This window comes from Channa argus, chromosome 1, assembly GCF_033026475.1.
Source record: "Channa argus isolate prfri chromosome 1, Channa argus male v1.0, whole genome shotgun sequence".
Taxonomy (NCBI): Eukaryota; Metazoa; Chordata; class Actinopteri; order Anabantiformes; family Channidae; genus Channa; species Channa argus.
In genome coordinates, this window is record NC_090197.1 from 46,707,413 (window position 1) to 46,778,495 (window position 71,083).

At 39.4% G+C, this 71,083-nt stretch overlaps 5 protein-coding genes across 18 annotated transcripts in view; 4 read left to right on the forward strand and 1 right to left on the reverse strand.

Moving 5' to 3' along the window:
* Positions 1-1,634: 1,634 nt before the first annotated feature.
* Positions 1,635-28,458, forward strand: vwc2 (von Willebrand factor C domain containing 2). Of its 3 annotated transcripts, XM_067527215.1 has the most exons (5): positions 1,635-1,969; positions 5,278-5,357; positions 9,176-9,905; positions 11,319-11,448; positions 21,271-28,458. In XM_067527215.1, exons 3-5 carry the CDS (start codon positions 9,255-9,257, stop codon positions 21,420-21,422), a joined length of 933 nt encoding a protein of 310 aa, XP_067383316.1. In that variant the 5' UTR covers positions 1,635-1,969; positions 5,278-5,357; positions 9,176-9,254; the 3' UTR covers positions 21,423-28,458. The 3 variants fall into 3 exon arrangements, with proteins under 3 accessions (XP_067383316.1, XP_067383307.1, XP_067383325.1); XM_067527206.1 differs by lacking the exon at positions 5,278-5,357 and having other exon boundaries at positions 1,636-1,969; XM_067527224.1 differs by lacking the exons at positions 1,635-1,969; positions 5,278-5,357 and adding an exon at positions 5,364-7,749.
* Positions 28,459-28,551: 93 nt separating this feature from the next.
* Positions 28,552-40,324, forward strand: LOC137135554 (protein SPMIP7). Its single transcript, XM_067520228.1, has 10 exons — positions 28,552-31,650; positions 32,450-32,550; positions 34,402-34,484; positions 34,888-35,026; positions 35,748-35,815; positions 35,909-35,950; positions 36,386-36,540; positions 36,605-36,688; positions 38,027-38,103; positions 38,351-40,324. Exons 1-10 carry the CDS (start codon positions 31,230-31,232, stop codon positions 38,588-38,590), a joined length of 1,410 nt encoding a protein of 469 aa, XP_067376329.1. The 5' UTR covers positions 28,552-31,229; the 3' UTR covers positions 38,591-40,324.
* Positions 40,325-43,067: 2,743 nt separating this feature from the next.
* Positions 43,068-58,608, forward strand: ikzf1 (IKAROS family zinc finger 1 (Ikaros)). 8 transcript variants are annotated; one of them, XM_067527247.1, is made up of 8 exons: positions 43,069-43,603; positions 48,006-48,059; positions 48,230-48,343; positions 53,796-54,065; positions 55,654-55,821; positions 56,514-56,639; positions 57,137-57,268; positions 57,751-58,608. In XM_067527247.1, exons 1-8 carry the CDS (start codon positions 43,270-43,272, stop codon positions 58,458-58,460), a joined length of 1,908 nt encoding a protein of 635 aa, XP_067383348.1. In that variant the 5' UTR covers positions 43,069-43,269; the 3' UTR covers positions 58,461-58,608. The 8 variants fall into 8 exon arrangements, with proteins under 8 accessions (XP_067383392.1, XP_067383348.1, XP_067383355.1 ...); XM_067527237.1 differs by having other exon boundaries at positions 43,070-43,603; positions 57,134-57,268; XM_067527281.1 differs by having other exon boundaries at positions 43,517-43,603; positions 48,006-48,148; positions 57,134-57,268.
* A 3,904-nt stretch (positions 58,609-62,512) lies between these two features.
* fignl1 (fidgetin-like 1) lies at positions 62,513-70,380 on the reverse strand. Of its 5 annotated transcripts, none has more exons than XM_067527350.1 (2): positions 70,243-70,380; positions 62,513-65,072 (listed from the first exon to the last, which is right to left on the reverse strand). In XM_067527350.1, the coding sequence occupies exon 2, from the start codon at positions 65,053-65,055 to the stop codon at positions 63,112-63,114; it is 1,944 nt and encodes a 647-aa protein (XP_067383451.1). In that variant the 5' UTR covers positions 65,056-65,072; positions 70,243-70,380; the 3' UTR covers positions 62,513-63,111. The 5 variants fall into 5 exon arrangements, with proteins under 5 accessions (XP_067383451.1, XP_067383442.1, XP_067383423.1 ...); XM_067527341.1 differs by lacking the exon at positions 70,243-70,380 and adding an exon at positions 66,073-66,504; XM_067527322.1 differs by lacking the exon at positions 70,243-70,380 and adding an exon at positions 65,833-66,066.
* ttl (tubulin tyrosine ligase) overlaps positions 66,657-71,083 on the forward strand; it is a 6,196-nt gene continuing 1,769 nt past the window's right edge. The window contains exons 1-7 of the mRNA XM_067527364.1: positions 66,657-67,351; positions 67,572-67,650; positions 67,765-67,997; positions 68,135-68,270; positions 68,370-68,639; positions 69,814-69,957; positions 70,280-70,474. Coding sequence (XP_067383465.1) covers positions 67,183-67,351; positions 67,572-67,650; positions 67,765-67,997; positions 68,135-68,270; positions 68,370-68,639; positions 69,814-69,957; positions 70,280-70,474 — 1,226 coding nt within the window. The 5' untranslated portion in view covers positions 66,657-67,182. The remainder of the gene's footprint in view (positions 67,352-67,571; positions 67,651-67,764; positions 67,998-68,134; positions 68,271-68,369; positions 68,640-69,813; positions 69,958-70,279; positions 70,475-71,083) is intronic.

A 71,083-nucleotide genomic window follows, 5' to 3' on the forward strand; every position in this document is an offset into this window, starting at 1 on the left:
TTCTAATGTTATATTAATGATTTCCTTTTTCAACCTGACACAGGAGTTAGGGACCCATTTTTGTTGCTTGCTGCCATCATGCAGTTTTGAGATAGTAATTTAGGAGTGAATCAGTAAATGAATAAACATTTTTAGGTGCATAACCAACTTGAGAGTTTGTGGCAAATTGGAAAGAAGGGTCTGATGAAAAATCACTGCAATACTTCAAAAATATTTCTCTAGGGGTACACTCACTCATGTCCCATGGTGTTATAGATACAGTCTGTTGATGGAAGATGGCATTTGTTCATTCAGTAGTTTCCAACAGTATGTCTATGGACCAGTTTGGGTATTACAAAACCTCTATGGAATAATGACACGTTCTGTACTACTGATCAGTCATTAATACCATGGTGTTAATGTTTCAGTGGACAAAGGTTCAGATGGGAAAAATGTAATGCTGGCCATGATGAACAGGTGTCAGAACAGACAGTGCATCACAGCTTGCTGCATATGGTGCAGTGTAGTTGCAGACCGATAAGAATGCCCATCCTGAATCGTGCATTTAAATTACCAAGTAAAGCAAAAGTGCAAAGGCAAACATGCCCACACTGCAGGCAAAGTCATAAGTGCCATAGTTTTGCTCCTATAATTTTATATATTACAGTAATTATATAATAATATATTATATAATATATTATTAAATTGATTATTATTACTGAGTCAGTTAGCAAAGTTGGCACTCATTCTAGGCATTTTATATAGGTTATTGTTAGGTGTTTTAATTGATTGTATAACACATCATATTTTATTGCTTAGGCCAAGCTTTTAGTTAGGCTAGTGGTGTTGCATTATGATTGGTCTGTCTCCACCATGATCCAGAGTTTTATAGCTCAAGAACTGGAGATAGGCAGTTGTATTTGAATTTCCACAAAGGATCGTAACACCCATGTGGATCCTTTAGCATCTTCTTCAGGGCAGAATTTTGTTTTTTTTAACAAACTGTGATTAATGAGTAATTTCTAATTGTGAAACTCAAGAAATCATTGTATTTAGTGTAATAGGAAATGTTAGAGTGCTAACAGAATATTATTTAATAGAGTTATGGTGATGTTGGTGAACAATCACTGGTCCAATGCCTTCGTCCTCCTGGTCACATGTTGGCATGTCCTTGGACAGGACTGAACTCTCAAGTATCAGCGTCTGTCCCTATGGAGATCAATAAAGTACATAACCTAAAAAAATAAATAAATAAAATTTAAAAAATGACCAACCTGCTACAAATTATGTCATACGAGTTTTCCCATTTAAAATGGAGAACCTGAACGAGTTGTTGCTAAAATCCCATTGCTTTGCTTTGATTCTTGGTTAAGCCTATAATGTATTCAAGAAACCTTTCACAGGGACAGTTTTTATTCACTTGTGGTAAAAGGTGCTTTGGTCTCATTTGGACAAAAGCGACGCGGTGACCACACTGTGTAACGGAAATGCCATCCTAATTCAGGATAATGAAGTAAAGTGCCTCATCACAGCAGTTAGCGGACCTTACGAACCGACCTGGGAGGCATCAGCCGCCTCGCTAATTGACTGCCTGTTGGTCCTCAGTCATTTGAAACTGCGCCATCTGGCGGCGGCCCGGCTGAACATAACGTCGTGGGAGCGCTAGTGCTCTCAACCCCTTTTATTAAATTCTTTATTTATTTATTTTGTCACCGTGAGAAACAAAGTGCCAGTACAGAGCAGAGACATCAGTAGCTGCGCGGCACTTGCAAACCGCGGTGCATCATCCGGGACTCAGCGATCTCACTCGCTGTGCCGATTAAAGTTGAACGCGACACGCAGATGACCTGCGAACATCCTCCAGGGAAACTGTGCATTTGACTGGCTTAACGAGCGTCAGTTCCCATCTCCTCACTACAGATCATTTGTTGCTGCAGAAGAGTCCGAGAGCTGTGTTTCAACGGATACGGACAGACTCCGAGGACCACAGGTGAATAATGTTAATGTGTGGGGATGCATCTTGCATCTAAAAGAAATAAAATAAAATTATACATATTATCAATGCATGTCAGTCTAAATTGTTCGATGGCTGGTTTGGCAACTTTGGCAATGAACTGAATGTTTGAACTGGTTGTGCTTGTGTACAGCTGATTAGGATTTCACTCACTCTAGGTTACAGTAAATATTCCGTGCCTGAATTGCATCTACCACAAAAGCCACAGCCTGTGCAAATGAGCGTCAGGGGAAAACTAATGCACATTGTTGAAACCTGCAGAAAAAGGTTGTTGCATAAATTTTTCTGTAGAGGCGTCACATCAGTGTAAATGAGCTGCTTTGCCATTTTGATGAAAATAGCATTGAGGATGTTCTGATAAGTAATAGGGGTATTTAAGTGGCTGCACAAAGACTCTGTGTGCTTTACAGCATTTCCAGATGCAACACCCAGCCAACACAGTCTCCAACAGCAGAGTAAGCAGCCCAGACACATTACACACTATATACATCATCTATACATTAAACTGACCAGCAAAGTAGGAGAGTTTTAGGTGATGGGGTGGTAAAAAACAAGCTTTTCTGAAAATGTAGCTGCTTTATTTTGTGGTGATTGTTGCTGATATGACCACTGAAGGAAAATTGATCCTTTATTCAGATATTCCATTCCATATCAGGGTGTGACAAGGACAGAGTCAAAAGATCTGCTGGTCATTATTATGATCTGTTCTTGTTTTTTTATTTTTAACTGAATAATCTACAATGGTAAATCCTGCAGATTTACACTCCACTTTTTAGTGTTCTGCTTCAGACTTTTCCTGACGGGCTTTGTGTGCCAGCAAATTCTCACCTTGCTCTACTGCTCATAAGTGTAAGATATGACAATTTTGCATTGGTTTTTCACTGCATGTTGAGGCAAACTTTCTTTTGATTTGGGTCACTCATAAGATTTACAGTCAGAGGATAAAATTCAATTAGACCGCCCTGCAGCAATCTTTACTCACTGGCAGATGGCTTAATAGTCTTGGATCCTGCCTTAGTGTCTCTTATTGCTCTAATTGGATTTCACCATTTCACACTGTTTATCTGTATAAAAATTAGTTTTTAAATGTGGCATCATTAATTCAATACTTTCTCAGCCCTGTCAGATCCAAGCCCACTAGCCACCACTGTCTAAACATTTCTCATCTCATCCCCTGTGATCTGCTTTGTCATAAATTGAAGTAGACCTCAAAGTAAATTGTTGCATTCCCCATGTGCTGTTGATGGCATGTTGGGATGTTAGAACAGTGTAAGTAGGAGAACCAGTAATGTGCAATAAATGAAGTGCGCACAGCGGTGAGGGCATATTGTCTGTCTAAATTAATCTTAGCCCCGAGGTGATGTTTTTCCTCTGAATGACATCCAGTTCAGTTTTACAGAGGGACATTGCAGGAGTTTTTTTCTCCAAGACAACGTGAATGCTTGTTTCGGAGACTCATCAGACACCAAAATCAGAAGAATGCATTGACTGCTGTATACTTTTCTCTGCTATTACTTTCTGACACCATTAACTTCAAATTAAGATCAAAATTGGCTGTTTTTCTTTTAAACACTGCTCCATTTTACTATGACCAAAGGGTAATGAAACAAACAGGAGCTTTTTTCTCTGGTGTAGAAAATTCCTAGAGATGAGAGTGCTCCCTCCTGTTTATTTAACCCTATTTATAGAAAAAGCTATCAACCTCCCTGGAAGAAACCTTTGTGTGTGACATCAAAGAAAACAGCGAGATGCAGGTCAATCTTAACACAACTTAACCACCGTGCTTTGTGTCGTTGAAGCTTTGCCAATTCAATCTATATGAATAATAGTATCTTATTAGTTAAGGCAGAGCTGAAATCTGAGTTCAGGTTGTTGTGTCAGGACTTATGGGTCTTAGTCACTCTGCTGTGAAATGAATAGGGCAATAATTTATGAGTCATAAATCAATGCGATGGTGAGCATCATTGAACTGTGAACTAACAGCCAGGTCCAATCCCTGCTTGATTAATCATTGTCGCTACACCTCAGTGGTCAAACCAGCTACGTTCAGTAGTCCGAGATGTAAACAAAACTTTGGCCTTTGACAGAGGGATTTATGTAGACAGTACTGATAATGACTGAGCCTGCTCCTGCTGCCAAACACTAATGTTGAGTTTATTCTCTCAAGTGCAGCAAGCCATTGCAACATTTAAATGTCAGTGGAAAGTGGAAACATCATCAGTCCTCAAAAGTAATAGCGCAGAGACTGACAGAATTCAAATTTGCAATGTAAATGGGGAAGCAGAATTACAAAATACAACTTTAATTTTGTGACATTAGCCATTTACTGGAGATCATTTAGTTTCTGACTGCCCATGTGGTTATTAGAGCTTTCTGATGCCAGAACACACCACATATGTAAGGGTGTGACCACCATCAATCTATGTATGTGACCTGATGTGATGTGCATTTTGAAAAATTCGAAGGTGGAGATTTTCATATCCTGCCTTTTATATGGTTGTGTTCACAGTCCGCTCCTCATTAGGAGATTAGGACAGCACTGCCTGGGAATAATTGGATATTTGCCGCATTAAACCTTGTGTTTTGTTGACATTGGCTTTAGTTTGTCACTGGTTATGTTGTAAAAATAATTAACTGATTTAAAAGTGCTCTGTTGCCTCAGAAAGAAACGTACAATATTCTACACAAGGATCTTTACTGAGTTCAATTAGATCCTAGAGAGGGTGTAACATCCCGTTACACTCGACAAAGAAAAACATATGAAGCTCAACAACAGAAAACCAAAAATGTTTTTTGCTGCAAAAAGTATTGTGAAAATTATGCATTTTTACAGCTTTAGTCATTTGGCACAATTTATTTTACCCAAACTGATGTAAGTGAGAGACATACACAGGAGCCATTTGCGATTCAGTGTCTTGTATAAAGATGACATGTGAACTGGAGGAGGTGGGAATTGAACCACCGGCCTTGCAGCTGGTGGACAACCTGCTCCACCACTTGAGTCACAGCCGCGCATTCACTGACCTAGAAATGTTTTTTTAAAGTTAAGATCTTTGAGAGCTCCAACAGAAATAATGCCTCCATTTCTGGAATCTATATAAAACATTTGTTAAAATCATTAATTGTTAAAGCACCTAATTAAATCTTAGGTTGGATTTTTGGGCTTTTAAAAACTAATAGACACAGGGGTTAATTTTATTTAATACTCAGGGAAGATTTGCAGGTGTGATATTATTCTAATGATGTAATATAAATCTCTTGAAATTATGTTTCATCTGTTGTAGAGTTTCCAGCGGAGGTCCTCCTGCTGTTTGAACTGTCAGGTCTGAGGGCTGAACTGACAACGGGCACGTCTTCGCTCTGAGTACTGAATGATTGCAGCCGGTTGGCTCAGTAGTTGAAGAAATTGGAAAATGAGACTCAGTTCATTTCAACTCTCATATCTGTATCATTAATCTTTGATAATATGAGCAGAGATGTTTTAGTAATATGTATATTTGAGACCTATATTTTCTCCAGGGATGTTTGGTGTGTTTGCCAGTTTATAGTACAAACTGTATATCAGCTCTTGCAGCTTTTGCTTGCATCATTATTTATTAAAAACAGATTACAGTTTAGCACACCAGCAAAACTAAGAAGAGGTCTTTATTATCCTGCATATTTAACTACGGCAGAATTCCGCTTGGTTCACAAACTGATAATAGTCCAACCTACCCACAGTAGAATGTACAAATTATATGTTTTAAATGTACACAAGTTTTGACTATTTTTTAATTGAACATGGGTCTTAAGTAGCATTTTAGCATTTTATGTCACTGAGTATTTCTTGGAAGCATGCAGCATGGAAACAGGAGAACTGCTTGACCACATACAGTAGCTCTGTGCATTTTTAAAAGGCCACTGTTCCATAAGACTAAATACTCAGCTAATTTTCAGAATTAATAAGTTCTATGCATGTTTTTAGAGATAATTATTTGGAGTTGGCAAGTGTTAATTGGAGTTGTTTTTCCACTTATGGAGCTGAGTTTTTACTCTGAAGTGGGTGTTTCTAATGTGTTGAAGTGTGAATAAACTCAGTGATGTTGGCTTATATAAACTCTAGTGTGCTGCTGATTGATGGCTGCAAACAGTAGTTAGTATTAGGCTTAAGTGAGCATGTTTCAGGTCATGGCTGGGCAGAGTTTATAGCAAAGAGTTGCTACATCTGCTACATCTCTGTTCCGAAAACAGACTTTACAAAAGCATGTTTGCAGGTTGTCAGACATTTTATGCTGATTTGTTTCATCGGAATAAGAACACACGTTTGTATTTATACTACAGAGATGTGCAAACAGACACTGTATTGTGTTGTTACAGTATGTCAGCTCATAGTTGTATTTTTCTTTCCTGACAGACTATCTTTCCCAGTGTTAAAGATGGCTGTAGGGCAAAGATAAATCCATGACCTTTCACCAAATGGCTTACAGTACTCTATATGCAACAGTATAAATATAAGAATTTTTGCATCCACTTGAACCTGAGCAGTGCTAAGAAAAGGCATCCAAAGGCATCTTGAAAATGTTCAACACACGTAAATGATTGGGTTACTTATGTACCATTCTGAAGTATTTTCTAAAATGTTGAATTTTAATGATGTTTAACTTGTATCAAACGAATCTGGCTTATTTGGGTTTCAGACCAGCCTGCAAATATCGTGACACTTGACACACATTATGCTGTTATGTAGACGTAATTGTGTGACTTAATTAAACAGACATTTAGAAAAGATGTGATTTGTTTAAAAGATGGCAAGACGACATCAGATCGTAATTAATGCAGCAAACAGGTTAATCGGCATATTCAGAGAATCAAACAAATGCTCTTATGGGGTGTAGAAGTAAATATTAAAAGACCTGGCTGGCTAAATATTTAATTGTTAATAAAATACAATTTAAAAAAACAAAATGGAAAACATATTCTCTCAGTCTGCCTTTCAGTACTTAGGACAGTTAAATAATCATTTATATTTTTTTTAAATGGCTCAGATTTTCACTGCTGGGCACTGTAATTATAAGCATCCATTTTTCAAACAGAAGTAAATAGCACATTTGTTGGATATTAAGATTGTCCATGGGTTGATACATTGTGCTCCTGTAGCATTTGTAGTATATGTGGCAGCAAGACAACTTGACATAAGCTTAGCTAGGCGCCTGTTTAACTAGTGATTATTAATGCCACCAATCTGCTTTGTGCTTTGTTGGATCGAGGAACAAAAGAGAGGAAGCTCAAGTGTATTTCTGTACCTATTGTTGTCTGGACAGGAACTGCACGTGTATGCAATGAAGAGCAACCATTACCTGCTGAGGGTGGCTGTGAGTACTACAGTAATATATGACAAGACGAAACACTGTAAAAACCTTGTTAGGAGCTGCAGTGTATTATTATAATGAGATGCCTGGCCAGTATTACAGTGGGGCTCACTGTTGTGTTTTAATATTTTTGGACAACAGTGGATTGCACACAGCAATATTGCATATCAGGCTTTAGTTGTGAAGAATACTTTGCTGTTGGTGTTTTCATGGAATCTGTAGTAAGAAAAGATATACTATAGATATGTTGCCAGCCTTATCTTTTAAGGTGCTGTGTTGCCATGGGTAGTTTGTGCCCAGTTAAGAAGCGGCCTGAGGGCGACCCTGAGCACAGTCTGACGGAGGGAGGACAGCAGCAGCAGCAGCAGTATCTGTGCGACAGCTAGTAACAGCTGTTAAGGTGGAGAGGTGAGTCTGAAAAAAGGCAAATGAGGTCATTTTCCTAATGAGGTATGGGCTCATCCTCTCAGTCTTCCTCTCAGCTGCTGCAGTGTTATCGGTATGCACCTCGTTCTGCTTCCTCTCAGTTCCACAGCAGCTCCAAGGATTCTGCCTCAAACATAGCAATTCAGCTAAAACACTGCTCAAATACCACTGGCCTGCCAGCAGTCAATTTCAGCCTTTTTCTCCCTCAGAACAGATCAGAATTCATGAATATCAAAATGAATAACTTGAAAATATAGAGGGACTTTGGCTTCATTGATTCTGTCAGATACAATTAATGTAGATGGCTGTGCCAACATTATCTCTGGTTTCTGTGTTTTACATATCTAATGCAAAATCCCTAATGTTAGCTTATTGTAGTTGTTCTTCGCGTCATGTTTAATTCCCTAATTGCTCTGTTGGAAATTAGCTGTTTTCATTACGGTTGACAGATGAATCAGTGTGTTGTACTATTCTTTTACAGGCAGGACGTTACAGCTCATTATGGCGTCAGTCAAAACAGAGCAATCCCACATTTAAAAAAAACTATGAATGTTACCGTGACTGGAGCCCATTAGCCGGAGCTCAGCATCGACACCGAACATTTAGTGTGAGGCAAATGAATGGAAGTAGGCCACGGCAGGCGTCTGAATTTCAAGACTTCGAGTTCAGCAAGAGGCAAAAACAAAAACTTTCACTGCAGCTTTTCAAAAATATACAGCCTCTGCAGCGTCTGCAGTTGATCCTGGGATTTCACCTGACTTTAGCTGTATATTGACTAATAAAATTGCAGAAATCTGTATAGAAAGTGATGTGCTTTTACTTTCGATCATAACAAAATAATGCAACACTTCATGGACTTCTTCTAGACAGTTTTGATGATTGTAGGGCTCTACGCAAAGGCAGGAGAAGGTCTGTTCTTATTTTGAAATGGATATGGCTACTTCTGCCATTTCGAGTAAATTAATCTTTCCAGGCTTAGAATTATGTTCTATTTTCAAATCAATTTCCCTTTTTTGTACAACTGACTGTAATTGGTTTTAAAAAAGCAGACATCGATCCTGATTCTTTGTTCCATAAGAGGAGCAGAAGCTTCTTGAGTGTCAGACTCAAACTCTTCTTTGGCCATTTTCCTCTTACTCTGTTACTGCTGGCACCAATTGGTGCAGGGATGTGCTACAGTATCGATTTCTTTACCCTGCCCTATGAATACTCCCTTTTCTGATGATCCAATTCACTGATCCTACAGGCTTGTGTGACACTCAGTAGGATGTTTGCTTGACATGAAGGGCTCTGAAGTTGCCTCAGTTTCTTGCACTCTTCTGCAGGCTAAGTGAGACAAAGCCCACACCTGGGATAAAAAGTGACAAAATACTAAGCACATAAACCCAGTTTAATTTTCTCTTTCCAGATGGACTGGCTTACACCTGAGATGTGAAGTGTGTTATGTGAGCCAAGGTGTTTTCCCACCTCGCTGGTGGTGGGGAGAGATGCTGCACTCCGTTGCCATGACAGCAGAAGTTTTCTTTGTTCTTGGGTTCCTGATGAGCAGTGCTCAGTCTAATCCTATCGTGACCTTACCAGTGAGCCGAGAACGTCTGGAAAGGGTGTTGACCCAAGCCAGAGAGGACAAACATCAGGAAAAGCAGGCCCCTGAGGAGCCACTGGGATATGGTGCTCAGCAGCAGCCAGAGGAAAGCAATGCTTTGGGCCTCAACAGGACTGCGATGAGCCGCACAAGGCCCAACATTAACTCCCAGACACGAGGATCTAAAGGCGGGAAATCCCAGGAGCTGTGGAGCGAAAAGGACAGCATTAACCAAATAGATGAGGGCCCCACTAGCGATGTCACTGTCTCCCTGGATGCCATTGATGAGTACGCCTACCCAGACTACAGGGGGAAAGGCTGCATGGATGAGAGCGGCTTTGTGTTTGCCATTGGCGAACAGTTCACCCCGGGCCCTTCGACATGCCCTTGCCTCTGCACAGATGAGGGCCCTCTGTGCACCAAGCCAGAATGTCCCAAGGTTCACCCACGCTGTATTAAAGTGGACACTAGCCAATGTTGCCCCCAGTGCAAGGAGAAAAAAAACTACTGCGAGTTCCGGGACAAGATCTACGCCTCACTAGAAGAGTTTAAGGTGAGTCCATTAACTACATTCACTCCATTTTGACATGCTGGAACTTGAAAGAAGTGCTGACAAAACACTCCTTGCCACTGAGTGGAGTTTATCACAGGGACTACACTGAACCTAGTTACCTTGCCTCTCAGCATGCAAGCAAGCAGGCAGGCAAGCAGATTTATAATGGCAAAGGTCAGCACTTGTCTTTTTTCTAACACAACACTAGAATATTACCAGAGGCAGAATTTAGAAAACAGCTTCAGCAGAGTATTTCTATATTCACTTTGTTGATACACACGAAAGAGTTACAGTTATAGTAATGTTACAACTCTGCGGAGCATGATGCTGCATGTGGGTGTTTATGAGGAGACACAGTCCAAGAGCTTGAGTGTTTTATCTTATTTGAAAGACTCTACACAGGACTGCACCACAATCCTGGTGTTATATCTCGTTTACGATGCTATATTTACCACCATCTAATGCTTCTCATTATGTTGCCCAGTGTCTCAGCAGGAGGTTAAGGCTAATATGAGATGGTATCGCTCTAACTTGCAGACGGCTCTGTCTCAAGGCACTAAAATATCCAAAAACTCTACTTTTGCAAGTGGCATACATTAGCCTTTATCCTGCATTGCGTGATGTGGAGGGGGCATGCTTTGAAACTAAGCAACAGGCAGGTTTTTATGCTTGATTGCAAAGTTCTGGAGCATTGCACTAAGAGCTGCCTAGCTCCATTTTTCACAGTGGAGTGCCATGCGGAGGCGCAAACCTCTGCAATCTACAGCAATGGTGGTAGAATTAACCTTTGCTCTCTTGTTAAGACTGAAGGTGTACAGCTTTTTACGAGCGGCTGCTAAATGAAGCCTTTCATGGGGAATGTAGGAGCTGGATATAATTCAGACTGTACTGTATACTATCAGTCCCAGCCTTTGTCCCACATTTGTTATATCTCCAGACATACAGGAATGCTAGGATAACTATGTAATTTCCAGCTCTGTTCCTGCACAAAGAAAATTGGAAGCATCTTTCTTTTGTTTCCCTGTCCTATTGATTTCTCCATATCCCCTGATTGGATAGAAAAGTTCAATTTTCCACTCAGCTCTACCTAAAATGAAGCATTCATTGGAAATGAAGTTGAGAAGGAGGCGACTTCCCTATAGATGTAGCTTAGTGGCACTAGTAGTAGTGGTTTAGTAGTCCTAAACCAGTCAGATAGATAAGGAGGCTTTTTTTTCTGTGTGTGTGTGTAGTTGAAAGGCACAGATAGCTGTAGAGAGACGAAACGGTGGAAAGAAACAGACACTGAGACAAAGAGCTAGAGACAAAGATAACAGGAAATTAATTAAGAGTTGTTGTTTCTCTTTGTGTGCATCTATGTGTGAACACGGGGTGTTAATTACTATTAATTACTATTTCTCCTCTGCCATCCAGGTGTCTCCATGTGAGAAGTGCCGGTGTGAGCCAAGTGGAGAGGTGTTGTGTTCCGTGGCAGCGTGCCCTCAGACAGAGTGTGTGGACCCAGAGTACGAGCCGGATCAGTGCTGTCCTATCTGCAAGAGTGGTTAGTGAACACAATTTACTTCACCTGCACTGTAGTGAGCACTTTTTTCCAGCACAACCTACCTGCCAGCAAACTACTGTAGATTAGTGTCAAATGTATTTGCTCAAGGGGACCTCAACTGGAGTTTTAGGCCAAGGTAGCACAATGCTCATTTTGCCGACGCACAGCACAGCACAGCATGCTAGACTGCAGTTTTTGTTGTCATATCATTGTCTTGCATATCTGAAGTAATGAGATCATTTTCAGTAGACACCAAAGTACATGTTTAAAGAATTATGAGGCATGGCCTGTGTTTGTGTAAAGCATTGGCTTATGTGCCATTTTCAGTCTTCATTTTATTAGATTACTAAGTTCATCAGATGGAGGCTATTCTTTTTCCAAATACATCGCTTTTGCCTGGTACAGAGATCTAAGGTATGCTTGCACTTTTGGCTGCTAGGGGTTGTATGTTTATGATCCTATTAGTATGAGAGCTTTGACCCGTCTGAACAGGAATTCTGCAGCTCACATTTGATTATCTGAAGTTGTTTCAGATGGTTTCAGACAGCATGTCCTAGATTATGTCCCCTTGTTTTCTTGCCATGAGTCTAATGCAACATGGCAATGTCAGCAACATTGCTTCCTTCAGCAAAAAGCGTGATGACTTGCGATATGTATCTCTGACTTCGAGTCTTAAAGTGGCGCAGGCTGTCTGGTATAAACAAGAGCAAGCAATCTGCATGTAGAGAAGAATCACTTTGATGGTACAAGTTTACAGTTCCCTCTGTACAAGCAACTCATTAGATAGCAGTGCTGGTAATATCATTTTTCAGAGAAAGTGCAAGCAAGATTTTCTTGCTTTTTGAAAAAATTTGAATTTAACCTTTTTTTATGCAATTAAAATTACAAACCTGCGTGGATCCAACTTTATCTTTAAAAAAAGACAAAAATAAATATTTAAGAAAATAATTTAACTGGTTTTAATTAACTAAATATTCACAAACTGCCTTATTCAGCTACCATCTACTCAGTTAGTTCTAATTACAGCCTGAATATTAGGATAATTTGTGCATCATTTGCATGTAATGAATGTTTATGACTAGTTATCAATCAGTGGCTGTCCCACTCAAATTAAAAGCCTGTCTCACAACCTCCCCACATAATAAGTTGAAAGCATTAGTAGTCACAGAGCGTTACTCACTGTATTAATATTTGCTTGCAGTAATCTAGGGGAATACATATTTGTCCTTTGTTCCTTTTTTTTTTTGCTGTTCGCCCACTTTTTATACTGTATATGCACATAATGATCAGGATGAGAGTGCTTTGTGCATAGTTTTGGGCCGTGCTCTATATTTTCCCCTGTGAAATGCCCAGTGGATTTGCATGAACATACAGTAGATACAGTATGTTCACAGAGGATGACAGTGTGCATCTGTATTTCAGAAGTCCATGGGTTCATTCAGCCGATAAGGATTTTCCAATTTTTAGATGGTATCAATCCCTATTACCATAGGATTACCACATATTACCATTCAATGAATCGAGCTCACACTGTCTAAGGAACTAAGTTATTTGACCACAACTCACACTGTAACAGTCAGAGTGGGGAAAACTTGAATTTTGTAAATGTAAGTGTTTTGGGATTTTTTGGTTAATAGGGCACTACACAAATTTTAATAATTATGTTCACTTTATTTGTCATCTCGAGGAGTAGGGACTACAGTGTAGCAAACTGTGGAGATATGAGGTTTGAAATATGTAGGCTTTGGGAGTAGTTGCTGGTCCTAGAAGTAAATTTTAGATTTTTCTTTTAATGAAGTACTCAATGTACCTCAACACAGAAACTCAAAAGCCATGTTAGTTTTAATTATTTATTTGTTGTTCCTGAGAAATTATGTTTTCTTATGTCAGTTTGATATTAATGAATGATGATGGATACATCTAAATACTACTGCACCCATGCAACTAGGCTGGTATTGAATTCAGAGGCACAAACCCAAACTATACCAACTTACTTTCCAGAATTTGTGAATAAAACACACTGCCATAGTTGTTAAGTTCATCCAAAATTGGCCCAAATTAAAAAAGTAAATCCATATATTGACAATTTTCTAACACTGTCAGATTTAGATTTCTCTGTCTCTGAAAGTTAAGCCCTGATAAATGTATGACTAATATTTGCCAAAATGCAGGGGGGGAGGGGGTTAGTTAATCACTCCCTCAAATGTTTTATTGAAACAGGTTGAACTTTAGATTTTATAACAAATAACTTAGTAGTGTTTTTGCATGGGCACCATGGACACTTAGAATGGCTCCTCACACATTGAATTCTGGGACTTCCTGGAGTATGACCTATAGTAATTAAAAGTCAGGATCTTTTGGCCTTTGCTCCTTTGATTGTGGGCATTTTTTTCATTCTGTCTTCAATTAATCCCCCAGATTTATGAAAGCGAAACATTTAATCGCTAAAGTGCCTCTTTAAAGAGCGCCTCTGCTCATGTTATTACCTTTCACACGTACACCTGTATGGCATTATGGCTATAATTAGGAGCCTGTTCCCACATTGTCATTCAGCCTCTGTCATTTGGTCTCACACACTTTAGAGTAATCTACAGGAGCACAGTGGTATTATGAAGATGCAGAAATAGCCGCTGGCAGCATTTATGCCTCATTTGTGCAGCAGTCAGGCTGCTGTGTTTTTAAAGCCGCTGCAGGTGAGATTTTTATGTTAAAAATAAGCATGATTTTATGTCTGTGCCAAACGTTTAAACTTCCTTTCTAATCTCCACACCTCCTGCTGGTGTTTTTACATCGTCAGGATAGCTGTGAACACCCGAGTTCACACTGTTAATTAAACAGAGCTGAGTTGTGTCAGTATGTGCTTCACAACCTTTTATTGGACAAAAGAATATTTTTGGCTATGATTTTAGTAAAAGGACTGGTGGGGTTGTCACCATGTAAACAGGAGGTGTAAACACTATCTGCAATCACCAGACATCTTTGTGAGTGTCAGATGCTGCACAATGCTGGTCACCTTCCACCTAAGGGAACAAATGGAGGTTTCTGTCAGGGAATAATTGATCAAAAACATGTCGCATTGAAGCCTTAATTGTCACATGCCTGCATTTGTGTTTGCAGTTAATTTCATGGAATGCTTGACACCACAATGTATATACAAAACACAACATGTTAAAAAACAATTACAGGAAGCATACCGTATTAATACCCTAATTAATTGAATGATAAATTATGCAGAAGCAAATAGAAAAAAATAAGACATCATTCTAAATGACAGCATTGATCTTTCTTTACCTTTCATCAGTATCAACACGATTATACATTGGATTTCACTTTGTATTTTATTCATGATGCTTCTTTGACAGGTATACAGACACCGGGATTTTAATGATGAAGATCATAGATTGTCGACTCCCATCTTGCCACTGTTGATAATGCAACCCTCAGTACCAGACAGTCCTGCAGTGGTAGATCCAGGATGAAATGCGGATGATGTAAAATAGGGGACTGGAGTTTGTCAGAGAGTTCCTCCTCTGGCTCTGTTGTTTGTCTTGCGTACAGATGCTGCTTAGAGAGCAGACAGATGTTAAAACCTCGCTGGATCTCTGATACACCCAAAGTGTCACATCAAAGCTCGACTCATTAATGGAGAAAGAATAAAATTTTCATCCAGATGTGCAACACCTCCAAAAAGTAAACTGTGTCATAGAGTTTAACAGAGTTTGCTTATCAGAGTTTAAAAAACACAGAACAGGAAACAATGAGGAATAAATGAGGTGAAAGATTGAAAAATCAGATCTGTAATGAAAAAAACAAACAAGCTTTGCTTTCTCATTCAACAATCATTCCTGCTGCCTCTTACTCTCATTTCCCAGATAACAGAACCTCACCTCTTTACTATTTTCCTCACCATTGATACAAATCAAAATGAAGTATTTCAATGTTTGAAAAGATCAATTATGCACGGGCATTATCTTGGCCTTTTCAGGCATGCAGGATCAATGCTTATGGCAGAGCACCCTGTCTAAGATGTGTTATTCAGCCTGTATGCAAGGAGACACTCTGGGAAGGGCCAGGGGAGGAAGATGAAAGTGAGAGGTATCACTAACATCCACCCCAGACAGTTGTTCATGAATATCAAAGAACATCTGTGAATGGAGGCAGGTTCTCATCATTTTTTACTCATTATCTTAAAACACTGGAACACATTGCAATTAAATGGTTTTATACCCTCTAAAGTTTGTGACTATCAGCCGGTTGCCACCATAAAGTTTAATTAAGCAACACAGACATAAATTCAATACAAGTCAAAGAGGGAGAACATGCTCTCTATACTTAAGCGCTTTCTGTCCTGCTGCCAATATTTTTGAAGTGTTGTTTTCCTTTCTTTGACACATACGTAGGTGTAGAAGACATGTAGGTGTTTGTTGTAAATTCAAAGCCAATTTTTACTCTGTGCAGCATCTGCTCTCTGCTTTCAGGACAAAAAACTGAATGCAGTAGATGCCTCTCTCCTTGGCACCTTGAACGTGGCTCTCTTCCTCTTGTCCTTTGCTCTTGCTGGGTATTGCCTTGGTAACGCATGAGGAAACAAGTGGTGCTCTTAAAGACTCAGACATTAGGGTCAACAGTAATCTGGGGGGGATATGATAAACAGTCAAAACCGAAGCCAAAATCACTTCAAATAGAACAACATGAGACATTGGAGCCTGGTTGCCAAGAGGGATAGAGACTCATTTAAATTAAGAAAGGCATGATTCATAGATGGCCTTTTAAGACATGGCAGGTTTTTTTTTTTTTAATGGATCACATCAAAATACACACGGGTGAAAGGAAAGTTGTTTATATGGATGTGAAATTGTGTATTTTGTTTATACGAGGCAGCCTCCATCTCATCCTGACAACACAGATACGGTGTAGCAAACAGAGCTAGACGCCGTCAATGAATGCAAAAATGTATTCTCCTGTTTGCTACGCTCTGCACCCCTTAGTTACTGTTGCTACGCCTGTCAAGCTTCCCGCTCAAACATGGCACATATGTAGTTCAAGTGATAACTGTAGCAAATTTAACATTGAATTCATAAAGATTGTTTAGTTTCATACAGAAGTTCACAAAAGCATGCTTCGTATTTTACATGTAGTCCACTAAGCTGCTAATGCTCTGATATTTTAGCATCCTCGCTCTCACACAATTGTTGGTCCAAAGCTTAAAGCTTTTACAAATAAAGCTAGTACCACGCATAATGCGTGCAAATAACCAGAATGCAATTAGCTCATTTGTCTGACATGCTACTATATTTTTATTTTATGTTAGAGTTGATTTGTTCTTTACATCTTGGCTTTTGCAGTTCATAAAAAACCACACCACACCCTTTGAACCCTTTCCATACATAATCTTAAAACCCTTACACTCTTTTTACCCTCACAGACCTGCTGCTCAGCTATGACTGGTCATTGGTTTTTTTGGGCCAGTGATTTCTGAATTTTAATTAAAATCTACACAATTAATTATTGCATGTTTTTAATAAAATTATTAACAAATGAAGGTGATCAGCTGTTAATTCAGTAAGTAGTGCCTGTTATTTAAGTGTCCACTGATTTAAAATATTTTAGATAAACTACAAAGAGAAAGTAGGACATTTTGCATCATCTTTTTAATTTACAAAAGGTTCATTTTTTCTCCATGTTTCACCTCTTGGTTTAATTATTTCATCACACTGCTGAATTTGCTATCGAAAGATAATTTTCCACTGCTGGACTTCATAGAAAAAGGTCACTGTAATGAAGGTAATTGTCAGTCACATTATGTCTTAACAATTAGAGTACCGCTGAGCCACTCAATGGGTTTTAGCTTTGTTCTGCTTGTTATGTGTTATTTTCAAAATTGTCTCCTGTATAAAAGTTAATGTTAATGTCACTTCCAAACAATTTTCTTTACAATACATTCAGAAAAACAACTAAACCTAGAAATGGCCTAGGTTGAGTTTATTTTAAGTAAGTAAAGGTCTTCCAATAAAGTCTGTCACCTGGACCCTGCTGTGCTGACTGGCGAGGGCTTGTGGTTCCTTCTCTGTGAAAGACATTGGTTATGACAGTCGTGCTACTTGTGTGCAGCTTGGTTGTTCAGTCACAGAGATTATTAGTGGGCACAGTAGCTGGGGACAACATACGCAAACAAACATTCACATGAAGTGGCACTTCTAAAAACTCACCGTCTGCAGCTTTGATGGGGAGGTAGATCATATGTAAAAATCTGGACCCATTTCTTGCAGCATTTCCACTCTTTATAAAGCAAGGTCAATTTATGCTACATTTATAATGCAAATGTACTCAAGAAATGCATTAAGATGAGTGATTTTTTTCTTTTTCCATTACCTTATAATAGGGCTCTGCTGTTTTTAACATTTCAGAATTAGGGGGTGTGATGATCAGGATGTGTCTTCAGTTTCCCGTCCATTATCTGGCACCGCTACAGAGCCAAAAGCCACAGGTGCTAATGGCTATCTTTTTCACACTCTGCCCATGCCAACTTCTAATGCGCTGTAGTGACAGTTTGGGTCCAACTGTTCATGCACATGCACAGTCCATTTGTCTCTGTGTCTTAGGGAATCGCTGAAAAGCCTGATGTGCCTTTAGAAATCTCTTTCTGCCAGAGACAGTGATAGAAAGACAAGGGTATATTATATTAATGAAGCATTGACAAAAAAGGTGGGTGCGATATGAATGGCAGAATAATGGGGTGACGGAAATGAGTAAGCACAGTGGTACCAAATCCATGCATTAATTAACACAAATGAGTGTCATGCAAATGTAAATGGCTGGCTGACAGCCTGCGGTTTAATCCCACCTCCAGGAGGAAGTACTTTTGATTTATTTTGTGAAGTGCACATTTCTCTCTCCTAGCGTATCCTTGACATATGCGTCTTTTATTCGATATGCTGTGTTCTAAATGCTGCTAATGATGATGAATCAGTAGCGACAGCAGCCTGGGCCACAGGATGAGTTGTTATTCTGATAGGGTGTGTGCGTGTTCATCTGAAGACTTATAAATGTGTTAGGGCTGACATTTTGACAGGCCTCGGCAAACTGTTCACATTGATTGATGTGCCAGCACACTCCTTCTGGGTGCTGCCGTCCAATGAAATGCAATCGGTCCAGCTGAAAGACTCCCCATTTATCTGCATCTTAATTATACTACAGAGTGGCTCAAGACCTTGTTAGTCTAAGGGAAATAGCTATTGTTATGCTATACCTGATGTTGTGGAAGCAATTCCCTCAGTGTTTATATTTTGCTGTGCAGCTTGTGAGATAATGGATGATTTATGAACACTTTTTTTCCAGCCACTGGTCGAGGACAGAGGCACGTTCGCTAGGCAAAAGGCTTCCCAACACACCTAGTACAAAAGAAAGTAATGCTCTAGGTGATAGAAGTAGGACGTTCGTGTTGGCAAGTAGATTTTTGTGCAGACAATATTGGCCAGTAGAAGGAAGCACCAAAACAAGCTAGGCTTCAGCGGTAGTTAATTTATTTGCGTGTCTCTAGGCCACCTGCAGGACTTAACAACTACTACCGAACATCAAAATTTCCATTAGTGAGAGCCAATTTCCTCCAAAATAATAAAAAAGAACAGTCCCTTGGGGTGCACTTCATAACTATATTAAAGCAGCGCGAAACAGGGCTTAATTTGTTTTTTATGCACAAGTCTCACTCTGTGCATTCCAGCCTCACTGTTACATATGTACGTTAGTTGCTTTCCTTGCAGTGTGGCTGGTCTGAGGAGTGAGAAAGAAATATCATTAAACACATCTCATGTGTACACCTAAAATTGAATAAATAAAAGTCTAAATAATGATAAAAATAGAGAATGAATGAAAATGCCCATCTACATGAACCATGAGTGGTCACTAAGTGGTCTGAAGAGCATGGTAATGATGGCCAGTGGAAAAGCTATTTTGATAAGTAGCTGGAAAGCCAATCAGTAAGTCATGGCATATTAGGGGGTGAAATGTCAGAAATGGCAAATTCCACCTTTAAAGAGACCCCAGTGAAAACTCATATCCATTATGCTAAATAAGATCAACATTCGTTTCACACTGAATTAGGTCCTGACAGAAATAACTACTGACACCACCAGCAGATGAGTGTTCACAAATCTGGATGCTTGTGTGTCCATTATTTTTCTCTGTCTTGTTTATTCCCATAACCAGAACACTATTTTGGGAAGCAATCAATGAAAACTCAGATGTGAGAGCCCATTTTCCACTGAGAGAGATAAAATGAAGGGCAGTGCTTCAGGTCTCTGTTGTTCAGTCTTTTTTTTTTTTATTCTGACTGACTGCATTCATGTTCACTGAGATGTAATGAAACTATCTCAAATATACAAGATAAGATGACTAACTCCGCAGAACTCCATATGGACATTTGTTCATTGCAGATATAGCATCTAGAAAGTGACAGTAAAGCAATAACTGAAGTTTTGTCCTACTTTCAAACTAGATTTTGTCCCTTTGGCCTTCATTCCAGTATATATTTTTACAGAGAGCATTTTCTTTCATCATCTTTTTAGAAAGCTGACTTGTGTGGCTGTGTGATTCCTCTCATTATATGTATATATATATATATATATATATATATATATATGTTCTTCTAGGAAGAACATTTTTCACATATTGTTTTAATAGAAATATGCTCCAACACTTCTCTTAATGTGTATGGGTGCCAGTGATACAGAATAACGTAGCATTGTACAATGCTATTCTGGGAAAAAAATAGCAATTTGAGTGAGGCTTGTCCTACTAACCAATTATCAATAAATGATGGAATTATTAATAACAATAATTAATAATGATGAAATATAATGAATTACATTCGTCAAATTGATTACTTAGAATAGCACTAGCAACATGTATCTGCTTTTTGGAAACACCACTAACCTAAATGCAAATTTTTAACATGGCTCATGTGAGAATTCCCTTTCTGTTGGTAAGTTGGAGTCTGTGTTTTGACTTTCTGTCTTTATTTGAATTTATTCTGTAAAAGGTCGCCACCATATCTCAATGCTGCTGAAATAGGAGCTCAAAAGAGGAGTGCTGCTTTACCTTTGCTTCATCTCCTTCAAATTTGAACAGATTAAATAACTATTTAGTAAACATAAACATTAGGTATACTGCACAAGTAATCTGTTAACATGGCGGTAATCTGTTGTCAAGACGTGGTGTAACTTCACATTCACCATAGGGTTTGTTGTATTGTTTATGAGTATTTAATTTACAGCGAAAGAATGTGTTTTTATTCATTTTTCGATGTTACGCACTGACTTTATCTAAACAAACCTTTAATCTCAGCACTGATTTCAGTTTCTGTATTTTCAGATTCAATAACTTGGCTGTGTCTCAGGTCATTAAGTGCACATAATGCTGTGGGTGTTAAATAAAATGTCTGCAGTACATACACGTTCAGTCCTTCAGCTGCATTGAACTATAACCTTGGCGGGTCTGGTTGCAGAGAAATATCACAGATAAGTGCAGCCCCAGTAACACAGATTCTATTTTCTTTAATGTCAAGCCTACATCCACATAGGCTGATTTGTCTGGTCTTTGTATCTGTTCACCACTAAGTTTTTTTTTTTTAAAGGGTTAGAGTTAGGGATGTATCGTCAAGGTACAGTTCATGTCATTTGACCAGAACAAACATTACACTTTTATGGCAGCAATAACACAACAGACACAATGACATAATGTAATGTCATTTGAAATTCAGTTTTGAAAAATGAGCCCTTTTTCTGTCTTTCTCTAGTTTTCCTGTTTTTCTTGTATAACACACAGGACCAAATTGCTACGCGGACACAGCAGTGATACCGGCCGGCCGAGAGGTGAAGATTGATGAGTGTACAATCTGCTATTGCACATACGAGGAGGGCACATGGCAGATTGAGCGTCAAGCCACCTGCAGCAAGAACGAGTGCCAGCGGAGCTAGAGACTGGTTTAGTTAGAGGGGACATTGGCACACAACACCAGCGCCAATCCGCATGTAAACTCTCGGCTAACGCTCTTTCACCAACACTGCCGGACATCAGGGTCGGCAACCCTCTAGCATTTGAGCATTTCTACTGTAGTTACTCCTGCATTACTGAAAGGAAAATGCTTTTATGAAAGTTTATAATCAACACACAGAATATCTATTTATCTATGTATTAATTTATTTATGAATATATACAAATATAGGGGTCATTATGCTGAACTAGTGAAAAATATTTTTTATAGCCTCTGTATTTTAATAAGTAATGTATTGAACCAGCGGTCAATAAAACAACAGAATGTATAGAACACACACAGCTGTCTTTGAAGGTGAAAACCTCAATGTCTGAACATGTGGTGTAACTTGACAAATCGTGACACCAGTCCTTCTAACACCAAAGTGCAGACTATGTGCAATCCAGTTTTGATTGATGAGTAAAGATTTGCTTAAGTGCACAGTTAAAAACAACAAGAAGAAACAGAAGAAAATTCAAGAGTACTAGACTGTTTCCTCGTTTTTTGATCTTTTATGGATGTTCAATTGTTTTTTGATTTAGGAGTGCTTTTTTGGTATTTTTCTTAGTACTGTGTGTTCATGTTTCAAATAAATGCCAGTCCGTGCTCTGCAAATGCTCAAATTGTACTTTTCCACTGTAGGACTTAGTGTTTATTCTCTGCTGTTTCACATTTACAGACTTTCAAATGAATAAAATTGTTGACAATTTCAACAGAATTATCAAACCATATCGAAAGAGATCAAACCAGATTCCTCGATGAGATTACGTGATTTGGCATTTCAGCTGTATCTCCAGCAAGCTTTAATGTGACAAGCTTGAACAAATCTACCCTTCAGATGTGAAGGCTGAGGGTGAGAAGTGGTTCTCGGAAAGCAACAGGTAAATATTTCATGAGTTATCTAAAGGATATTAAGTTATTTAGCAACACTGCACTTTGCTTTCCATTGGCTATAAGCATAATGAGCAAGGGAAGCTTGAAGTAAGAATACTGAGTGTCCATATTTGCCAGTGGGTTTCTAAATCCATTGATAAAGACCACACTGCACATATCAATGTCATTGATCTCAGTTTGCTCCCAAACTGTAGAAATTAAAAGGTCATATAACTTGCAGAAAATTTCCTTTTCTCTTCATCTCTTCATTTTAAGTATGAGTAGTAATGCATGCATGCTCTGTTTCTTATGTAGGCCCATCAACCAGCAGGTCAAAATGATGATGAATAATTTAAGTCCGGGTTATGAACACTAAAGGGCAGACTGTGATGAATGGATGCAGATGTTGTTTATCTTTTTTTTGTTTTGTTTCCACCTGTTATCTTTTGCATTAGCAATGTGCCACTCTCTGTGTCCCCCTCCCCTTACAATGTGCTGGCCACGCTGAAAAACTCTTTGATCAAGGCGTTGCCAGACAACGAACGCTGCATCTCCAGCAGTGAGACGTGCCTGTCAGCCAGCCTGCAGGATCGAGGTAAATAAGCCTAAATGCATGTACATGCTACGTGACAGGCTTCTTTCAGAGCAGCAGGGGAGCAGTGGCACAGATCTATTAAGGGTTTCTGGGTGACCTTAACTCCTCTGTTTCTGTGACTGTAAGGGTCCTCTCAAACCAAACTTGTTCACCGAAGGAAGGAAAAACAGGACTTGAGCTGCTGCATACAAGTGGTAAATGATAGTGGAGTTTTTTTTCTCTCTCATTCACCACCCTACACATCTAATACAAATAGCCTAATTTTATGTGCCTTGTTCTTTCCCCAGTTTCATCTATTTAGAGGAATTACTATGTGTATGACTGTGTTATGTCTCTATTCTTTCATTTTACAAGATAATACTCCCTAATCATTTCTCAAGAAACTTACCTGCTGTGCATCTGCTAACAAAGTAATGACTCTGATCAGGATATTAACTGTCACCCCCATCTTCACAGTCCAGGTCATTAACATTCACAATTCATAAAGCAGCAGTTATCCAAGATCAGTTATGTGTATGACTGCATAGACGAAAGTCTTGATTGAGACTTGCAAAGCTGGGACTTTTACTTTGAAATGAAAGTCCCAGAGAAGTCTGCAACCAAACTCTTTCAAAGACAGACTGTTAATTGGACACATCTGTTGGCAAAACCCATAAGAGATTACCATGGTCTTCCCAGTGCTGTAACAATGTAATTAGGTTTCGGCCCTGTTACGGACCATTCACACTGCTGTGCTGAGATGTTTTCATAGTACAGTAGGTGATGAAATTCATTATTAATTTATAGCAATCGGCTAGCCCTGCCATTTAAAATTAAAGCGTTAAGAAACCCACAATTCTAGTCAACAAAAGGAAGTTTTGCACTTTTTTACAGTTTTACAATAAGACTTTTAATTCACAAATACAGACCTTTTTAAATACCTTATTAAACAACTTAAAAAAACATTCCCTGCACAAACTATGATGTTTTGCAATTCTCATAGTCCTCAGATAAAGAACCAAAACCTGCTTTTCCCCTGGTTCTATGAAAAAGACAAACATTTCACTTATTCTATGAAATATTTCTACCAGATGGATTGACACAGATCTATGAAAATATATTTGGCTCCCAAACAGATGCATAATTAATGACACTCAGCCTCTTGTGTTTAGTGCAAATTAGCAAATGTTAACATGCTAATACTATTAACACAGATGGTGAATATGGTAAACACTATTCCTGTCACACATCAGCATGTCAGCGCTGTCACAATGAGCATTTTAGGATGGCAACATACAGTTGAACACAGCCTCACAGAGCTGCTAGCACTAAATGTTAGTCATTGAACAAATCTCTGGTGTCAAAGTGTCACATAAAAAAATAAATCATTGTATTTGTATGTAAAATCTATCGGAGACCTATGTTGTTCTTCACATCAAAACAAAGAAAAAAGTTTTTGAGATAAAAGCATCTGAATTATGATGATTTCAATTTTGCTCTGAATAATCAATCAGATTACTTATATAAGAATTGGAGCATACAGTGTATATGACAGTGTACGCAATGCACACAACCAAGTCACAACAAATAAACAGCAGTGATGGATTTCTTTTTCCTAATCTAAGTTTAAGCATTTCAGTTACAGTCGACAGTGTGTTACAGAGCACGTGATGCATTTAAACTTCAGTTCTAATAATGCTAATAATAATTATTTTTGACAACGTGGGTGGAATGTTAATGTTATACTATGTTTTAATAAGAAAAAATCTGTTCTAATAGGCAATATTATTTTTATTAAAATTTATTTACATTTATTTTATTTCACTTTGTTTTACCTTACATTTGTGCATTTAAGGGTTAAAATACTTAGAAATGAATTCTGAATGTTTTCCTATAAAGCTTCAGGGCACAAGGTTGTCTCGCATTTTCAATATTCAGACACGTACTGAATAATAAGTGACCTTTTTTTCATGGCTGATGTATGTTTTTGATATACAGAGCTTTGAATTTCCATCACACTCCTCTCTTTTCAAACGACATTATTGATATGTGACTCATCTAGTGCAAACCATGTAATTAGTTTAGTACATAGACCTGTGGAAATACGGTGGTAAATTTGCTCAATTTCTCCAAAAGCAGAATAAAGGTCTTTAATGTACAGAGTAGCATTTGTAAAGCCACAGTAAGTCCCTTCTAATACTTTTATTAAATTATTAGGCATGTGGAATTATAAAAACTAAAACCTAATGAAGTTTCCACAAAAATTAATATTCAGAATAAAGATGCAATTTGATTGAAGCTTTAGACGAAACCACTTCAGTACCAACTCTAATCTGAAGCTTTAAAAGCACAAGTTTACTTTCGTGATTTTACCATGCAGGACTATGAGTCTGACCCAATCGCCCTATCTGTTCCAAACTTATGAATGCCACTAAAAGCTTTGTCAGACAGTGATTTCACAGAGGCAAAAAGTTTCTGAAAAAATAAGCAAAGGTACAAATTGCCACTGTAAGACAACTTTGATAATTAACATCTCATGAAGCCCTTCTTCATCATGTTCCCATGATGCTGTCATGACCTACCTTCTCACTTATTGCAAAAAAGTAATAATAATGTTGCACATCTATCTTCGAAAGGGAAGAGATGACAGTTGAAGGTTGTGAATATTTAATGTCACATTTGTGGCATTTATTTCAATTTCTGAGGGAGCAGTGAGCTTTTAACCAGAATTACTTTAAATAAAAGAAGGCTTGTTATCTGTAAGTGCATTTACACTTTCTGTTCAATATGAGACTGTTATCAACAGTGGTTCATTAGTAGATTTCCGATTCTTCTTTCAGAGAGCTGGGCCTTTTGAATTTCTGCTGTGAGAATACAGACTAAATTCCAGTCCTCTGTTTCTCTGATGGTGACTTTATTCATCTGAATTCCACTCTTCTGAACATTAATTTCAGTGGACAGCTGCTAAATGCTGGTAAAATGCTTTGAGGATTCTATTTGCACCTTCTGAAATGATTTCTAAGCATATCACCTCAAATCCATTAAATCCAGCTTTAAATCATTTGACAGTACTGCGAGTCATCCTTGGAGCCACATGTAACATTCCCATGTGATTACGACGCTCCTTGATCAATCTGGGTGAATCACTTCATGATTGAGCGCCTGAGTCTCCAGAGTCTGGGGTCTGAAATTGTCCTTTATAGATCTGGTATTATATCTCCTGCACTCCTCCTGTGCCATTAGCCAGACAGTCACATTTTCAATTTCACCTCACTGCCAGTTGTCTCGCCTCCAGATGAAAGTGAAACTCACTGTTGCAGTCTTGAATTGTCTTCCCATTCATAACATGTGTCGAGCACCTCTCACATAGTGACAGATATGGCTGGATTAACTACAACCAGCTCGTAGCAGTACGTAAAATTGGAAGTAAATAGCAGGCTGGGTTGGCTTTGTATTAGTGTTAAGACCTAAGCCTTGGGGGAGACCACATCCCCTATTTGTTCTAAATGATATAGGTTCGATAGGTGGCTGTAGGTTCCATCTGACCCTATTTTTCACAGGATGCTATAGGTGAGTGATAACGCTTAGAGCCTCTTGGAAGACAGCATTTCAACATTTCATCGACAACAGGCAGTCTACGTCAATGTGACCTGCTTGCAGAACATTTTTCAAGAGGGTGGGTTTCAATTCAGCAGAGCGCTGCCAAGCCATTCACATCTGCATAAGTTGTTGTCAGCCTGGAGATAGCATTGGGGATTGTTGGGTTATCATAAAAGAAGCAGCTTTTGTCTCAACCCTGTGGAATACTAAGCGTTTGTTTCCAACTCAACATTCATCCTCTGGTATCCTTTATTTTGGTATGACCATTATATGGTAATTCATCATCCAGGTTTTAATGCATACATTGGGAGTACCTTGTATTCACAAGTTAGCCACTGGCTCACATGCTTCTGTACATTCCCTTGGGATGTTTTGTATACAAGAACTACAAGGATGTCAGATCTCAATGCAAACAACCCCGAAGGATTTGTTTTTTGGCTTTTTTGTCCAAACAAAAAAATATAAAAAGCTCTACCCAGCAGAGGAAAAGAGGAAATCAGGGCTCAGGCTGTGTGTGACTGCTTTGTGGTTTCTTTACCATGTTTAGGTTTCAGAAATAGGTAATTTCACTTTGGTCAGGCAGAATGGAAACAACCTAGGCGGATGATGTTGAGCAGGTTTAATAATGGAAACCGAGGTCTCAAGAGACAAGTCCGTCTTTCTGAGCAACAGAGAAAGTCCATTACCCTCAGTATTTCTTTGCCTAATGGCAACGTCTTACTTGTAATTGAAAATCACAGGTGTGTTATTGTGCTCAGATCAAAAGCAGGAATGTGGAGTGCTGGCTTGTATGCCATCTTTAGACACTTTGAGACAGAGCACAAAAAATATCAAATGATATAAAAATCCTTTTTTGATCCTTTTTAGTCTGACATAGTCACACCATGTGCTGATGTACACCTTCATCAACATTTCAAGGTGGAAACTTTTTAAGTAATACTACACTAAGTGAATATTTACAGCATGTGCTTTCATACAGTATCTTGGTTTTGGTGAAGATTTTTGATAATGGCAGAAGGTATGGCAGAATCTATTTTAGCTATTTAGTAAAAGTAAAATAAGTATAACTTAAAAGTGGCTATATAATTTGTTTTTTCATACAGCTATATTGTATCTTTTGCTTGGTTGGATAAAGTTTGCTTATCTATTTCTCTATAATTTTAGCTGAAATATTTGAACTGAATTATCTGTTTTTGTATAACTGTGTACCTTTGGCTCAGTTCATTCATCACTATTACAGTTTTTAATTTTGGAAAATATAATTTTAAGGTATTCCATTGAACTGTGTATAATGCAATATAAAAAGGTTTAAATTGTTCATTTTAAATAGATTAAATATGCCAAACCATAGTAATTTTCATATCCACATTTACTCTTATTTCTGAATAGGACCCATGTTAATTTATTTGTGTTTATCTTGGGATCATTATGTTTTCCTTTCATACTTAATAGTCCTCTATTTTTGGAAGCTCATGGAGGTGCCTTTTCGTGAACAAATTCATTACTGTAATTATGTGAGTCCTATGTGACTTTTTTCCCCATCTGCCAAAGCCACTGCCTTTTTTTCAAAAGAGAACAACACTGTTATCCCACCTCACACATGATTTACAGCTGTTTGTATATCTGCTGTAGTCAACATATTCATCACTCAAAGTGACATTGCACTATGCCTGTGCTCCCCAGGGGAATGTTAACATTAAACATCATGCTTGTGCAGCATCATGATAGCCCTGAGGGTGCTACGCAAAGGAAGAGTCTGTGTGAAAACTTCCATATTAAAAGCATTATAAAGAGCAGATTTTTCACTCCCACCTCCCTCATGAAAAATGTACAGCAGCATATTCATTACTTCATTGAGCTAACTGAGTGTGACAAGCGGAGAGCTGCAGCAACAGAGGGCAGAGAAGCAGCACTACAATAAAGCTTTTGGCCACTCTCTGAGGACATAGCTACCCCCACCCCACCCGCCCCACTCATCTCTTCATCTCTGCACTCTATTTGGATTTTTCCAAATGGTTGGGGGTGCCGCACACAGCATGAAACAGAGTTCACTTTAGCCAGTTTGCCCTCTAATCTAATGCATGCCTGGTCATCAGGCAGTAATCAATTCACTGACTTTACAGTGTGATGAATATGACCCATGAGCTATGACTTAGGGCCCTTATGCTATAAATATGGTCATGCATTTTCATCAGTTTACAAGACATATGGACAAAATCAGGGGAAGCATAGGGCAGCAGACATGGATAGGGCTCTTTGTATTAACTGTATTTTACATTCATACATGCATACAGGCAGACAACTGCACATACATTTAAAGTATGTTGAGGCACCTAATACATCAAAGCGTTATATTGAAATGACTAACACAAACAATTGCAAACAATATTTGTCAGTCTTGCATTCCTATTTATCTGTTTAATTTCTTGAAGCCATGATTCTGTAGTACACTTTGTGATGAAGGATGGTGTCTGTCTATATTTTAGAGTGTCCTCTCCAGTCTTGATGATCTATTCCCAGCCCCAGTAGCCATATCTCCTCCTGGCTCTGCCTGTCTGATCCTGAGGTGTCAAACTGGGTCACCCTCTACACTGTTGTCTGATTAACAAAAATAATGCTCTGCCCTGAGCAGCATCAGCCCATATTGTCTTCAGCCACAAAGCTAAAAGTGTGACTTTGCTTTGATGACCCTCTGAGGCAACACCAGCAGCAGCAGCGGCAGCCGCAACCACTACTCCTGTTTATCCAAAGCAACATTTTCTCTCAGATGAATGCAGCCTGTGCAAATTAGTGACTGCTGCACTGTAGCATTGGGCCCATCACCATGGGCAAGATGTGAGATTTAAATAATTTCTGAGACTGTGGAGGAGTCTAGAGAATGGCAGACAAGCTGACTAATAACACAGGATTCAGTAACAAGGGCTGCTCCGATAGTAATGACTCTTCACCAGAAATATCTGATTCCCTGCGAAATCTCAGGCTGAGGCTGGTATTTAAATTCCTGCAACAACAGAAAAATGCCTGAAATAATTGGGATACAAAGCATTAGGGGAATAACATATTGTGTACAGAGGATGGGAATAAATAATGGACTCCGAATACGATAAATAATGTGGATCTCAGGACCTATATAACCTCATTCATTACAAATGTATGAATATACAATCACCACACAGCTCTCATAAGATTTAAGACCGATGCAACAAATGGTATAATTGTTATCTGGAGAGTAATTTCTAAAGACACTTACCTCAGATCTCACAAGTGTCATTTGTGCTCTCCTTTTATGGAAGAATTCTGTGGGAGTTGGGCATATTCTGCACTCAGTTATCAGAATAACTCTAATTAGACTATTTTTAACACATCCTTTTCAACAGCTCTTGGGTGTTTACATTAGCTAATGAAAGCCTCGGTAAAAAATCATCTTTCACCAAGCATCACCATCATCGCCACTGACACATTAACACGAATCCTCTCCCAAGAAAAATGCCACCCAGGTCAGTGTGACTTCACGGTTTCCATAAAGCATGTGTACAGCATGTACTTCCAGTATTTATACAAATTTACGTTTCTACATTACACCTGTATAGGTATATGGTTTTGTTGGTTTTATTGCAACAGTGACAACAAAACTGCTCTTTTCCCTACATTCGCCAGATTACACCCTTTGGAAATATACCTTTGTGCATCTATGTGATTTGCATAAAATTCATTTAGTGTTGTGTCAACTTTAAAAACAGAGCTTACACTTGAAGTGTCTCTGTCAACAAACCACACTTCTGGAGGAGAAATTGCCTTGTTTAGCCTTCATGCACAAAGTACAATTTAAATATTTGTTCAGGGATTGTGTGTCTATTCAACAGCATGCTTATGGTTACCTTGTTGTAGATTAATGCATTTTTAAAAACTCATTATGTATCCTCATAATATTACAAAGGGTTATTGTAATCTATAAGGGACAGAACAGACACACAGTATTTAGGTCTGTTTCTCATGTTACCATCTGACTAATAAGGCTCTTTTCCTCCATCTAGTGGTTCCTGGATGGAAAAGCAAACAACCACTAACTTCTACAGAAAGGATATAAAAAATAAAAACAAGAAAAAACAAAAAAACAATTTCTAAGCCATTTCAAAAAGTAATGTAGTTCTCTTAGGAGGGTCAGTTCACTAAACCCTGAGGCGGGGCCAGGCCGGCTCATTGTTATGCGCTGCCAAAACACATTTGTGTTGAGCAATTTTCCAGGGACAATTGCCACCCCTGACAACTGACAAAACATTTTTATTTCAGTGTGATAAATTAGCGGTTGTAGGATTGGAAAATACAGCAGCTGAGAGGAACCATTATTGGTCATGAATGCTCCCCTGAGGTGACTCATTGGTGTGTACTGTTCGAAATAGATACCAGGGGATGTATATTAGATCTTTGCCCTCCTAATTATTATAACAAATAGCAAATAACTGTTCAGACATAAATGTTACACTAAGGTATCTGCAGCTGCATGCACACCTCTACAGCTGACAGGTCATACAGGCTCCTTGCATGTCAGTAATTTAATCCGAGCAGCAAACAAAGACAGTATCTGGGCAACCAGTATTCACTGCATCATTATGCCTGACAGCAGGTCTATGACCTGCTCTGCCAACCATATACACGAGAGCAGATATAGACACACACAGACTGCAAGTTTCTTCACTGGCACTAATGGCTGGAGTTTTAGATCCCTCCAAGCCGTTCTCTGCAGAGCTTCAAGTCATTAGACGGCTGAAGTCCAGTCTCGAAAGAAATGGTGGTAGAGATGCCTGGGAACTTGTACATGCAACCTCTCCTTTATCTACATTTTACCACTGTGCTGAGCATGTTGCCCTGGCCCCTATTAGAAACGATGTCCCTCTGCTGGATCCCTGCTGTGGTCAACTCAGTGTGGGAGCTCAGGCAAACTTGGGGGTCAAAGGTCAACGAAAATTTAAAGATTTACATCATGTGGCCTCTGCTTTGTGGGTCCCTCCGGGTTTCAGAGAGAAGCCACAAACAGTAGCTTCCAGCTCTTCTGTAGACCTGAGAGAGGATAAGGCCTGGAACTCCAGGAGGATCCCAGACGCTGTCTTAAAAGCGAGACTCAGTGGTAAAGTAAAAGATTAACAGATTATATTTACATTTGTTCTACATAATACTAACAATAACATTATATCTGCTGCGTGTTACATTATTTATTCACATGATGTTTTGAAGTTGAACACGGTTGTATATCTGTTGCAAACAGGGCAACTACGGCTTGGCCCGAAACAATGAGGTGCACAAAACCTGAAATTAAAATAAAATTACTAAAGTATCAGCAGGGAAGGATTTGATGATGAGAAAAACATACTCTAAAAAATAACCAAAAAAATGATAAAATAAGTGCAATAGTAAGTAAAAATATAAAACTTAAGCACAAAAAAAAACCATCCTGAACACGTTTCATGTCTTGATTCTCCATCCTGGTCTTTTGACTGCCACAGTATATATTCAGGCATGCTTCTTTGTGTATGAGGCATGGCAAAAAACTGTGTGAATACTCTACTGCCCAGCATCAGTATATACTTTCATATTACATTCACTTCTATTTAACTAAAATATCACAAACACACTGACAGAGAACAAATCTGGGGTGGATAACAATTAAAAGTGCTGGTTAGTATCTGTGTCTCTGCAAAATAATCTTTAATTATTGTACTCTTTCTATTCTGCTGTGCTCTCTACCTGATGGATTCATATACAATTCACAGAGAGCTGCAGGATCACAGGGGTCAGTAGAGAACTATGGCTGATTTTTGCTCTAGGGCATCCTGGCAGGCTTCTCTGGCACTGAGTGTGGTTCCAACTGTGGATAGTTAGAGTTTGCCTGCATTCCAGAGGTGTTACTGCTGTTGTATCACCCTAAGGTTCAACCAATCCTGTTAAAGTTCAACCCCAGTCACTGAGGACATCAACTAAAGCAACGTTGCACAACAGCAGCTTCCCTGATAAACACACTGGACCTAAGGTGGGTGATGACTGCATTTGCTTTCCTATTCAGAAGCATAGCAAAACGTAATATTTACTTATTAGTATTCATATTCCAAATATACATATTGTGTAAAATCCAACATATTTTCTTTTTTATTTCTCCTCATGTTTCCCGACATACTCACTGATTTATACATTCAATTTACTGCAGTACAGACACTGCAAACATTTCTAGTATTATTACATTTCATCTCCGTTGAATTATCACTATATTATATTAGATGGCAGAGAAACCCATAAACACAAATCTTTCTTTGGGTTTCACCACATATGTTAAAGCACTATTTCAGCCCACTATTATGTGGGCAGGTGTTCACTTTGAAAACATAATCATGCTTTATTATTTTGTTTCCAAGTCAGCTAATTGAAGTAATCATACTTACCCTGACATGCATTATTATGGTTTATAAGAAGCTTCACAGCACTCAGTTGTATTGAAGAGTGAAGTGTTATCTGGTGAATAGACTTGATTGATGCCTGTATTTAAGCAGTGGGAAATGTGGGAGTAGGGTGGTTAACAACAATGCTGTTCATTGATGCTTCCAAACATCGAGTTGTCTGTGGGACTCATGCAGATTTACTTAAGAGAGTGTATGTGGAGTTTTGTCTTGACTTATGTTTTGCAAATCTTTTAAACAGCATCTTTACACTTTGTGCTTTTAGGAATGTTAGCATTAACCGTAGGAATAGTCATTTCACTTGAACTTGAACCACTAATTTGGTCCAGTTTGAAATAAGGCAACAACTAATGAATGAGTTCCTATGAAATGTGGTTCAGATAATCATGGTCTACAGACGTTCAGGAAATCCCTGACTTTTAATCTAGCACCACCTGCAGGTCAAAGCTTTAGACGTCAGAAAAAACACATATAGGGGGGAAATTATACCAGGAATGCTTTGTTTAAAAATGGTAAAGGAAGAGCAAGAGGAATCCCTCTTTCAGGACATGCAATAGGTGGCAACTGCTCAGAAAAGATCAACCCTGTATATTTGATCAGAATGACAAAATAGAGATTGTAAAGTTGACTTTGCTACAAAATTGCACAGAAACCTGTTCCCTTGAACGAGTGATTCTTAACCCTGGTCCTCATGGTCCACTGTCCTGCTTGTATCTGAACTATCCTTGCCCTACCCACCTCAAAACTCCTGACCCAGGTAATCAACAGATGGTTGAAAACTCCTGCTTTAAACCACACAAAGCGCAACTACACAGGCAGAGTTGCATTAGGACCTGGACGAAGCAGACAAATGAGGTTCATATGAGTGCTCTCTCCTCAAAATGATCGGATGTACGTGTCTCAGTTCTTCAGTCAACATGAAAATCTTACAGCTGCTTTAAAAAAAAAAACTCTAAAAAAACAGCACATGAAGCTGCTCTTACTTTTTAAAGATAGTTCTTTGTCAAAGTTTGCTATTATTTGATAGCATTAATTGAAGAGCTGGACAGAAAATATGGGAAAAGATAGGGATTATGACTTGTAGCAGTTACATGCCATGGGCTCTCATCACTCAATCATGGGTGACAGGGTGCTCTCCAAACAACTACATTTAGTAAGATGAATAAACTTTCAATTATTCAGTTCATCATTTAAAGGACATTGGGAGAGTACCGGTGCTTGAATACACCTGAGCGACATAACATCCATCCGTCACACAAATACAGGAGGCAAAACTCCAACTCACCATTCATACATAAGAAAGTAAAGAACAAAGGAACAGAGATCAAGTGACTATGCTGTTTATATCCCAACTTCATGAGGTTTTAATTTAAAGTTTTGATCACAAACAGTAAAACAACTGCAAACATTATAAAACTCTTGTTTTTAAGGATGGCTTCTCCCCTGATCTGAGACCATGGACAGACAACTCAGCAGCAGTTCAACGCTATAGATACACTTCTGCAACCCAGAGGTCAGAACACATTGATCTTTAACTTCTTTCCTTTCCTTTCAATAATACTAAAGCTAAACAAAGCTTACCTCCCACATCATTTATTGTGACTTCTCCACACACAAGGTCATTTAGCTTTGAGCGGCATTTAGATTGAATATGTCTGATTTTGTGCTTCAGTGATGCCGTCAGAGAACAGTGAGGCCTCTTGTTGTGTTAATTGGGGCTCAGTGAAATCATGCAGATGAACTGTAGCTCAGTTTAAAGCCCTGTGGAAGAATTAGTCTCCAAGTTAATAAGCCATCTAATATACTTTGTGTTTAAGAAATAAAAAGCAAATAGCTTTTAGGAATTAGGTTAATCAATTACACTCAAGGCACTTGGTTCAGATGTTCAATGGTCAGATTTCCTTGATCGTTTGCAGGAGTTATGAGAAAGTTGGTTGGGATACAAAGTTACCTCGCTGCCTAAAGGCACCAGAAACAACTCTGGAGAAAATGGCAGACCCAGTGAGTGAACATCCCTCATCCAGGCGCTACAATAGTCGACCTCAGCTGTGGCAGGTAAGACTAAACATGGACAAACCCTGCCAATGCTCGAGCTCAGTTATTTCTTTTTCTACTGTATCTGTGGGCTTTTATAAATGATTACTCTGGCAAAAAGGTGCAAACACAACATGCTTGAAACTTTTTTTTTTCAGAATAGAGTGGGACTGCTGTGCTGAAATTATTTATCAGCTAAATGTTATATAGAGAGAGACAGCCAACTACTCTCAAATTCACAACCACAGGTTAATTAGATTCACCAATTAACCTAACATAGATGTCTTTGGACTGTGGGAGGAAACCAGAGCACCCAGAGGAAACCCACACAAGCATGAGGAGAACATGCAAATAATAAAAATGAAAACAATGAAACCACAGATAGTCTTTTTAATAATAAACATTCTTTTTCTTCTCTAAACAGACATTAAAGTATTAAAAACATAAAACTTTTATTCTCTTTTAGTCTTTCACAATATGATCTTACTATCTTTGAATGGGCACAATTTTATTTTTTAATTTAATTTCAATATATAAAACAAATTTTAATGTAGTCTCCTTTTACATGACAGATTCAAAAAAATAACATAACAGGCTGGTTCGGATGTTTAGATAACATACTGTATCAGTGCATCCCTAGTTTATGTGGTAAAGTGAGGGTAAGACAAGACTAAATCCGAGTGTGTGTTTCTACATGTAGATGCATTCTGTGAAATGATCTATTGTTTCTTTCTTTTCCAAGTCTATTGGAGCTGAGTGGAACAGACAGCAACTTCGATTAAGAAATGACCCTAAGAAACCAATTTCTTTGTAAGTTTTCAACAAGAATGGGAAACTCTGCTTCCATAAGAGTCATTTCAGTGCTAATCTCTATTTTACTCTATATTACTCTTTGTTTTTCAGCTGCAGTGGATGTCCACGGTCAGGTCAAATCCCTCTGTACACGTGAGTCCTTTCTATTTGAGAGGTTCAAGATTGCCCAGCACATTTTCACCAGAGCTGCAACTTCACCAGTTTTCAACTTGCTTTCTAGGGCCTTATTTTAAGGTGTAAAAGTACATTAATGCTTTCAAACATTCATCCGAGTTCCCTTTATTAAAATATTCCAGACTCTGCTTCATGCTGAAAACCTCCTCCAGAGGACATCACTCAGAGGAGATGTAATCATTAGGAGTTCAGAAGGCTGCAGGAGCACTGGGAAAGCAGGCTGGCCATGATTACAAACTCCATAGTATCAACAGTATGAACTTAAGGTTCCTCCAAGTGATGTCATCTGGAGGCATTTTTCAGATAGAAGTAAAGAGATTATTTAATATAGGTAAGTCAAAGGAATGGTGAAGGTGAGAAGTCCTTTAAGTGTGTGTTGTCATGTGTTTGCAGTGGTACAATTGGCTCAGAAGATATGGACAAATTAGACAACAAGGACGAAGACTTTTGCCCGCTGACCCTGAAGAGGAGCATCGTGCCCCCATACATGCCTACAGCCCGGTGGGACACGCCTTCATCACACATACGGACATTCATTATGGATCTCTAGAACTTCATCATCATTTATTTTTCAATGTTTAAATCATTTTGCATAATGTGTTTTTGTGCCAGTCGAAGCACCATCCCTGGCTATACAGGCAGGGCTGCCTATGCTGACTCTGGTGGTGCTGTGTCCAGTCCAGCACATGCCTCTGGGTGAGTCTGCGCAGTAACTGTCCGTTAACTGGTCTGTTCAAATTCGTTTTTCTCTAAATTGAGATTTCTCCCTCCCACCACCACAAATAGTAGTATTCCACACAGTATTTATACATTGACTCTAGACACAGGAGAATAATTACTACAACTGTCCACTGGAGGGCGGTCTAATGCATGTCACTGACATGGAGCTTTAAAATTTACACTTACAGGTGTGCTCATATTTTAGTGTTGTTACATTGAAAACTAAATACAACTATAATCACCTTTAGTACCAGGACTACAGTGCATTATAATTTCTCTATTAATTTATATATATATATATATATATATATATATATATATATATATATATATATATATATATATATATATATATATATATATATATACACACACACACACACACACACATATATATATGTGTGTGTGTGTGTATGTGTATATATACACATATATATATACATTTTGAATCTGAACTGATATTTTCCATCGCAATTTTTAAATAGTAAACTGAAAATAAATGGTCCCACTGAATAGAATATACTCTTTATATCAAAAATGACACTCACTTAAATGTAATACGTCGAGTGCTTTGGCCAGATGTCATTTAAGTCCTAACTACACTTCCTGATTTATACACTGTGATTTTTTTATGCACCATTTAACCTAGTCAGAAACAACAAAGATGTCTATTAGCCTAAATATTTTTTATATAAGTCACAGGAAGAAAAAACAGGCTGCACTTCTGCCTCGGGAAATCAGAGAGAACAAAATGCTAAATATTAGTATTAGTACAATATTTCTGGAAAACTGAAAACTGAAATGAACACAGCATTAAAAACAACATATTTGAATGCTTTTATTTGGTGTAGTTTTTTTACTTTCTTCTTGTCTTTACTTTAATTTAGTGTATGAGTAACATCACTGTTAATCTTTTGTCTTAAGTTTGCTCTTTTCATTTGCCAAATAAATCTTAATTTTTGGATAAGTGGTCTTATTTATGAAATAAACAAATTTTAAAACAGATGTCAGATTCCCTGACGACAGACAGGAAGAATCGTGAAAGTCTCGGAAAACGAAAAAAATATATTTTAAGGGCGAATCAGATTTCTCATGACATATCTATGTGACATCAAGAATATCTAATAACCTTTCCTTTGAAAATATTCATAAAACGTCTTAAAATAGCATTTAACATTCAACATAACAAGAGAAATGTCAGTTTACAAGAATAGAAATGTTAAGCCCATTAACACGTTTCGCGCTGTACAGTAAACATCCCTCCTCTTCAGGAGTGCTGGCTGTCTGTTAAAGAGGTGTAAACCTGTTTCCTAGTTGGGCCTCAGTTGAGCGAACTTTACCGGCTTTTGGAGCATGGCATCTCCAGATGGTTGAATCCAGAGCAGCTCGTGGTAATCGTGGTTTTTCACAACCCAGATCCATTTTCCTGGTGCCCGACTAACTCAGAGATCTGTTTCCTCTGCTGATTAAGCTGGCCTCCCATATTTTTCCCCCAAAACAGAAAAAAGACAAGCACTTGGATTGATTAACTGTCTGCTGCAACGGTCAGACATTGTCGGGATTTTTTGTTGCCAGAGCTCACTCATTACACAAGTGCCTCTGGGTATTTTTTAAGTATCAGTCTGTAGCAGTTTTTAGTTATTTGGTCTTTCACTATGCAAGCAGCTCTTGGATTGTTTATCTAAAATAATTTACTGCATCTTAAGAATAATGAAATGTTTTTACAGGGCCACTAAAGAATCAGCGAGGTCTGTTCTCGCCAATACAGCACCTCTGTCCAAGATGGTGACCACCAGGGCCCCGTTCAACCCCTTCCTGAGACCTGAACTTCCTGTTTCACACACAAGCACACGCAGAGACATTAGACAAAGCAGATGAAAAAGTTTTGAAGGTGTCAGCTTCCTTTTTATGCCATCCAATCTGTTTATATGAATAAGTCTATAATGATGTGATGTCAGTGACTGATTTGGAGTGAGTTGGAGAATAATGAGATGCCCCATTATCATAATTTCCCTGATTTAGATGAGTGGTTTTCTAACTCTCTGTAGAGAGCTCTGGCATTGTCCTCTTAAACATTCGCTCTCTCTTACTTACTCGCTCACTGTGAATGTGTGTTTGTCTTTTAACCCACACTTAATGTTTCTGTGATGAAAAGCAAAGAGATGGACAAAACTGAGAAACCACTGAGGACACTGCACTTATGTACAATATTTGCCATTATAAACTATAGTAGGTGCCGTACACCCATTATTATTTGCACTACCGTATCAACAAAATTTAATTTGCTTAGGACGTACATTTTATATAGAGCCTGCAGTCTACACTGTGCACATCACTCTAAAGTGTTACTTTATTGTAGATATCACTGTACTGCAGATCGACATTATTAAGTTTCTGCCAGCTATAGTTTTATGTCTGTGGTTTGTGCAGCTTCACGCTTAGACAGGAAATAGGGATGAGCGGGTTTTCCTGTTTCTCTTCATCTATATTTTGTTTAGATTTACATTTCACAAGGATATGTACTTAAACACACTGCTGATTTTGTGAAGAGTTAAGGTTGTGTGATCAAACAAATACTCAATATTTTCTGTTGTTAAAAGAACCCTTCCCCTGATTTAGTAAGTTGGTCGAGTCACAAGAAACGTATTTTGAGAAGAATGGTCAAAATTGGAGAAGCAGAGGCTATACTTTCCTGAGTTCTAATTATCACATGGGTAAAACTCCAAAAACATTTGATCCTACACATAATGCCACTCAGTAGAAATGTTCTTTAGACATCACTGGGAACACGTGCAGTGCAGTGAATGCAGTGAATCTGGAAGAGCACTCTTCCTTTTGATAAGCTTTGAGCTCTGTTTGTGACTGTCGTTTTGTAACCATTGAGTAATGTGCTGGGCAATCTTGATTTTAAGCCCCAATTTAAAAAGCTAAATTTTCGAATAAGGAAGGGATCCAACTTGGGTTCCGCTAATTAAGGCATTTTAAAACTAATTGGTGATCACCCTCCCACCTTGTCACTTCTGAAGATCTCTAAAACACCTTAGGAAAATGAGCTCATTAGCTTTGATCCTGTGAGTCAGATTACAAACGTTGTTACGCCCAGTTAGCCAAGCTTAGCATTAAAAAAACAAGAGGGTAATAGCTAGTTTGAATCTTTCCAAAGCAGATCTTTCACTTTTTCAAAAAGTCAACTTCAAATTTGTAGGAGCTTGCAATTATTTTGACCTTATTCTATTGTGGGGTAGATGGCAAGCTGGGAGACCTCACATTTCTTGCCATTGTAGCGTCTGGCAGAAGTTTTTTATAAAGTCTGGAAACAAAGTAATCTCAGTTGGTAACTTTTCCATTTGTGGTGAAGAACCTAAAACACTTCCACACACTGTTTGGTGCTGAGATTCTTTTGTCACTATCTGATCAATACCAAAAACTGGACTCCACCTATGTGCATAATGCAGGTATTTCTTAAGTGGTTTGGGCAAGATGATTATATGAAACTCCCCAATGTTTTTTTTTTTTACATGCGTAGAACAAATCAGGTAGGTGGCACGGATTTGGTAGTGACACAGATTCATTGCTCGCCATTGTCTTCACGCATTTTTATTGGTTATTACATTTACTGATGGGGGGCAGCTGTAGCTCAGGCAGTAAAGGCAGTCACCCACAGGGTCAGTGGTTCGAAGTGTCCCTGGGCAAGACAGTGAACCCCAAACGGATGTGATCATTAACTATACATTGTTAATCTGAACAGGTCTTTACTTTTTGAAATTTTTTTCACTGATTCCACTTAATTCAGAAATATCCTCCAGCAGAATCTCTACAGCCACCGTTTACCACGAGGAAATGTGACTGTCTGTGATCAGCTAGCTGTTTGTCCCTGTTTACGTGCTTTGTGATAAGCTGCCTCTTGGTTGTAACTTCATTTAATGTACAGACATGTGAATGGTATCAACCTCTTCTTCTAAGTCTCAGAAAGAAAGCAAAGTAGCAAATACAGCAAAATGTCAAATTGTCTCTTTACAACTGATGTTGTCCCCCAGTTATGTTTAGGAACAATGAAACTAACCCTGCTCATAGATATCATAACTCTATTTGCTAAAAAATGGCCCTCCTCCTCCTCCTCCTCCCCTCAGATTTTCCAGCCTGTGGTCTGAATCTCATCACTGACTCCTTTTCAAAGCAGGCTCACAAACATCATGATTGATTCAGCCACTATCCTGCAGGATCTCTCAATGCCTGCCTGGGCTAGAGATTAATTTCCTTTTCCTCATCTTAATTTTTACTCATCGCCTCTCCATAAAAAGGCTAAATGTCAAGCATGCCTGACTCCTACTAGTGACACGTCTATTCCAGCAGATAATTACCATAAGGAAATTGATGCTTTAGTGTGCAGAGGGGAATTTAATTTACTCTGACATCCTCACAGCATAATGCATCCCTAAAGAAAGAGAGTTTTTCAGTTTGCAATTGACTTTTGAGATAAATTGGACTATTTAATGTGATTATCGGCCTTGAACGTCTTTGACTTATTAAGGTGTTGAAACCAATTAAGGGTTACATGCTGCTCATGCTTCCAAATGTGAAACAGTGAATACTGCTTAAAGATCCATGAAATAAGAACCAGTCAGAGCCTATTGTTTGGTAGTCGACCGGCTACATTGCCTGATGATGTTTTGAAACTTGCCAGATAACGATAATAATTAAAACAACATGGGTTTACTTCAGGTTGTGGATTAACCTGGAGGAGCAGGGGTTATGTTGAGTTGATTTTTTTAACCATAAATTCTGAAGAATTAAGTTTAAAACCTGCAAAGATTAGCAGGCATTAATCTGCAGGCATTTTCACATGATCAATAACATTTACACATTTTGTAGAAGCTAGACATTAGGATGATTATCAACAACTCAGCCAGTTGTGATAATGGATCCCTTCTCTGCAGTTACTTCTCTAAAATCTTGACTGAATCATTGTCCTTACAGAAGTTTGCCTGTCAGACCCTGTAAAGGTGCTGTGTCACTGAGTGGGACAGTATCTCAAAGAACTGGGAGACCCCAATCATGGCCTCTGAGTTCACTGGTAGCAGTGACTCACATTTTAGTCCCAGCATTCCCTTTATGTGGCCTCAGGAGTTGGCCATCCTCCAGCTATTTCATACCTGCACATGTAACAAAATGGCAGGCTCAGACCTTATAGATGAAGCAGTGCCGGCCGTGAAGCTTTGAGGAAGTCAGCGAGTATTGCTGCAATCCATAGTATGGCCATGAAGACACAGCAGGCCACAGCGCTCCTGCCCAAAGTTCCTCCTTTTGCAACCAACTGCCTAAATGTTGTGCTTCTTAGGAGATAAGGGCAGCCTCCCATGAAAGGTGACTCAGCAATCCAGTACACACAGCCTCTCCTGAGATAAGAGTGCTCTGCGGGGCCTGAGGACAGCGGGATACTGGGAAAAACTGTCACAAGCAGAGAAAACAGTGAAATTACACAACTATAACTACTTATTCTAGGAAATTGAATTTAAACAGCTGTAACTTAATCAGATGTTAATATATCCAGTGCAGGGAGTAATAACATCTACTTTAATAGTATAAGCTTTAAGTTGAAATGCAGTAATTACAGCACAGATCCACTTCAGCAGATACATATATGAGAATATAATGACAGGACGTACTTGAAAATGAGGTGTGAGTTATTTTAGCCAAACTGGGGGTGCAGCTCATTATTTATTTAAAACTTCCATCAATATTTATCCACAATTTATCAGACAGTATATGGGCACATGTCGTTCTCTGGATTTAACAATACAATGGCAAAAGACAATGACAATTTTATTTATATTAGTAAAGTAGTTAGAAGTAGAAAAGTAGTTATTAAAGTGAGGGTAATTATTACACTTAGTTTACTAATTTACATTAGTTGTTATGCATCTCAGTTACAAGTCACTTCTAAGCAGTTTTGAAATGAATTGAGGTAATTGACACTGCAGCAAATAATATAAAAATGTCAGAGAGCTCACATTGATGGAAGCATCTGAAACTAAAATTATCTCTGATGGGTTTGGACTCACAGTACAAGCAGCAGTGTGATAGTTTGTAAACTCCTATACACAAAGCCAAAGGCAAAACCACATTTCAGTAAATATAACGCATATCTGCATGATGATCTTGTGCAGGACTGAGTCACTGACACAGGGAAGATGCAGCTTACATGCATCTTAAAACAGAAAGTAACAGAGTAAAATATTGAAAAAACAAGGAGTTTGATCAGGTCCAGACATGAACCTGCTTCTGGACACCTGCTGATGTGATGAGGTAGGTGGAAAGGTGGCATTGATAACAATAGGAGCATCACTTGAGAGACAGAGTAAAGTGAAATGGATCAAACATAGAGGAGAGAAAGTCCCATTATATGGGAAAAGAAAACAGTTGAGTTAATTTCATGGACTGCTTCAAGGTGCCAGAACAGGTGACAGAAGGGGAGCTGTCCAATATGCAAGTGAGGACCCCCCCCACCCCCCACCCCCATCAGCTTCCTCGGCTAGAATGAAATAAATAAACAATGAATGGTCCACTCTGCTCGCGCGCCTCATCCCATCTCATGCATGGCTGCCAGTAATGGTCTACTGGGTGTCAGCTTTTATTGGCACGGCACAAAGCAAGTGCCAAAGGCTCGGTGGCTCGACTCCCCGCCGCAGACTCGGCCTGTGGATAAAAGCAAGCAAAATGCCTCAGTCGAGCTCAGAGACATAGTCATGTTGGGTTGGAACGAGGAAGTGCAGTGGAGAGGGGAGGGACTCAGGGCGCAGCTCCATGGGGCCGCCGCGACGCTGCAACCTTCTGCACATGGAGCCGGGGAGAGTTGGAAGAACTTCATACTGCAAACTCAAGGAATAGCAGGTAAAGTGACTTCCACCGCACTTTTCAGCTCCAAACTGATATCAAAGCCTAGAACAAGAGCTCTAAATTGAGATAGTTTGTCTGCAAGATTTTTAGGACACATTTGCACCTGACTGGAAAAGACTGTCCTTCTAGTTTCGGTGCAGGTGCGCCGCAGCATCAAATCCCGTTTGGTGCGCGTTAAGTCTGTGCCGGTGCGGGTCATGTAACGGATTAATAAATGAGAGCACTTTTACGAAAAAAAAAAAAAAACAAATATATACAAATATGTGTATTTTACCGTTTTAGTCGTTTCCTAATAGTCAGTAATTTAAGGGAAATGTTGGAATGTTCCCCATTTTCCATGTGTCTTATTCTTTTGGGAACATGTGAATAAATTCTTCCAGCAACATTTAGAGCTATGCAAAATTATTAATCCAAGCTCTAAGATTTCCTAGTAATTATCTAAAATTTTCCTCATATTTTGAACTTGTTTGGTACGTTTTTACACTCATGGCACCTGTTGCAATAGATGTGCGTAATCAGTAAACTTTAGATGGTTAATCTGTATTTGAAGTTAACCAAATATTATAATAGCCTACATATTTTTTAGGAGTGAATACACAAATTTGTCGGGGGGCCGAAAACCAAACCGAATGTGAAAACATTTCAGCGCTGCCTAAAACAGGAAATCAGTACGCACCGACAAACGCATACATCTAATGTCGCATATAAATCAATAATCGATAAATCAGATAATTTCCCATACCGTTAAGCTTTGTATTCATCTGTTCGACTCACACTCTCAGTTAGTTGCTATAAACGTCTGCGTGAAAAGCAGAAAAAAACGCACATATGTAGGCAGGACTGATGAAACTTTTTACACTGATGACACTGAGTTGGAAAGTTGTTCATCAACGCCCAGACAAAAAACCCTGCAAGATTCACCGTCAAACTGCTGAGGAAATAAAGTGCTTTCTTCTTGTTATCGCGTTGCAAAACCGAAGGTTCCTGGTTGTAGAAGTTGAGCCTCTTCAAAAAATATGTTTTTGCCCCAGTGGCCTTAATGTCCTTAATGAAATGAAGAATTTATCTAACTATAATAAATATAGTGTTTGATGTAATGAACCAAGTAGGTGACTTGTCATTAGTTAAGCTCATTTTCTATATCATTTGTGTGTTTTTTTAGCTGCTGAAATGCATTTGATGTTCAGTTTAAGTGTTTCTTTTTAATGCATTTGAACATTTAAAGGAGGTTAACTAAACTGAAATTTCATAAAATCATACTAAAACACAAAACTCACACTTGACAAAACATATCCTAGTAAAATAGTGTAAAATACGGTTGATTTCAGATGTTAAAACTTGGAAATGAACCCCAGTACCTGCACAAATTGAACTTTTTCATAGCTCAGTTGTATAGAGAAGTGCTGAAAGTGCTGCAAGTCTGTCTGCACATACATCAGCTTTCTTGTCAGTAGAAACAGAAGTAGGAGGAGGGGGAGAGAGGAAGACAGTTATTAAAATGATTGTACTGTCTGAATAGCAGAGTAGTGAAGTGTGTCAGATGCAAATGAAGGAAACTTCTCCTCAGCACACCTTTACTCTCCCCTCACCCCCTCGACAGACTCCCAGAACACATTCTCTATCACCATCTACCCACTTCCACCCATACGTTTCATGAATTACTGATGAGAATCTCCATGTGAATGTGAGCAAATGTGACCATGCACCACATAGTAAGTGCAGGATAATCTCTGTTCCTAATGGCTGATAAGGAAGCACCCACAGCTTTATTACACATGAAACCCATTGGTGCAAAAATGATTAATTAAGATATTTTCATTTATCAGTCTTCTCAGTCACTGCCTGAAGTGGAAAGTTTTAGGAGATTGTGTGCATACAGAAATCCTTAGAATTATGAGTCATAATTGTTTGTACTCAATCAAAGTGAATTCGCATTAATCAGCAGTGACACTGGATTCATATACTGATGACATGTAGTGGTGTGTGTGTGGACACATATCAGTAACATGCCTTTGTTGCTAATACTGAGGTATTTTAATCTTTTAACATGTTTTATTGTAGCCAAAAATCCAGTTGTCGTAAGCAGAAACATATACAGCACATATACCCTCACTTGTATCAGACGTTTATTTTGTAAAGGTTTTATCATTTTTTAATTTCAAAATTAAACTTTTGTTTGAACTTAAACATTAGATAATTTTTATTGTTATATCCATCCCCAATTTCTATACTTCAGTGTTAATCTGTTTATTCCAGTTTTCACTTTTAATTTTAAAAGTATATTTTATGTACTTATGCATGCAGACACATAAGTGTGTGTGCTTCCTCATGTGTATCCAGACTTTGCTGGTGTGGCTCCTCAGTATCTGTTAACGGTTTCGTTGTTTCTCATCTCCACCCTGCTCCCTGGTGTAGCTTTTGCACCTCACTATATGAGCAGACGCCTCTAACCTCCCCCCTCCAACACACCACCGCTATCCACCAAACACATTCACACACACACACACATAGGAGGGGGACTGAGAATTCTCTCAACCCACAAGCCTCTTCCTGCCTCTCCTCACTTGACGTACTCAGACCAAAACTTTTCCAGAGTCCCCTGCGCGCTGAGAACTCTCTCAGAAGTCTTTTCTTTAAATTCCATTTTACTGGCTGAAATATTCCACCTGCCCCCAGTTCACACACTAACACATACAACCAGGACATGAGCAATAAAGGGTAAAAATCCTACAAGTGACAGAATTTCAGTTTCAGTCAAATGAGAAAAAAGAAAAAAAAAAACTGTAGGACTTGAGCATTTGGCAAAGGAAAACTCTACTCTCAAATATGACTTAAACATAAGGCACATTAACTCAATAAAAAAATAAAATACATAGAATAAATATGATTTTTTTAAGTGATGAAGTCATTTCTGCTGTGTTATAAAATACAGACACCACGAAATCACTTGCTTGCGCTTGAACAAAATAGCTACTTCCTGAATATTCGGTGCGCACCTTATACTTTCCACATGCCTACGCAAGTGTGTTGTGGGTGAACGTAGGAACTCTCTATTTTATTTCTGTCAAAGCCCCCCCACCAACACATCCGTGTTTCCCCTTGCACCATCTGCCAAAGGGCACATGAGAATATACCCCCCCCACACATACACACACACCCACCCACTAAACCCCCGACCTCCAAACTCCAGATGCTGAAAAACAGTACTGCAGAGTTGTATCTCAGTGGAGAAACACGCTGCACTCCTGTGTTGTGCTGAACAAATCATCTGCACCAGTGACCTTTGTCCCCCCAACTCACACTTGCATCCTGGGCGTCTGCAGGCCGCAGAGCTCCTGACTTGACTCTGCAGAATACTGTGCATTGCGACAGAGTAGCCTGGTTGCTTCCCACTATTTGTTCCAAATGTGTGGAGCCATCTGTCAGTAAAACAGGAAGGCCTAGGTTCCCCTTCTCCCTTGGGCTTGTTTCGCTATTTTCGGGAGCTTCACTTCTCCCTGTGTGGCTGCTTGGACTAGGCAGCGGCCCCACCAAGGGCTTCTTGAAGTGGCGGGGCTGAGGCTGAGGCTGTCGGGCCCATCTGCTGCAGGCTTGAGGGCCATCCATTATTAATGGGGCCACAAGAACTGGTGACTTCTCAGATATTCAGCTCTGGCCAGAGGATTGCTTCTGGACTCAACTGGCTCGTCTTTCTAAAAAAAATGTATTAAATAAATAGAACTTCTCTGTCCTTTGTCCTGCTTTTCTCTTTTCTTTTCTCTGCACGGTCCTGTTGCATTTGCTCTTCTGACTTTTTGCCCTCCTATTGCTATCTACTTTTCTTTCTCTATATCTATCTCGCTGCCTTTCTCTCTTCTTCTCTCACTTTCTCTCCCTCTCTTTGTTTCTGATTGTGGCTTGCATGTGTCTGTGCTCAGGCCGTGGGCTCAGTGATGCATGTTCAGTAAATTAGAGAGAACACGAGCGCTGATCAGCTGGGCACGGCGAACACCCGCATCCTCAGTGACCTAGGGCCAGTTAATTTTCTGCTTAATTTTGCGGCAGTCAGTTTGCATTTTTGGATGATTACGTGGCAGGAAATTAACAATAAATAACAAATGTGGTCTGAAAGCCTATTCCCAGCAACCCCATGCTACCAATGGGCCACGTCAGCCAGAGCCAAGCCGCTCTCCAAATCTCTCTGTCAGCCTTGTAATGAAAATGTCTGCAATTCTTTGTAATGTAATGTGGGGACAGTGGTGCATCTGCGGCTGTGACAAGAGGGATCCCACTGAGGTGACGGAGTCACACCGAGAAATGCACCCTTTACTCCACTCTACCTTTTTATAATGTTGTTTTCTTAGCCTGCACTTGATTAAACTTACACACATCTACATCTCTATCTCTCCCCCATTAGAGTACTTTCACCGCATGGAGACAGAGGAGGCCCAGGAAATGGCCCAGATGCCAGGTAAAACACTACCTACTGCATGATTGAGCCACAGACTGCAGAAAGTAGATACAATAGGCCCACAAACAGGCTCATACACCCGTTCAGAGGTAATTTTTCTCGTCCTGAATGAGACACATCAAGGGGTCACGTGGTGAGTGATGGGCATTTGCTGGTGTGTGTCTCACTAGGTAGAGACAGCCCCCCTGCCAATGAAGCATCAGAGGAGGCAGAGGAGCCCATGGCCGTCCCTGAGGACCTGTCAGCCAGCTCCACCCACCAGCAGAACAACAGAGGAGACAAAGGTACGAGGCTGCATCTCACCAAATGTACCTTACTGCCAGTCAGAACATCACTGATGCCATATGTCATAACTGAAAGTAAATTAATAGGTGTGTGATTGCTACATTAAGTTGAGTGTATCTCACAAAGCAGCAGTAAAATGAATCATAACAACTGCAGCGCCTCTCCCTACAACAATGTATTCATTCCCAAAGCATCACAGTAAAATTATTAAATGAAAGTAATGTCAGTATCAAAAGCCTAATATACTTAAGCTTAAAAATATTTTTACAACTTAATCCCACATACATCCAGTGGGACATATTTGCTGTGCCAAATCCCTTGGAAAAATTAATTTTAAGCTGCAAAGAGACACATTGAGGTCATTGGCAAACAAGGTAAAAAAAAATCGCTTTGATCCATTGCATGTCATTAATAGACTGAATCTTAAGGAATAGCTAATGTGGCCTTGATATGAGTTTATGAACATCAAGCCAGGGAATACCATGGTGAAAATAAGGAAGAAACATTCTAGGGGATTTACGATGGTTGTGTATGTTTATCTCCATTCTCCAAACATTGGTGGTTTGTGAATAAATACAGGAAATCTTTGTAGCATCAATATAAGTTTTTAAAAGTTAGTTAGATTTACACGCAGTTACAAAATGATACAGGTATTATTCAGCTCTTTGTTTGTTCATGGCAACAGCCACCGGAGGTCTAAAATGTTAGGGAGTGCCACAGCTTTCAAGATGAAACAACAGCCATGGAAAATAAGGCAAAAGACATATATAACATTAGAGTTTGGGTCAAAGTCAAAAATTTGAAATTTACTAAATTTCGTGCAACTCAGGCTCCAGAAAATGCTTGTTTTAATCATGAGAAATCATGTTACTCTAAAAAAAAAAAAGCAAGCATGATGGCTTTGACCATCTAACCGGTGTTTTTCCAGATAACGGCAAAAATTAGTAGTGCAGTCAAAAATAAAATGTGAGAGGAAACTGAAATAGGATGTGTAAGAGTTTCCTAAGAAGAACTTGCCATCAGACAGTTTCAACACTCCTGGAGATAAAGAGTTCAGGAACAGAGCCAAGCTCTAGAGAGATCAGCACATCACTACACCACATAGGTCACACACCTGCTAACACACACACACACACATTGTGGAGTTGTCATACATAAATGTCTCATAGTGTTGCAGTGGCATCTAAACAGTTAGTAAAATACAGTTTCATAAAGTACATCCCATCTCAGCCAACAGATCAATCTTTAGAACAACCTGGAAAGAATGGTAAATACAGAGAACGTAGGTTTAGAAATGATTTTATTGTTTGACCTCGACATAAAGAGGACACAGTATGTCTGAGTGTCTGTACTATGTGTGAATTTCTGTTCATTCCCTTTGCTGGGTGGTCACATCAGTGTGTGTGTGTGCGTGTGTGTGGGGTGGGGGGGGGGGGGGGGGAGGTTACATATGTCTATATCAGGACAGAGAGAAAGCGCCCAAAGAGTGAAAGAAGGGAAGTGCAAGTATCTGGTACATCTATGCATCACTGCTTCTATGATAAAAGCCCAAACGAGTTATAATTATCACACAGGATCATGTGCTGCTCAGTTCTCTGTAGAGAGAGAGACAGAGAAAAAAAGCAAAAAGCAAGGGGACTATATGTGGGACATAGGACCTCAAAGTACTGAAAGCTAAAAACCTCAAAACCCAGGTTGCTTCCTGTTGCAAAGAGGTTTTCACAGCATGGGATCATTATTGTTGCTGTGCATTCACAAAGCTGTAATCCACACATACTGTATACAACCTTATATACGCAAAGTTTATACGGCAAAGTGTAACCTCTCTAGTCGTCACTTCTTTTGCAGCTGCACTGTTTGGTAAATAATTTTTACTTATCTTACATGGGTTAAACTGAAAATACACATAGTCACAAGGCAGTAATTTGGCCAGTAATTTGGCCTACACAACATCCCGGTAAATTTATTTCTCTTTCACTTTCAGTGATTCAGACCGAGCCTTTGCTGTAACAGAGACATGAGACAGAGAGGGACACTGTTGTCTAGTTCCTGAAAGCTTGGAGGCGAGTTTATGAAGAAAAAAATAGTGTGAGGGGGAAAGCAGGCTGTTTTTGGTGTTCCTGCAAGTTGTGCTGAGTGTGTTGCTGGCACGGTTTAACACATGTGGTTCCACTACCTTGAACACAGGGTTATTTTCAGGCAGTGAGTGCACCACTAGTCATTAACAGGAACCTCCAGCAGGCTCCCTGTGTTTCCACGCTGCAAACTAAAACCCTTGCTAACTTCCTATCTGCTGTCGATCTCTGTGAATATTGATTATTCATTGTTTTTATGCCAAATGTGCTTCCTGTCACAAATGCTGCATGTCATCGACAATATATTTGTTAGTCTCTTTGCATAGTAGTGTGTTACCCCAATCTGAGGATTAGATTCACGTCAGGTTATCACCGTTTTATTGCGATCGGTTTTGTTTGTCTAGTATGTGATCTGACACTCGCTTCCCAAAACGAGCAAATCAGGATGTGTGACCATGACAAACATGATATAAAGTAAAAAGCCTTGTTCCTACTCCCAATTTAGTCATAACTTCCCCATATCCATGAGAAGTGGGGAGGCAGGCAACAGTGTTCATGGTTCACTTCTGTCTAACTTTGCCAGCTGATAACCTGAGAGCCTTGTTTGTGTATTAAATGTTTGAGGAACTGGCAACTACAGATAAACATTAATGTTTTATGCATTGTTCCAACCATTCAGTGCTGTACTAATTCCCTGGTGTACGGCTCTGCCTTAGTGCCGTTTAAACATTTTTACTATTATGCATAAATGTACAACTTATTTAGACATTAGAAAAGTATGTTAACTATCTAGAGAAGAATTTTTGACTAGAATGTAAAAATTAAAATAACTTAGTGGTGTAGTATAGATTTTAAGCTTTGAAACTTGCCAAATGTTTCACTTTGTCATTGAAATGCTTAGGCCTGAATGAGAAGCTCTGCTGTCTGAAGTGAGAAATCCACATGCGTGTTTTGCAACACGTGTAAAGTCTTTCCAAAAAAAGATGACTCTGACTGCTCAGTGCAAACTCTTTCACCTCTGCAAATGCATTTATTTGGACTCTAGCACAACGTGACTGCACTTCACAAAAAAATAATGGAAGATGTAAATATATCTTTATGTAATTTTTTCCCAAATATTTTTCTACAGTAAAAACATTTGTATTCATATTAAGAAACTTTAAAAACCACTAAATGTGGGGTGTGTAAACAAGTGAGTGAGAGAGTAGAGAAGTTGCACCAGTTAGCTCAAAGCAACAGACAAGTGTTTCAAGTAGTTGAAAGTAATAGATAAACAGGTCATATATTTGTTGAGCGTAATGGATACATTTTTAATTGTTTTATTTATTCACAAAAGGCTGTGGGGTTACAAGTGGCAGTTACATCAGTTAATATATATAAAAACCAGAGAACTCCTAAGTGAAACTAAAAGCATCGGAGTTTAGTGGTATTCTCCCTACACTGGATATTTTGGTTGGTGGCTAATTATGTAAAAGTCATTATCAGCCTTGTCTATGTATGTATAACCAGTAGCTCATCTCCTGAAAAAAAAAGAACAAGAGAGTTGATCCAAAATAAAAAATGTTGAAAAAACCGATGACTAGATTGTTTCCTATGCATCAACAGTTGATTTGGATAAAAGAGCCCGCTAAATGACTAATTGTAAGTAAAAAAAAAATTAGTGTGAATATGGAGGACTGGATAATATGACTTTGAACATGATGATAAACATCTTGTGATCCTTCACTTTTAGCATTTAATATTTTACTTCTGCCTCTTGCTTTCTGTACTTTTAGGTTCCTTTGGCAGCCCTGTCAAAACAAAGCTCCTACAAAAGCTCCTACAAAAAAAAAAAAAAAAAAGAAACAAACAAAAGAAACCTGTTTCAGTTACACTGTTTTACAATTCTTTTCCCATGCTTCCCTTTCTGTCACTTCTCCATAATTCTTGGTATTTCAGTTAGACAGGCCCTCTTTCAGAAGCTTCCCCTTTTCCATAGATTCCTATATTTCATGATTTCCACTTCTTCCTCTTCAGTTGTACAAACAGAGGTAGAGACATGGGGAAATCAGGCTGCTGCTGTGACATGCAAACCACAGGCTAGTAGCTGTGGGACTTGCAAGATCTGTCAGTTCTCAAATGTTTCTAAAATTCTCTGGTGGGAAAATAGGGAGCTTTAACACAATGGACACTTCTGTTTTCTAATCACTTGGGGGAACACCACATATACTTTATAAAAATCAGCCATTTATCAGTCATGTAGAATTAAAGGTGGAAAGGTTGTGTGTCTGTTGCAGTGAAAGACAACGCTGTCGTCCCTAGTTTCGCACTGCTTCCTGTGTCTCTGTTTCCTGTTTATCTTGCTGTCATTTGTTTCAGCAAAAGTGTGAGGGTGTGAGATGATCTGTTTCTTCATCTCATCATTGACATCCTCAAACTGTAGACATGCTATCCACCTGTCTATCCCTATGAAAATGTGTTTGCTGCATGGAAAATGGACGCAGCACAGTTAACAGATTAAACATGCAACATGTTATTGGTTGATCGTATCTCTTTGTTGACTTTTCTCAGGCTGATTTCATATCAAAACCTGAAAGGCAGAAAGGCAGCTTTTTGATGCAGCATCACTGAAAACATGAAAATGTCATATTATGCACAAAAGCCATTGTTGCCCCACTTATATTATAGTGCAGTTGTAATACGTGCAGCACTTACTGTACATACAGTGTCTAACTCAACAGAAGCAAGAGGGAATGAACAGAACTATAGTAGACACAATACTAAATCCATACTAAATGAATCCAAATAAGGCTTTTTTTTAATCATTTTAAGTTTTGAAGTTTAGTTTCAATCATATAATTTCAATTAAATAATTTAAATGACAGTTTGAGATCATCAATCTAGTCTTTAAAAATTCCTAAATAAGCACACATTTCATTCGTAAAAATATTGATAGGTATCATTCAGACAAATTAAGAAAATTAAGATCAGATCTAAAAAAAAAACATGATTTTATAAAATTATCCCCAATAAAATAAAAGATCTGGTAAAAAGGTCTGGTAAATTATGAGTGTGACACAATTTAAAAAAAAAAACAATATTGTTTATCAGTGATAAGAAATAGGCATAATAGACATAATAGACATAATAATAATTATAATAATACTACTACTACTACTACTACTAATAATAATAATAATAATAATAATGTTAAAAGAAATTGTCAAACTAAACTTAAAAAGAAACTGATCTACAAAGAAATTCACATGCACTTTAAGAAATGATCAGGCTATTCTCAGGATTACACTGACAAACTGGCCATCTGTAGTGTATATAACATCATGAAAGAAGCATGCTCGTATTCTAAACCGTGGCCCCACCTTGCCCTCTTTTCCAGCCTGTAACATTAAAGTTGAGGCTCGCAGTGATGAGGAGAATGGGCTGGCCTGTGACATGAATGGCGTGGAGGAGGAGGAGTGTGCGGAAGACTTGCGCGTGATTGATGCCTCCGGGGCGAAGGTGAACGGCTCGCAGCCAAGCTCCGAAGCCAAGGCCTTCTCCTCGGCCGGTGGTATCCGGCTGCCCAACGGGAAGCTCAAGTGCGATATCTGTGGGATAGTTTGCATTGGCCCCAATGTGTTGATGGTGCACAAACGAAGCCACACTGGTAAGCCACCTGCAATACTTCTTGCCCTTCCTTTGCAACCATGTTCACTGTCAGTATGAGGGGATGGATGAGGGGTAGAGAGGTGTCTGCTGTGGCTCCTCGTTAGATTTAGAGCAGTTCTTTAGACCTAAAATGGTAAAAATGAAGGTCTCAATGTAGTATTAACACAATTGGCATCACAGTGTATGCACTTTGGCTTTGTGTTTCTTTTCCTGTACACATGTAAAAGTGATTGAGTCTTCGTAATAAACTTTACAGCCTGTTAAAATGTTTGCAGTCACTTTTACACTCAGCTGTAGTTGTATTGGCATGCTTGCGTTTGGCTGTTTGCATGTATTCCTTCCTATCGTGCGTGAAATAGACTTTGAGCACACCATTAGCATCCATTATTGTTCATCTAAATGACTCTGAATCACCACGTGACAAGCAACAGTAACTGATAAAATTATTGTGCGATAAAGTATCAGAGACAAACTTGGTCCAAAAAAATAAATAAAAAACATGCGCTCAGTTGAGAAACAGGATATCTGCTGCAATTAAATGAAATCTCCACAAAGTGACAATAATCAGGCTATTAAAAGTTTTTCAAATTTCAAAATTGATATTCTATTGTAATGAAGCCAAACCAGTGGTGGGGAACATTTCTGAAAAAGGCACTTAACTGTCAAGCTTTAGAAACTAATGAAACTCAAAATGGAAGAAAGGAACTCTAGACTAATGTAAATGCAAAAGAAAGTACAATAAAAGATATAATGAAGTGCCTCCTATTTAAATAGAAAATATTCTGTGGTGACTCTTTGCTCCTGAAATGCATTTTTAATGAATTTCCTTTTTTATATATTTTTGCTGCTTCACTGGTGACTCTTATTTTATGGGGGGGCTTTGAAAAAAAATGCCATATTAAAACGTTCTCACAGAATGCCACAACACTCGGAGAGGCTGGATATTGGTTTATTCCAGAAGCGCTGATCAGGAAGACTGGCTCTCAACACAAAGTGTTTCCTTCGCTTTATTCAAATGAGGCTGAATTTGCATTGTGATGTGCCGCTCTTATTTTAGAGACGAAGAAGAGGAAAAAATGAGATTTTCAGATCAAATTGACCTAGGCAATGGTGCATTACGAAACTGGCAGGCTGAGTCTGAAAGGCTCTTGTTCGATCAGAGCGCCAGAAGTCGGTGGGGCAGGGGGAGCATGGAGAGATGGAGTGTCACTCTGCTGTGAAACCCTCCCACAGGCTGCTGGATCGCTCTCCGCCCTGGAGACGCTCCATCATATGGCTTGTTCTGATGCTTGGGATGCTTGTAGTGCAGTGACCCCACATTCCCACAGCAGCAGCCTACTTTTACATCCACATAGGAAAGAGTTTGTGCAGTTGTTGCTGTCAGTGGAGGGATCAAACTTGGTGAGATAAGGGAGAGTAGTACAATCAAGAAAAACTTTCGAAACCTGAACGGTATTAGGTATAATAGGACACAAGAATAACACATAAAATTGAGTGCCAGAAAAATAGCAATGCTTGTTTCTGTTATTTGTGGGCGTTGTCTGCCTCTTTACAGTAATATGTGTCTGTTGTGTTTTTGCTCTCAGGAGAACGTCCTTTCCAGTGCAGCCAGTGTGGTGCCTCTTTCACGCAGAAGGGAAACCTGCTGCGTCACATCAAGCTCCATTCAGGGGAGAAACCCTTCAAGTGTCACCTGTGCAGCTACGCCTGTCGCAGGAGGGACGCCCTCACCGGCCATCTACGCACCCATTCGGGTGAGTACGCAAAGATCCTCCACATCGCAAATGTCTGCGCTCATGGTAATTCTAGGAACGCTGGGTTGAAGCCTTTACAAAAGGCATGACATGTTCTGCAGTGCATACAGCAAGAGCTCAGAGCCATATAACAGGAAGTTGACAGAGTGTAGATATGGTGTCACTTTTTTTTTTGTTGGCTTTGCAGCAGTATGTGCTGATGAAATTATTTAGGTGTAAACAGAGCACTTACAAAACCTGCTACGAATGGTTTGTTAACTGAAAGTGAAGGATCAGCAGTGGACAAAACTGAAAGCAAGTTTGCACAGAAGATGGAGACTTATACAGACTTATAAACTGATATTAAGAGTATTATATGAATATTATTCCTAATGCATGAAGATAATTGTTTTTGTCAACAAAGACTGAAACCAAAAATTGATCTTCTCAATACTTTGAGAAGAATTTCCATTGACTTTAAATTGAAACTATGCATCCATGCATATATGTAAATGCCAACATTTTTATAAGCAAACTGTGTGGCTGGTTTTGTTTGTTCTTCCAGGAAAGAGCAATGTATTAACTTTAGCGTAAGTTGATTCACGATTGTGTAACCAAATGTTAAAATAGCACGGGTTATCATTTGGATATCAGCCAATACATAGAAAACTGCACTGCTCTGATCATTGATGTTTATTATTTATTTTTTGCAGTTGGAAAACCCCACAAGTGTGCTTACTGTGGAAGGAGTTACAAGCAGCGCAGCTCCCTTGAGGAGCACAAGGAAAGGTGCCACAACTACCTACAGTTTATGGGGCTGCAGAATAGCATCTACACAGGTTGGTGCCTCATGAGACATGCACACACGCACACATACACACAAAACACTCCACTTTACTCAAATCTGATGACCTACTTTACCTTGAGCACAAGACTCTCTATGCATGCAACAGCAGAATACTTGTGCTTAAAGCGTTGCAGTTCTTAACCACTCCAGGGTAAATTCATGCCATGTCCATGTGAATAAAGGCTCTGTATTCAAAATAGCTGCAGAGCTCATTCTATCCATTGTTTCATGCTGTGGGTATGCAGTTGTGTATTTGTCCACATAGTCACAACTTCAACAAATGCACTATTTGCGAAATCCCTGCATTAAATAGACTTGATATGTGAGCGTGAACAGACCGAGAGGCTCACATGTGTCAGAACAGTCCTCTGTGTGCTCTGTGAGGAAAATGCCATCAGACATGTGTTACCAGGCACCAAGTTCATCACGTTAAATAGGACCAACCTACTTTGATTCTGAAATCTACTTTTCTGTCTTGCTTTCCAGTAGTAAAGGAAGAAAGCAACCAGAATGAGCAGAGGGAAGACTTAAGCCAGACGGGATCTGACAGAGCTTTGGTGCTAGACAGACTAGCTAATAATGTAGCTAAACGTAAGAGCACTATGCCACAGAAGTTTGTGGGTAAGGGCTGCTTTCTTTGTGTAAATACAGTCTTGCTATATTTCATGAAATATAAAAGTAACTGCTGCACCGATGAACGCTGCATAGGTGAAGTTACAGTGTGTTTGTGTGTTCATTAGTTTTGCATTTTTATTTGCCACCCTGGCCATGCAGCATGCATGCAGAATATCCTGAGAAAATCTATTTATTGCAGTGCAGCCTGGTATAGGAGTTATGACTTTAATTTTGTTTAATTGATGTTTTAAAAGTCCGTTTTTTTTATCTTTGCTGATGATACTATTTTCACATTAAATGTATTATGAGCTCCATAACAAAAAAGAGAAATGAAATATTAAGATGCCGAGGGAAATCCTAGTATCAGACTAGAACTACAAACAAGGAGGACAGAAAAGGCTCAGGATCACAGGATGTAGGTGAAAATTAATGTGTGTCACTAAAGTTTAGCCTCTACATCTGTCTTGTGTCTCTCTCTGGTCCCTCAGGAGACAAACGTCTGGCAGACGTCACCTACGATGGGGGAGCGGGCGAGCTTATTCAGCCCCACGTCATAGACCAGGCCATCAACAGCGCCATCAGTTATCTAGGAGCCGAGTCCCTTCGGCCTCTGGTCCAGACCTCTCCGGCCTCCTCTTCGGATGTGGGCCTCGGCTCCATGTACAGCCTTCACAAGCCTGCACCCGAGGGCCACGCGGGGACGGGCCACAGCCTATCGGCCAAAGACAGCGCAGCTGAGAACCTGCTGCTGCTGTCCAACTCCAAGTCGGCGTCCAGCGAGAAGGACGGCTCCCCCAGCCACAGCGGCCAGGACTCCACCGACACCGAGAGCAACAACGAGGATCGTCCAAGCGGGGCGGCCTCCGGTCTCATCTATTTGACCAACCACATCACATCGGGGGTGAGGAACGGTGTGCTCCCCCTGGTGAAGGAGGAACAGCAGAGGCAGTACGAGGCCATCCGGGCCAGCATGGAGATGGCCTCCGAGGGCTTCAAGGTGGTGACGGCAGACGGGGAGCAGGTGAGAGCGTACAGGTGCGAACACTGCCGCGTCCTCTTCCTGGACCACGTAATGTACACCATTCACATGGGCTGCCACGGCTTCAGGGACCCCTTCGAGTGCAACCTCTGCGGCCACCGGAGTCAAGACCGGTACGAGTTCTCTTCTCACATAACGCGAGGGGAGCATCGCTACTGAGCCCTGAACACACACTTTGACACAGACAAATGCCCAGGTGTATGTATGAAAAACAAGCCACGCATGCGCGCGCGCGCAGACAAACACACACACACACACACACACACACACACACACACACACACACACACACACACACACACACACATCATCTAAAATAAAGGCATATTAGTCCAAATACACTGAGGTTGGCCGTGTTTTATACAAAGTAATACAATAAACAAACTACGCAGGTTTGTTGAATCCAGCAAAAGAAGACGAAACAGCAGAGTACCTGCATGCTGCATATGTTTAATGATGTATTTGCTGTTGCCACGTGTATAAAATGTACAAACATGATTTTTCTTTTGAAAAACAAGGAAGACAACTGTGTCCAGTTTTAAAAATAGGGAATATTTACATTTTCATTTTCAACAACATTTTCAACTCTGGAAAACCTACTTTAATATTGGTTCTAAATCAATGAACACAATCAGAGATATTTTCCCACATTTCGTTACTCAAATTCAACCTGTTTTTGCATTTGTAGCACCAAACATATTATTTATACATTTATACTCTGTTTTTGTATTTATTACAGTGGTTGTTGTTTGTCTCTAGGGTAGATAATAAAAGCTCCTTTTGTTCAACAGTACTTAATGTATTTGAGGTTAAAACATGACGACTGCTGCTGCTGGAAGCTATTTTTTGGTTTTATCATATAGGAAAATGTTATCATGGGCTTTAAGTCATATCATGAAAAAGATACATTTGAAAGGAGGTTTGTGCTTGCAAAATATCAATAAAGATTATTTTATATATGCTCAAAGAGAGTAATTTTTCTTTCTACATTTGTCGTGTATGAATGTAGAAAAAGGAAGAAAAAAGATAAATGATATTAATTGGTGTTGAGAGACATTACCAAGGCATTAGTTTTTAATAGAAAAGTTTTTCTTCATGGTCAACTTGTCAAAGTATATGGAAATACCCACATTTAAATCCCTCTTCACTGTTTGTTTAAATTAGGGTCAGGCTCACGAGAATGATTCCTGTTATTAATGGGAAGTTTTTAAGAAACACAGAGATTTCATCTCACTCTCAAACCTTCTGAAATAATTAAGGTAAGGTGTCACTCAAGATGCATCTCAGTCCAGTCTGTCAAGAAAGATAGAGCGAATGACTGGCATTTGTGTTGAAAATACCACATTGCTGAACATGCTGAAAGAAAAAGTACACAGAGATGAGAATAAAACACCTCTTCACAATTGCTATGTGTATATGCAAAGTGTAGGCCAGATTTGTAAGGCAAATACTGATAATCTCCTCTGTGTCAATGCAGTTATTAATCCTACATTTTATAATTTTCAACTAAAACACATTATTATTATTGTACACGGTCAATATACCACAGTGTCCTCTTCACAGAGACACCTGTGTTAAGATTGTGGATTCAAGGTAGGTTTGGTAGGACAGACAGTAGACTAAAAAAACACTCAGAACGTGAACAACCTCCATGCACATCATTGTGATTGTGTCCAGAACCTGAAGAGTCCATCTAGTTGTCTGAGGAGAAGCAGAGAACTGGGGCCGAGAGGATGAGCCACTGGAGCAGAAGGCAGGGGCCGGGGCTCTGAGGGCCAGGCCTGTCTGGAGAGGCCCAGTCAGGGCCGACGGAGAAGCTTGGTGGTGTAGTGTGGCGATAGCCTCGTCCAGATGGCTGCTGTGTGATTTAACAGAAACGGAAGCAGCTGTGGCCAGTATTAGTCCCCACCACCACCACCACCCCCACGCTTGACTGGGACCCAACAGGAGAGGGAGGGGTAGGGCATTTGCATGAGAGGGATAATCTGGCCAAACACCTCTGGCCCTGCCAGAATCCCAGATCTCACTTCCCCTTTCAGCCAGCTGACTGAAATAGTCCTTAAAGAATCAGACTTTACCAAATCCAATTATGCTGTAACAGAATCCAACCAGCTGTTACCTCTCAAGGTTTATCTTTTTCCACTGTGTCCCATTAATGGATGCCCATAGTAGAGTATACAGTGTAAACCTATAAAAGCTAAGTGTTTCTCAACACACAGGAGAAACAGGTACTCTCTGCTGATAGGAGCATGGAACCTATAACTAAATGCTTCACTCGATTACATGCTCTCTGTTGTGTTTCAGCTGTTTAAGAATGGTTAGGAGCTCCAGCTAAGATACAGTTTCCTTAAAAATGTTTCACTACTGTAATACAAGGAGTCAGATATTTCACAAAAAGCCAATTTATTGCCTTCACACTGATACATCTGCATCTCAATAAGGTAATATATAACAGTTAAATAGTCATGAGGCTCCATTTAGAGCAACTTGAGTATGTTTAATTCCCAGTGTGACTTAAAGCAGCAGCATGTGTGTCTTTTCACAGTCCAGTCACACAAACTTGTATTGTTTTAATAATATTGAATAAGTGAGTTTTGTAAGTCAGTAATTATAAACACACTGCATGTCAAGGTTGTTTAAATCCAATAAGCAAATGGCAGACCCCACAACAAACAATAATAATTCATTACAGAATATAAATTATTATATTAATGGCTATTGATGAAAAGAATTAATTTCACTGATCATTTTACTGTTGATAATTCTATACTTTTAAAATTAGATTTTTTTGTAATAAGGAGTATTACAAAAAAAGAGTATTTATAAACAGTATAATCTGAAATACAATGACACCATATTTTGTGAGGAAGAAACATGTCACCCAGTGCAGTGGTGTGGTTTCCTGATTTGTTTGTAATGGTTTATGGAGAACAATGGAGATCTATGGCATAAATGACTGTTCTGATCAGCACATTTTTTGTTTTAATTTTAAAGGATTTCTTAAAAATAACACAAATCTTATTTATTAATTTTAAACATTAGTTTTTAAAGTTTTAAAGGCAATAGGGCTTATTAGTCAAAGCAGTAGTCCACAGACCACAGGGTAAGTGGTTCGATCCCCTCTACAGGCTACATCTGTCATTGGACAAGATAGCAATTCCCAAGTTGCTCCTGGCATAGCAGCCAGCTCCATCGGTGTATGAGTGTGTGTGAATGGGTGAATGAGAAGCTACATTGTAAAGCAATTTGGACGCCACTATTTAAGCTGCCATTAACAGCAAATTTAATTTGACTTTTTTCAGTAGGTATACTGTATAATGTCTGTCCAGATGTGACCACTACAGGACAGCCACAGTCTAACCGAGCTAGAAACTTAAACCATATGGCATAGTTTTCAGTCTATGCTCTATGGGCTCTATGGGTACTGTCAGCACCAGCAGAATTCTGTGCATCTCTCCGAGCCTAGCTGTGGGGAGCCCGTGTTTGGAGACTAATTTTTTTTCTTTTTTTGCCTAATTTCACTGCTGGCTAATTCAACAAAGATTCAATACAGTGGCCAACCTCATGTCTGAAATATTTATCAGGGACTTGACAAAAAGATGAAATATAAATGAAAGCCTTTTTTTTTCATGGTCCTCCAGATTTTCAAAAATTGTTTCATGAAATTTACATGAGAATTTCATTTCATGTGTGCACAACCTATAATAGACCTCTGCAGCATTACTGTATGAATGACCAGTGGGGCATTTAAATTGAGAAACAATCTCTCCTGATCAGTACCAACACTTGGCACTAGAACTATAAAGTTTGTGCTATGGTGAAAAGAGCAGGTGGCCATTGTATGTACAGTATGTATGCATCTACACCATGAACCCTGTGGCTCACTCAGTACTAACATTAAGGAGCTCATACTTGTTGTCTAATAAAAGTGACATGTTGCTGTAACAGATTTTCCTGTTGAGTCAGGAAGGGAAGCAGAGCAACAGTAAAGTTTTCAGTTTTTTCTTTAACATGAGACCAAGGATACTTTCCGTGTTACCCAACATCCGCAGACATTATTAGCACATCCAGCATCAGGAACATTCCAGGATGAGGAGACTTCAGGTAAAATGTTACTGAGATGAGCAAACGAGGCTCTTAAGAGAGTGATCCCACTGCCCTCTGTGGATTAAATGGGAAGCATGAAAACACCACAATACATAAAAGACCAACTTAACATTGCTTTTATCCGTGCTGAGACATTATTTTACTATCAGGTCATTCGACAAACTTTATTAGGAAAAAATACAATCTGTTTCAATTAATTACATTGCACAAACTATTGCAATGGCAAAACTTAAGACTTGACATGCGGTAGATGATACAAGTAAAAATATCTCTTGAACATGCTGATAACACGTCGATCCTCAATGAAATAAAACAAGGATATTGTCATCTGTAAGGGAACTGAAACAGAGGTCATTGTTTCACCCACAGCACAGTACAGTCATGGCGAGGTGCCTAATGCGTACACCAAACCACAAAGCAACGACAGCATTAATATCTAAACAAACTGATTACTAAAAACTGTATAATTACATTTGCAGATGAATTCTTCCAAACAGAAAAGTTATTCAATCTTTTGCAAAGATTGCAGAGAATACAAACAGCAAAGAAATAAAAGAAGTAACACCTGCGATGCAATTCTATTTACATTTACAACACTGTTTGTGAACATATTCAACAGTTTTATTTTCTGAACTTGCAATTTTTAACTTTGCTCAGTTAAGAAAAAAAAATCCAAAACTTGAATACAGAAGTTTTGAGAAGTTTAACGTCCACAGCCAAAAGTTTTATTCCACTCTTCATACAACTCCAAGTCTTTTGATGAGACACTGGGCCGCACAGTCTTTAATGCCTCCTGGAAGTCACTATAGAGGATTGGTCGCACCTGATCTGCGGTGACAGTGGCAATGTCACTGAGATGAATGCTGCGGATGGGCCCCAGTGCTGCCTCCCGACACAGCTGAGTCATGTCAGCTCCGGAGAAGCCCTCTGTAGTTGCTACCACACTCTTTAACTCGTGCTCTCTCAGCTGATTCTTCTCTCTTGCCATGAGATTAGTTATAATCTGTTGTCGGGCGGCTCTTTCAGGCAGGGGGATGTATAAACGCTTTGCCAGGCGTCGACGAGCAGCCTCGTCTATCTCCTGAGGTCGGTTGGTGGCGCCCACGACCAAGATGCGGTCTTCGGCGGCAGTGGCTGCTCCATCTAGCTGAACGAGGAATTCTGTTTTTATCCTCCGTGATGAGTCATGCTCCCCATCTGTCCGCTGAGACAACAGTGAGTCAATTTCATCAATAAAGATGACAGCGGGCTGGTGGCACCGGGCAATGGCAAACAGGGCTCGCACCATTTTTTCTCCTTCACCCACCCACTTGGATGTGAGAGATGATGCACTGATGCTAAAGAAGGTGGCACCTGATTGACAAGCAATACATTTTCCTATGAGGGTTTTTCCAGTTCCCGGGGGTCCAAACAAGAGGATACCTTTAGGGGGACCACGAAGACCAACAAAGATATCAGGCCGCAGCATGGGCCAGACCACAATCTCCTTTATTGTGGTCTTGGCAAACTCCAGCCCGGCTATGTCATCCCAGCCCACAGGAGGACCATGGTCCATAATCTCACTCATGATCAGCTCAATTATTTTTGGCTCAAAGTTTTTCAAGCGTTCATCCATAATTTGAGGCTCCTGACTGGAGTTACGACTCGCCCCACCTTCTTCCTCCTCCTGTCGTGGAATAGGTGACACAAATTTAGAAAATGCACCTCGAGGCCTGTTAGCACCCAGAGATTTTTTCACAGTTCCTGCCATCCCAGCCATCTGACCTTTCTGAGGCTGATGGTAATGCTTTTTATGTTGATCAATAATAAACTGCTCCCGAGCTGTTTTAAAGTTGCTTGCAGCTTGTGGCTCAGTGTCTGCTTGACCTCTGTGTGGCCCTCTGCCAGCATCCTCTCTCTCTGCATTGTAAAAATTCTTCCTCTTAGATGAATTAGATTTTAGAAAGCAGGAAGACTGATAATTTTGTGTGGCGCCTGGAGCACCACGGTTTCCTTGTGGAGAAAGTGAAGAGGGATGACTGAACAAAGATTGTGGCCGGGCTGGAAGCAGGGAAAATGATTGTGATTTACCCAATATCCCATCAGAGACTCTTGGCCTTTCTGCAGAAGTATTAGAAGGATTACTAGCTGTGTTGTTAACCTCGGTTTTAGGCTGGGGTGGTCCTATAAGTTTAAATGGAAGCGCGTCTGCCCTGACTCTTGTAAAGGGAGCGGAAAAAGAGCTGCCTCTGGTCTCTTGTCCCACAGATATGTTGACATCTGCTGGTGCCACTGGAGAGCCTCCTTCTTTTGTCCCAGCCTGAATCATCTTTTGCACGCAGGGCAGCTCCAGCACACTCTCCATGGTCAGGGACGACTCCCATTTGTCACTGTAGTTCCTTTGACTGCGCGCCAGATGCAGCGCACTCTCAGCATAGTTGTTTAGCCCTGTGTTTGGGTCATCAGAGTCCAGCACAGCAGCATAGTGCTCTGAGTAGGTCCTGAGCAGGCTGGCTGTGGCAGCCTGAGAGATCTGGGAGCTTGCCCATGCATACTGAATGGAGAGGATGTGGGCCCGGTAGGCATCGGCCGTCTGTTCAGGTGTACAGCTGCCAGATAAAATGTCAAAGGACCTCCTCTGCCATTCGTCCAGGTGCGCGCCACTCATGCCTGGCCTGCTTTAACCTGGTGATTAAGAGGGGACAAAGGTTATAAAATAAATACAAGACCTCAAATGCCAAGGCATACAATAACCCTGAAGTTTCATTTCCTTCCAAGATATTCTTAAATGTATGGGAGTCAAGTCTTCTGAGATTACGTTTTACATGTATAATGAAGTTGTGGGATTTAAGCAGGAGCGGGTGACATAGTTTGATTTTTTTAATCTCTTTATCACACTTTTCTTACCTGTGAAACACTAATGTCTTTTGGTTACCACTATCTGGTTGTGAAGACTAGACTTCCATTGAGATAAACCCTAATTAAGTGTTTTTTTTTTTTTTTTTTGCAACCTTGGCAAAGCAGCTCTCCACCCACAGAAGACATCATACAGCTCTTTTCAGTGTAATTCTCACGTTTCCAACTAGGGGCCTACATACGTAATTAGAAAAGAGGCTTTTATCTATATGAATCTAAGCTAAAAGTTAGGTAAACACTTTGATGGTTATAAATGTATAACGTCACTAAAGAATAATTCATTAACAAAACTTAAGGGTATTATTGCTTAAGGCAGTGAAACTTTGTGGCAAGCGGTAATAAACAGTCCATAGACAACTCCAATGTGTTCACTGGACATATACTTTACCACACAACAGTCCACAATGCTGAGGACGAAGGACGTCAATTACTAACTAATATTTTCTTGTTCTTTCTTGATAACGTTAGATAAAGAAATACATTCTTGCACTATAAACACAACGTTCATAACATTCACTTAAGTTGAAACCTCTTCTTCTTAAACTCCTCGAATGTTTGTTCCCGCCACCAGTTTCCTCCTGGACGACTTCTTCCTGAACCGTTCCATTTCGTTCTTCTAAATCCTAAATTAGACTTTTAACATCCCATTCGCTACGTGAAAAAACAGAACCAAAGGCTGACAAAATGGTACATATTTCAATAGGAAAAATCGTCAACTTAAGATAAAAAAATAAGCACTACGAGAAGCCGAACTCATGCATAGACTTACTTTGAAACTATCGGAACAAGACCCATAAACGTGTCACAAATAGGGAGTGCTCCATTTTGTCACCAGCTTCGCCGAGAGAGTCATCACTCTGTGTATTACAATAGGTATCTGTGCTTTAAGTCAGTCGCGTTTATTAATGATGATTTATTAGAAACTAAGATAAGGTTTTATCAAGAATAGCATTTTCTGATTTGAGTTTTAGGGCGTATTGTCCTTGCACTTTGGTCTTATCGGGTCGTAACTCTTGAAAGTGAGGCGTAGGTCGCCATCTAGTGATCACAGCGCGCTGAACAATTGTAAAGATGAAATTTTGCTTTGTTGCTTTGGTTTTTGGGAAATGTAGTACACACATTTTTGAATTTCATCCTGGCAAAAAGTTTCGACATAATTTCATTTTGAATAAATTAAACTTGTGCATAAATCATTTTACACATCGTGTTCGTTTACTTTAATTATGATCATGATACTGTTGTATATAAACTACTCGTGAAATTATCGTTTGCATAAACTACAATAACCACAACCGTTGAGAGGCGTATTTGTGCTGGTGAGCTTCTGGGAATATAGCGCACGCCGCCGATGGGGGGTGGGGGGGGACTGTGTTTGTGATATTGTTTAGCTAATGACTTACTTGGAAAACCTTTTCCACTATTTGTTTTAAATTGTATATCGTTGAGTGAGGAGGGACACCAGAAAACGTTTCCCGGATAGCCGCTTGCAGTAGTTGCAGCCCGTTCGCTGTACCCAAACCGGAGACGGGATGTAAATTATTCCATACTGGACCAAGCCTAGGAGCTGGGTTAAAGCCGTCGGTCACACCCTTGTCTGAGGACACTAGGGACTGAGCAGCATGAAATTGCTGTACTTCACCTGTTACATTCTTTTGTAAAACTGCACAAGAACCCCGAGCTGCGCAATTGAAGCCAGTTTAAGTTTGCTGGAAAGAGTGAAGTGGATATGACTGACTCATCATCATGCACGGTCAGAGGAGATAACCCTGAAAGTCCGTCAACTGCGGTGCTAACCACACAGCGCCACAACTAGCTTGTCGGCTAAATTGTTTTCGCCTCGTTTTTCTAATAATCTTCCCTCCGTAGTCAACGTGGTATTATGAATGTCCCTATGTACACATTTGTGTCCCGTGACGACATCAGCACTGTCTATGCTGAAGTTGCCAAAATCCTCCTCTCAACGGGACAATGGAAGAGGTTGAAAAGAGATAATCCCAGATTTAACCTGATGCTCGGTGAACGGAACAGACTGCCCTTTGGACGTCTAGGTAATTTCAGTTTATTTTTTCTAATCTTTTAAGATGACGGTAGACAGGAAATTATGTGTGTGCAGAATTTGGGAGTCCACTCAATCATGATGAGACGGTGAGTAAGCAGGGTTTGCTAGCAACATCGTGCATAGAGATTGTGTATCTCATGTAAGTGTGCCGTGAAATCTGCCGTGGAATCTGTGATAGATTTTACAGTGTCCTCACTTGGCCTTTACAGGTCATGAACCAGGACTGGTTCAGCTGGTGAATTACTACAGAGGAGCAGATAAGCTTTGCAGAAAAGCATCCTTGGTCAAGTGGGTTTCTGTCTTCTTGATCGATCTTTTGTCTTCCCATTGTTTATCTTACTAATGTCCTTCTCTGGAGGTAAACTATTCAAAGTGCTGACTGTATCCCCTTTTTACCATTAGGCTAATAAAGACCAGCCCAGAGCTGTCGGACTCCTGTAGCTGGTTCCCAGAATCCTACATCATCTATCCCACTAACCTCAACACCCCTGTTGCTCCAGCTACGAATGGCATCAGCCACCTGAAGAACAATCCCAAGACAGATGAAAGGGAAGTTTTCATGGCTTCTTATCACGCTAAAAAAGACAGTGGTGAAGGAACAGTGTGGATAGCTAAGTCTTCTGCTGGAGCTAAAGGTAAAAAATCTCATAGCCAACTTTCACTAGTTTCAACTCAAGTTACAAGTTAACCTTTGTAAGGCATTTTCAATTTATTGACTTCTTCTTATTTACTGCTTGTACTTCAACCAACACCTTGGTTTTAATTGCAATAGGTGCTGGTATTATGATTTCCCATGATGCTAATCAGCTGCTGGAGTATATTGATAATCAGGGACAGGTTCATGTCATTCAGAAGTACCTAGAGAAACCTTTACTTTTGGAGCCAGGACATCGGAAGTTTGACATCAGGCAAGTTTTTAAAAACCCACAGGGAATGTGCTAGTTTTTTCTAGACTTTAGAGACTGTAAGACTGTAGATTCTTATGGGTTTTACTGCATTATTTTTAGGAGCTGGGTGCTAGTGGACCATCAGTACAACATCTATTTATATCAAGAGGGTGTACTGCGGACTTCATCAGAACCCTATAACAGCTCTGACCTCCAGGACATGACGAGCCACCTTACAAACCACTGCATCCAGAAGGAGCACTCCCAAAACTATGGGAGATATGAGGAGGGGAATGAAATGTTCTTTGATGAATTCAGGATGTACCTGCTGAACGTGCACAATGTCACCCTGGAGACCACCATATTACCTCAGATCAAGCAGATCATAAAGTAGGTCCCTTTTGTTTTTGCTGATGTTTTATTTTAGGATTTAATAAGAAACTTAGCATAGCATTCACACATCACATTAGGGGCAAAAACACATAATACTTTCATTTGATATGTCACACTCCATATTTTTAAGTGCTGGAGACATTGACTAATCTCTTGGAAAAATGCTGATTGAATTGTGAAGTCAAATCTGTTATAATTGAGATTATAAGTAAATAGAATATACTATCAAATTATTTGGTTGGTCAGTAACATATTACACTTCTAGAGGTAGTAGCTGGATACGAACAAATTAGGTGAGATGAGACATCTTAGTTGTAACTAGAGGATAAACATGGCAAAGGCAAAAGCCACAAAATTGATCGTGATTTAGTTTGTCTTGTCCATTTGTCTTTCTCCAGAGTGAAATATCTCTACAAGTATTTGACATATGTCCTTGAATGTTTCTACCAACATTAAGACAAAATCCCCTGACTTTGATGATCCCAGGACTTTTTCTCTATCATTCAATGGAAAAACGTTGAATTTGTGACTGTTTTTCTTTAGTGCTCCTCCTTTGTTCAGTTCTAACATCAGGTCAAAAATGAAAAATTTTGTCAGAACCATCAGCCTCAGCAGTACTTTTTGTTGCTAATTAACTATGTTAGCATGCTATCCAAATATTATTTTGAACATAGCAAACCATAACTGGTAAACATCAGCATGAGACGGACTGCAAAGGGCGAATAAATTGCAAAGACAGTGTTTTTATTTCAGACAGCTGTCCTAAAGAAGAGCCCATGGTGACTGGGCTCAGGTCAGTTGAGCAGGAGCCAGGGGGTCTGAGTTTAATTTGTGCTGTAGTAAATTCAATCTTGTAAAGTTATAAAGTGTATTATTGAGAGACATCAATTATAGAGCAGCACAATTATTACACATTTACCATTTCATATCTAATTGTTGTGCATTCCCTCTAGGTGTTATATAAAAGTCAGATCTCCTCTGCTACTGCTGTAAATATGTTACTTCGATGTGTACAAAATGCTATCTAACATTTCCTTTTCACATAGCAGTGGGGGTCTGTAGAGGTCAGCATCTGCCTAATCCCTGAAATGTGTGCCATCTCATGCTGTGGAGTTGTTGGGTGTTAGGAACAGTCAGACAACTGTACATCATTTTGCTGTCTGGTTTCCAGGAGCTGTCTGACATGTACTGAGCCGGCAATCAGCACCAAGCACCTGTCCTACCAGAGCTTCCAGCTCTTTGGATTTGATTTCATGGTTGATGAGAACTTCAAAGTGTGGCTCATTGAGATCAATGGAGCTCCAGCCTGTGCACAGTCTGTAACATTCAACTAATTCAATTAGTTATTTTTCTGAGCATCTTTATCAGCTTTAGCTGTTGTTTGCAACTCTCCCTCTGGCAATGTTGTAGTCTTGCACTTTGTCTCTTGCTCATTAGTCTTTTTCCTGTCTACATTTAGACAATAATTACATTATCCTATATTACTGTTCATTATTTTGTTTGTTGTGGAAAGGTAAAATCAGAAATAGAGTTTAAATTAATTAAATTCAATGTGAGCATTTTCTATAAAATATAATGAAACACATAAAGTCTTACTGACCCGTTCTGAAACACTTTTTTTCTTGTCCTTTTTCTAGGAAGCTCTATCCAGAGTTATGTCAAGGTATTGTGGATGTGGCTATTTCCAGTGTGTTCACCCTGAACAGCAGCTGTGACTCCTCTTCTGCCTCCTCTTCACCTTATTCCTCCTCTCCGTCCTCTACGTTCACCACTAACTCATGCTCCTCTCCCAAATTGAGAGGCCCTCTTCATGTAGGGCCTTTCACTCGCCTGTAAGCACACACAAATGTTCACCTGTCAAATAACTTCTTGCTTCATGCTATGTCCCCATTCCCAAAGTACTGTACAATTTTTATTTAATTTAGGTTTTTTTTTATTGCTATCTCGCTCCCTTGTTATGCATATAATGTACAGTATGTGAGGAGGCTCCAGAAATGCTAAAATTTTTGGGAGATTCTGAATAAGGACAGATGCTTTCCATCTTACTTCCACCACCAGTTTCCCCCCAAGTAGAGTATTGATGGTATGGAGGATGCAGAGAGGCTTCAACTGAGACTGTAGTGCCTTAGATTTCCAACGATACTCCCTTAAGACTACTGGTTAACTTGCTCTGTCACCTTGACCTGTTCTTGTTATACAAACGTTTGCACTATTGCTCCATAAAATCAATGCAGTCCACAAAAATTTGCATTATAATAGATTCCTTGATATTTAAGACCCTAGTGAGTTTGTGAATGCTGCAGTATTTTCTCATCAGGCGCTTTTTCTTTTTTATTCGCTTTTTTTTTTTTTTTTTACAACTTAATTGCAGCCATGTGTCTGTCCCCTTTGGTTTAAATTGCAAAACTACACAGAAAGATACAATTTTATAAAAAGTCCCT

What these genes read in the sequence shown, in the direction of transcription:
- ikzf1 (XM_067527237.1), top strand. Translation starts at nt 43,270, where the DNA reads ATGGTCCACTCTGCTCGCGCGCCTCATCCCATCTCATGCATGGCTGCC. An exon ending in GAACAACAGAGGAGACAAAG is followed by an intron (nt 48,344 to 53,795) that starts GTACGAGGCTGC and finishes CCTCTTTTCCAG; the next exon opens with CCTGTAACATTAAAGTTGAG. An exon ending in CCATCTACGCACCCATTCGG is followed by an intron (nt 55,822 to 56,513) that starts GTGAGTACGCAA and finishes TATTTTTTGCAG; the next exon opens with TTGGAAAACCCCACAAGTGT.
- fignl1 (XM_067527350.1), bottom strand. Translation starts at nt 65,055, where the DNA reads ATGAGTGGCGCGCACCTGGACGAATGGCAGAGGAGGTCCTTTGACATT.
- vwc2 (XM_067527215.1), top strand. Translation starts at nt 9,255, where the DNA reads ATGCTGCACTCCGTTGCCATGACAGCAGAAGTTTTCTTTGTTCTTGGG. An exon ending in CCTCACTAGAAGAGTTTAAG is followed by an intron (nt 9,906 to 11,318) that starts GTGAGTCCATTA and finishes TCTGCCATCCAG; the next exon opens with GTGTCTCCATGTGAGAAGTG. An exon ending in CTGTCCTATCTGCAAGAGTG is followed by an intron (nt 11,449 to 21,270) that starts GTTAGTGAACAC and finishes TATAACACACAG; the next exon opens with GACCAAATTGCTACGCGGAC.
- LOC137135554 (XM_067520228.1), top strand. Translation starts at nt 31,230, where the DNA reads ATGGCTGGAGTTTTAGATCCCTCCAAGCCGTTCTCTGCAGAGCTTCAA. An exon ending in CTTAAAAGCGAGACTCAGTG is followed by an intron (nt 31,651 to 32,449) that starts GTAAAGTAAAAG and finishes TATCACCCTAAG; the next exon opens with GTTCAACCAATCCTGTTAAA. An exon ending in ATAAACACACTGGACCTAAG is followed by an intron (nt 32,551 to 34,401) that starts GTGGGTGATGAC and finishes CTTGTTTTTAAG; the next exon opens with GATGGCTTCTCCCCTGATCT.